At 48.9% G+C, this 71,307-nt stretch overlaps 3 protein-coding genes, 1 long non-coding RNA gene and 1 pseudogene across 4 annotated transcripts; all 5 read right to left on the reverse strand.

The window, feature by feature from the left end:
- Positions 1-16,948: 16,948 nt before the first annotated feature.
- Positions 16,949-18,248, reverse strand: LOC109945555 (probable inactive purple acid phosphatase 2). The gene is made up of 2 exons (XM_020551875.1): positions 18,103-18,248; positions 16,949-17,966 (listed from the first exon to the last, which is right to left on the reverse strand). The coding sequence occupies exon 2, from the start codon at positions 17,712-17,714 to the stop codon at positions 17,283-17,285; it is 432 nt and encodes a 143-aa protein (XP_020407464.1). The 5' UTR covers positions 17,715-17,966; positions 18,103-18,248; the 3' UTR covers positions 16,949-17,282.
- A 12,566-nt stretch (positions 18,249-30,814) lies between these two features.
- Positions 30,815-32,940, reverse strand: LOC100384710 (putative cytochrome P450 superfamily protein). Its single transcript, NM_001177184.2, has 2 exons — positions 31,235-32,940; positions 30,815-31,148 (listed from the first exon to the last, which is right to left on the reverse strand). The coding sequence occupies exons 1-2, from the start codon at positions 32,826-32,828 to the stop codon at positions 31,138-31,140; spliced, it is 1,605 nt and encodes a 534-aa protein (NP_001170655.1). The 5' UTR covers positions 32,829-32,940; the 3' UTR covers positions 30,815-31,137.
- A 2,906-nt stretch (positions 32,941-35,846) lies between these two features.
- On the reverse strand, positions 35,847-39,150 carry LOC100216677 (Vacuolar protein sorting-associated protein 20 homolog 2). The gene is made up of 6 exons (NM_001143085.1): positions 38,960-39,150; positions 38,070-38,222; positions 37,760-37,912; positions 37,082-37,165; positions 36,410-36,581; positions 35,847-36,312 (listed from the first exon to the last, which is right to left on the reverse strand). Exons 1-6 carry the CDS (start codon positions 39,059-39,061, stop codon positions 36,287-36,289), a joined length of 690 nt encoding a protein of 229 aa, NP_001136557.1. The 5' UTR covers positions 39,062-39,150; the 3' UTR covers positions 35,847-36,286.
- Positions 39,151-52,582: 13,432 nt separating this feature from the next.
- LOC109945556 (uncharacterized) lies at positions 52,583-59,726 on the reverse strand. Its single transcript, XR_002268779.1, has 2 exons — positions 59,164-59,726; positions 52,583-53,109 (listed from the first exon to the last, which is right to left on the reverse strand). It is a non-coding gene; the product is annotated as an uncharacterized lncRNA (long non-coding RNA).
- A 3,018-nt stretch (positions 59,727-62,744) lies between these two features.
- LOC103655529 (xyloglucan endotransglucosylase/hydrolase protein 31-like) lies at positions 62,745-63,365 on the reverse strand (annotated as a pseudogene).
- Positions 63,366-71,307: the final 7,942 nt, after the last annotated feature.

Consider the following 71,307-nt stretch of genomic DNA (forward strand, 5'->3'; position numbering starts at 1 on the left):
TCTCCTGGGTGGGTCCCCCCCCCCGAGTGAGGTCCGGGCCTTGGCAAGGTCCCGGGACGGGCAAGACCCCGGCACAGGCAAGGGTCCGGTGCCGACACGTGTCCAGGCCTTGCCCTACGCTCCCCGCTCAGGCGGAAATCCGCTGTGGCCGCGTGGCTTGTGGCTCGTGACGTAAGCCAACGGGCCGAGCCTGACGTAAGGCCCATATAGCTGTGCAGCCTTTGCATTTATTGCGGAGAGGACGCGTCGCCTGCCACCACGCTGACGGACGACGCGCCCTCTCAGCATTTAATGCTTCCTGTCCAATCCGCCGGCAGACGGCGTCAGGGTCACCAAGCAGACGGCGCGACTGACCAGTCTATTGGCAAACAGTGCACCCGTGCCTAGCGGCGCACAGTACTCATCATCCCTTCTACAAGAAGCTTCCCCTACACACCGAGGATACGGAGATCTCGGGCGTCAGGGCACAAGAAGATTGCCCCAGCAGCAAACATTTGTGGCTCCAAGCGCTATATTCTTTATGCCCCTGGGCCCACATGTCGGGGCCCGGTACCTTTGTGCATGCCCCCCTTCAGCTATAAAAGGGGAGGCATGCGACGTTACACACAAGCTCAATCGTCCAGACCCAATCTTGGTCTCACAAGTTCATACAAGCTCTCAAACAATACATCACACAGTGGAGTAGGGTGTTACGCTCCAACAGCCCGAACCACTCTAAATCCTTGTGTTCTTCCCACTTTTCCAACTAACAAGCAAAACGCTTAGGCCCCTCCTCATCTTAGGACTTAGGGCGGGTGCACTCCGCCACCCGGCCGGAGATTTGCTCTCCGACATTTGGCGCGCCAGGTAGGGGGCTAGGCATTAGGTTTTTGCTTGTCTCCTTGCTCAAGGATGATGGTGCAAATCGTTGAGCACCGTGCTGAGACTTTGGTGGATTTCACGGCGGAGGAAGAGGATGCTTCCTCCACGCCGCAAGTTCCCAGCCGCCTCATGCCAGGCACTGCTGCTGTGCACGCTGCACGGCAGCACACGGCTGCGCAGACATCCCGGACTCCATCGAGAGCTTCTCCGGGGGCATTATCGGTAGCCAGGGAGTTGTTGCGACACCCTCCAAGCTCCACGGCCTCACCAGGGGCCATGAAGCAATGGTGGGACTATGTCGACCGACTACTCGGTATGGCACATTCTACTTCGATCAGATCAAGGGCGCGGTCATCCCGGTGCCAACACGAGGCGTCAGCGTCTGTGCGCTCACCCTCAGTAAGGGGCGCACATACCAATGACCTCCGGGCAGAACTCAACCGCAGGCGTGCGGGAGAGGATGCCCGGGTATCTTTGGAAAGGGCACGCGAGCACCGCCAAAACATAGATGGTCGCAACCTTGATCAAGACTTCGCGGCGGTTGCAACGCAGACGCCAATGGGCACCCGGTCCCAAATGGGTGTCCCCTTGGCCGGTGTGGGCTGCGCCGCTCTTGCGGATCATCTCCACGCGGCGTCATGGCCACCCAAGTTCCGGCCACACCTGCCGGAAAAGTATGACGGAACATCAAACCCGTCGGAGTTCCTGCAGGTGTACGTCACTGCCATCACGGCAGTAGGTGGAAACACCGCTGTGACGGCAACATATTTTCATGTAGCCTTGTCTGGACCTGCCCGGACCTATCTCATGAACCTCACCCTGGGGTCAGTCTACTCCTGGGAGGAGCTCTACGTGCGGTTTGTTGCGAACTTTGCCAGTGCTTACCAGCAGCATGATGTGGAGGCCCACCTCCATGCGGTGAGGCAGGAGCCCGGGGAGACTCTCCGGAAGTTCATCTCCCGCTTCACCAAGGTGCGAGGTACTATACCTCGTATTTCTGATGCTTCCATCATCACGGCCTTCCGACAGGGAGTACATGATGAAAAAATGTTGGAGAAGTTGGCCACACATGACGTGGAAACTGTCCCCACACTCTTTGCTTTGGCCGACAAATGCGCCAGAGCCGCTGAAGGCCGGGCATGGCACTCAGCCCCACAAACCGGAGCTGCCCAGTCGGGTGGCTCGGGTGTCGTCCTCCGGGATGGAAAGAAGAAAAAGAAGAAGGACCGCGACTACCAGAAGCCGCAGTCCACCGCTCTGGTGGTCGCAGCCACGACCGGAGGCCAGGGCGACCACAACAAACGCCCACGGACGCAGAGGGGTAACAGTGGCTCATGCCCTATGCACCCCAACGGTCGCCACAGCACCGCGGAGTGTCGCGAGATCATCGACCTTGTGAAACGCGTCAGTGAGCGGCGCGAGCAGTCTTCCAAATACGGCTCTCCACCACACTGCCGACCTGGCAAAGAAAAGGTGGACGACGGCGAGGTGGCCGTGGCTGAGCGGGACCTTGGGTATCAGTCACCCGAGGGGGACCTGAAGGATGTCTTCGCCGGAGGCTCCTACTTCGGTGAAGACAACTAGACGGGCCCCAAAGGGATCCCATGCTCCTCGATCTACGGAGCTGAAGCATGCCTTCCTCCGGAAACCCTTCTGGATTCCCCACGGGTCTAGGCTTCCGACAGGTACATACAGGAGTGACCACAGCAAAAGACAAGGGCTCCCGTGTCAAATGCAGATGGAGACCCAGGGTCAGGACCTAGCCCTACGGCAAGTACCAAACCAAGAAGGGCTCTGCAACTCTCCCCCCAGCTGGGAAGGACCCTTCAAGGTAACGGGAAAACACCGACCCAGGGGCAACCATCTAGCTACGACTGAAGGAATGCCTTACCCCGATGCCGAAACATCTCTGTAAGTTCTATCCATAGGGCAAGGCTAAGGGGTCGAATCTGTTTCCCTTTTTGTAACTAGATAACGCATACGTGTATGACAACCCGGTGGGGTCTGTCCCCATAAACCCGGCCTATTGGTCTGCACACATGCAAGACGAGTTATAAAGAAAAACTACCCCCTCACTTGTGCCCCTATGATAGATCCATCTTGCTGCTCCATGGTCCTACCTTGCAGTCTTTCAGATAGTACTTTTTATCTAACCCACCCGTACGGTTTCTATCTATCTGACATGACGGCACCCGAATTGAGCAGCCAGGCTAGTAGTTTAGGGCCCCCGATACAAAAGTTGGGAGGTCCGATAGCCTAGGAGCCGGCTCCAGAGAACGGGACCTCGTTCCATGGGGTGGTCCGGAGCCTGTGTGGCCGCTTAGCCTGGTTCTGTACCCAAAAGCCTGCACACTCCACCGCTCCATGACAGGGTACCTAGTATTTGGGGCTATAAGTCCTGTGAGTCCGACAACCTCGGGACCGGAGCTAGAGAATGGACATTAGTCTCCTGGGGTGGTCCGGAGCCCCTGTAGCCGCCCAGCCTGGTCCTGTACCGTGGGCCTGTACGCTCCACCGCCCTGCGACAAGTGTCCTAGTACCTAGAACCGCGACCCAAGGGGGTCTGGACACACAACTTGGCCACCCGGACTGAAACCTGCGAGTCCTGAGCATGTATCAAAGGATGGCGAATGTCAGACAGGGAACCCTATGGGTGTACTACTAACGCTCCCTAGATGAAGCTATGTACAGATCCAGTTCTCGGTGAGATTACCTCCCGAGAATTGTTGACAACCCTTTCAGATACGCCGGTATCCAGCCTCAACACAACAAGCCTGCATCCCAGGCGGGGGACTAGGTACCAGGGAGGAGTCAGCAAAATCGCACACAGCAGAAACAAGTTGAAAATAGGTAAGTGCTAATACTGCTTAATAAATAGTACTCTTGGGTACTGAAAGGGAAATAGGCTTACACCTTTTCCTATTTGAATTTTGGTCGTTGAATTGCCCAACACAAATTAATTGGACTAACTAGTTTGCTCTAGACTATGAGTTCTACAGGTGCCAAAGGCTCAACACAAACTAATAAAAAGACCAAGAAAGGGTTCAAAAAAAGAGAGCAAAAGACAACCCAAAGGCAGCCCTGGTCTGGCGCACCAGACTGTCCGGTGTGCCACCGGACAGTGTCCGGTGCACCAGGGAACTCAACTCCAAACTTGCCACCTTCGGGAATTCTGGGAGCCACTCCGCTATAATTCACCGGACTGTCCGGTGTGCCAGCGGAGTAACGGCTATAATGCACCAACGGTCGTCTGCAGAGGAATAGTAAAACGCTACAGTGCGCGACTGCGCGTGTAGAAGTCAGAGCAGGCACAGAAGGCGCACCGGACAGTGAAAAGTGATTGTCCGGTGCACCACTGGACTGTCCAGTGGCCCCACTTGTCACAGCTCCAACAGTCGGAACCCAACGGCCTGGTGACGTGGCTAGCGCACCGGACTGTCCGGTGCGCCATACGACAGCAGCCTCCACCAACGGTTCTTTTGGTTGTTGGGGCTATAAATACCCCCCAACCACCACACTTCAACGCATCCAAGTTTTCAGCCATCAAACCTCATACAAGAGCTATAGACTTCATTCAAAGACACAACCAAAGAGATCAAATCCTCTCCCAGGTCCGGAATCACTCCAAAGAAATTAGTGACGAGAGAGAGAGACATTTGTGTTCATTTGAGCTCTTGCGCTTGGATTGCTTTTCTTCTTCATTCTTTCTTGTGTTCAACTCACTTGTAATCAAAACAAGAGACACCAAGTTGTGGTGGTCCTTGTAGTGGACTAAGTGTCCCATTTGATTGAGGAGAAAGGCTCACTCGGTCTAAGTGACCGTTTGAGAGAGGGAAAGGGTTGAAAGAGACCCGGTCTTTGTGACCACCTCAACGGGGAGTAGGTTTGCAAGAACCGAACCTCGGTAAAACAAATCACTGTGTCATTCTCTCTTATTTGCTTGTGATTTGTTTTTCGCCCTCTCTTTCGGACTCGATTATATTTCTAATGCTAACCCCGGCTTGTAGTTGTGCTTAATCTTTATAAATTTCAGATTTGCCTATTCACCCCCCCCCCCTCTAGGCGACTTTCAATTGGTATCAAAGCCTAGTACTTCATTAGAGCCTAACCGCTCGAAGTGATGTCGGGAGCATCCGCCATGAGGGAGATCGGGACCGGCAACAAATCCGCAAGCTCGGGGAGAACACACTCAAGGGAGTCCGCCCACAAGCACAAGGAGGAATCCTCTTCCTCCATCAAGTCCCAATGTAAGGGTGACAAAAAGAAGAAGATGAAGAAGGTGGTCTACTACGAGACCGAATCTTCGTCACCCTCCACCTCCGTCTCGGAATCAGCATCCGCCACATCTAAGCGCCATGAGCGCAAGAAGTATAGTAAGATGCCCCTTCGCTACCCTCGTATTTCAAAACGCACTCCATTACTCTCCGTTCCATTAGGCAAACCACCTATGTTTGAAGGTGAAGATTATTCTATGTGGAGTGATAAAATGAGGCATCACCTAACCTCACTCCATAAAAGCATATGGGATATTGTTGAGTATGGAGCGCAGGTACCAAAGAAGGGGGACAAGGATTATGATTCGGAGGAGGTCGAACAAATCCAACACTTCAACTCCCAAGCCACTACTATACTCCTCGCCTCTCTAAGTCGAGAGGAGTATAATAAGGTGCAAGGGTTGAAGAGTGCAAAGGAGATTTGGGACATGCTCAAGACCGCGCACGAAGGAGATGAGGTGACCAAGATCACCAAGAGAGAAATGATCGAGGGGGAGCTCGGTCGCTTCATGCTTCACCAAGGAGAGGAGCCACAAGCCATGTACAACCGGCTCAAAACCTTGGTGAACCAAGTGCGCAACCTCGGGAGCACCAAATGGGATGACCATGAAATGGTCAAGGTTATTCTTAGATCACTCGTATTTCTTAATCCTACTCAAGTTTAATTAATTCATGGTGATCCAAGATATAAACTAATGTCTCCCGAGGAAGTAATAGGAAAATTTGTGAGCTTTGAATTGATGATCAAAGGCTCCAAGAAAATCATCGAGCAAGGCGCCACCTCAACACCCGAGGTGCAACCCGTCGCATTCAAGGCGACGGAAGAAGAAAAGAAGGATTCTACACCAAGTAGGATTCCCATCGACGCCTCTAAGATCGACGACGAGGAAATGGCGCTCATCATCAAGAGCTTCCGCCAAATCCTCAAGCAAAGGAGGGGGAAGGATTACAAACCCCGCTCCAAGAAGGTTTGCTACAAATGTGGTAAGTCCGGTCATTTTATCGCCAAATGTCCTTTGTCTAATGATAGTGACAGGGGCGACGACAAGAAGGGAAAGAAAAGAGAAAAGAAGAGGTACTACAAGAAGAAGGGCGGCGATGCCCATGTTTGCCGGGAGTGGGACTCCCACGAGAGCTCCACCGACACCTCCTCCGACGAGGACGCCGCAAACATCACCGCCACCAAAGGCCTTCTCTTCCCCAAAGTCGGCCACAAGTGCCTCATGGCAAAGGATGGCAAGAAGAAGAAGGTAAAATCAAGATCCTCCACTAAGTATGCAACCTCTAGTGATGAGGATAATTCTAGTGATGATGAGGAAAACTTGCTCACTCTTTTTGCCAATCTTAACATGCAACAAAAGGAGAAATTAAATGAATTGATTAGTGCTATTCATGAGAAGGATGAACTCTTGGATAGCTAAGAGGACTTCCTTATTAAGGAAAACAAAAAGCATGTTAAGACTAAAAATGCTTATGCTCAGGAGGTAGAGAAAAATGAAAAATTAACTAGTGAGCTAAGTACTTGCCATGACACTATCTCCAACCTTAGAATTGAGAATGTTAATTTGATTGCTAAGGTTGAGAAGTCAAACATTAGTGATGATTCAATTACCAATCTTAGAAATGATAATGTTAGTCTAATTGCTAAGATTGAAAAATTGAATGCCTCTCTTTCTAGCCTTAAGTTTGAGAATGATAAATTAATTGCTAAGGCTAAGGAATTAGATGTTTGCAATATCTCTATTTCCAATCTTAGAGATGAGAATGCTATTTTACATGCTAAGATTGTTGAATTAAATACTTGCAAACCCTCTACATCTACCGTTGAGCATGTTACTATTTGCACTAGATGTAGAGATATTAATGTTGATGCTATCCATGATCACCTAGCTTTAATTAAGAAACAAAATGATCACATAGCTCAACTTAGTGCCAAAATTAATGAGCATGACTTAGAAAATGAGAAATTTAAATTTGCTAGAAGCATGCTCTATAGTGGGAGACGTCCTGGGATTAAGGATGGCATTGGCTTCCAAAAGGGAGACAATGTCAAGCTTAATGCCCCTAAAAGATTGTCTAACTTTGTTAAGGGCAAAGCTCCCATGGTTTAGGATAACGAGGGTTACATTTTATATCCTGTCGGTTATCCCGAACACAAAATTAGGAGAATTCACTCTAGGAAGTCTCACTCTGGCCCTAATCATGCTTTTATGTATAAGAGTGAGGCATCTAGTTCTAGGCAATCTACACATGTTAAAATTCCTAAGAAGAAAACTCTTATTGCATCAAATGATCATAACATTTCATTCAATACTTTTGATGCTTCCTATGTGCTCACTAACAAATCAGGCAAAGTAGTTGCCAAATATGTTGGGGGCAAACACAAGGGGTCAAAGACTTATGTTTGGGTACCCAAGGTGCTTGTTTCTAATGTGAAAGGACCCAAGATCGTTTGGGTACCTAAGAACAAGACCTAAAATTGTTTTGTAGGTTTATGCATCCGAAGGCTCAAGTTGGATCATCGATAGTGGGTGCACAAACCACATGACAGGGGAGAAGAAGATGTTCTCCTCCTACGAGAAAAACCATGATCCCCAAAGAGCTATCACATTCGGGGATGGAAATCAAGGTTTGGTCAAAGGACTTGGTAAAATTGCTATATCTCCTGACCATTCTATTTCCAATGTTTTTCTTGTAGATTCTTTAGATTACAATTTGCTTTCAGTTTCTCAATTATGTAAAATGGGTTACAACTGTCTTTTTACGGATATAGGTGTTACTGTCTTTAGAAGAAGTGATGATTCAATAGCTTTTAAGGGAGTGTTAGAGGGCTAGCTATACTTAGTTGATTTTAATAGAGCTGAACTCGACACTTGCTTAATTGCTAAGACTAACATGGGTTGGCTCTAGCACCGCCGACTAGCCCACGTTGGAATGAAGAATCTTCACAAGCTTCTAAAGGGAGAACACATTTTGGGACTAACAAATGTTCATTTTGAGAAAGACAGGGTTTGTAGCGCATGTCAAGCAGGGAAGCAAGTTGGTGTTCACCATCCACACAAGAACATCATGACGACTGACAGGCCACTGGAGCTACTCCACATGGATCTATTCAGCCCGATAGCTTACATAAGCATCGGTGGGAGTAAGTACTGTCTAGTTATTGTGGATGATTATTCTCGCTTCACTTGGGTATTCTTTTTGCAGGAAAAATCACAAACCCAAGAGACTTTGAAAGGATTCTTGAGACGGGCTCAAAATGAGTTCGGCTTGAGGATCAAGAAAATAAGAAGCGACAACGGGACGGAGTTCAAGAACTCACAAATTGAAGGCTTTCTTGAGGACGAGGGCATCAAGCATGAGTTCTCTTCTCCCTACACGCCACAACAAAACGGTGTAGTGGAGAGGAAGAATAGAACTCTACTTGACATGGCGAGGACCATGCTTGATGAGTACAAGACTTCGGGCTAGTTTTGGGCAGAAGCAATCAACACCACTTGCTACGCTATCAACCGTCTCTATCTTCACCGAATCCTCAAGAAGACATCGTATGAACTCCTAACCGGTAAAAAGCCCAATGTTTCATATTTTAGAGTCTTTGGTAGCAAATGCTTTATTCTTGTTAAAAGAGGTAGAAAATCTAAATTTGCTCCTAAGGTTGTAGAAGGCTTTTTACTTGGTTATGATTCAAACACAATGGCATATAGAGTCTTTAACAAGTCCTCTAGACTAGTTGAAGTTTCTTGTGACGTTGTGTTTGATGAGACTAACGGCTCTCAAGTAGAGCAAGTTGATCTTGATGAGCTAGATGATGAAGAGGCTCCGTGCGTCACGCTAAGGAACATGTCCATTGGGGATGGGTGTCCTAAGGAATCCGAAGAGCCTCTACAAGCACAAGATCAACCATCTTCCTCCATGCAAGCATCTCCACCAACCCAAGATGAGGATCAAGCTCAAGATGATGAAAATGAAGATCAAAAGGAGCCACCTCAAGAGGAGGACAATGATCAAGGGGGAGATGCTAATGATCAAGACAAGAAAGATGATGAGGGTCCAAGACCGCCACACCCAAGAGTCCACCAAGCAATACAACGAGATCACCCCGTGAACTCCATCCTCGGCGATATTCATAAGGGGGTAACCACTAGATCTCGTGTTGCTCATTTTTGTGAACATTACTCCTTTGTGTCTTCTATTGAGCCATACAGGGTAGAAGACGCATTAAGGGATTCGGATTGGGTGTTGGCGATGCAAGAAGAGCTCAACAACTTCACGAGGAATGAGGTATGGCATTTAGTTCCACATCCTAACCAAAATGTTGTAGGAACCAAGTGGGTCTTCCGCAACAAGCAAGATGAGCATGGTGTGGTGACAAGGAACAAAGCCCGACTTGTGGCCAAGGGATATTCACAAGTCGAAGGTTTGGATTTCAGTAAAACTTATGCACCCGCAGCTAGGCTTGAGTCAATTTGCATTTTACTTGCCTATGCTACTTACCATGGCTTCAAGCTTTATCAAATGGACGTGAAAAGCGCCTTCCTCAATGGACCAAACAAGGAGGAGGTCTATGTTGAGCAGCCTCCCGGCTTTGAAGATAGTGAGTACCCTAACCATGTTTACAAACTCTCTAAGGCGCTTTATGGGCTCAAGCAAGCCCCAAGAGCATGGTATGAATGCCTAAGAGATTTTCTTATCACTAATGGCTTCAAAGTCGGAAAAGCCGATCCTACTCTCTTTACTAAAACTATTGCAAATGATTTGTTTGTATGCCAAATTTATGTTGATGATATCATATTTGGGTCTACTAACAAATCTACTTGTGAAGAGTTTAGTAGGATCATGTTACAAAAATTCGAGATGTCAATGATGGGGGAGTTGAAGTATTTTCTAGGATTTCAAGTCAAGCAACTCCAATAGGGCACTTTCATCACCCAAACAAAGTACATTCAAGACATACTCACCAAGTTTGGGATGAAGGATGTCAAGCCCATCAAGACACCCATGGGAACTAATGGGCATCTCGACCTCAACACGGGAGGTAAATTCGTAGATCAAAAGGTATATACCGGTCGATGATAGGATCTTTACTCTATTTATGTGCATCTCGACCGGATATTATGCTTTCCGTATGCATGTGTGCAAGATTCCAAACCGATCCTAAGGAAATTCACCTTAGGGCCGTGAAACGAATCTTGAGATATTTAGTTTATACTCCTAAGTTTGGCCTTTGGTACCCTAGGGGATCCACTTTTGATTTAATTGGTTATTCGGATGCTGATTGGGCAGGGTGTAAAATTGATAGAAAGAGCACATCAGGGACTTGCCAGTTCTTGGGAAGATCTCTGGTGTCTTGGGCTTCAAAGAAGCAAAATTCTGTAGCTCTTTCTACCGTCGAGGCCGAGTATATTGCCGCAGGCCATTGTTGCGCGCAATTGCTTTGGATGAGGCAAACCCTTAGGGACTATGGTTACAAATTAAACAAAGTTCCTCTTCTATGTGATAATGAGTGCAATCCGCATGGCGGATAATCCCGTTGAGCACAGCCGCACTAAGCACATAGTCATTCGGTATCACTTTTTGAGGGATCACCAACAACGGGGGGATATTGAGATTGCTTATATTAACACCAAAGATCAATTAACCGATATCTTTACCAAGCCACTAGATGAGAAAATGTTTACCAAACTTAGGCATGAGCTAAATATTCTTGATTCTAGGAATTTTGATTGATATTTTGCACACATAGCTCATTTATATACCTTTGATCATCTCTACTTCTTTGCTATGACTAATGTGGTTTTCAAGTGTATTTCAAGCTAAGTCATAAATTGAAAGGGAAAATGAGTCTTCGGCGAAGACAAGGCTTCCACTCCACTCCATCGAATTATTCATCCTTCGCTGTCGCTCCACACCGCTCTCCAATTTGGTATAATCTTCACTCCTATATTATTTACCCAAGGGGGAGAAAGTTTGAAAAAGGGCTTATATTTCACTCACAAGTATCCGTTTTTGGCGATTCATGCCAAACGGGGAGAAAGTATTAGCCCAAAGCAAAAGGACCGCACCACCACCAATTTCAAAAATATAGTCTTTTAAATTTGGGTTAAGAAAAGATTTTTTCAATTGGTATCTTATTTTTGATATAATTTCAAATTGGTATACCCTCTTCAAAATTAATATCTAAAACCCTCTTGAACACTAAGAGGAGGATTTCATTAAGGGGGAGTTTTGTTTAGTCAAAGGAAAAGCATTTGAAACAGGGGGAGAAAATTTCAAATCTTGAAAATGCTTCCTAAAAATCTTCTTCATATACCTCTGACTATTTGCAAAAAGATTTTGAAAAAGAATTTCCAAAAGATTGCAAAACAAAACAAGTGGTGCAAGCGTGGTCCAAAATTTTAAATAAGAAGAAAGCCATCCATGCATATCTAGTAAAAATAGTTATTGGTTTCATTCCAAGCAACCTTTGCACTTAACTTATGCAAACTAGTTCAATTCTGCACTTTTATATTTGCTTTGGTTTGTGTTGGCATCAATCACCAAAAAAGGAGGAGATTGAAAGGGAAATAGGCTTACACCTTTTCCTATATGAATTTTGGTGGTTGAATTGCCCAACACAAATTAATTGGACTAACTAGTTTGCTCTAGATTATGAGTTCTACAGGTGCCAAAGGCTCAACACAAACCAATAAAAAGACCAAGAAAGGGTTCAAACAAAGAGAGCAAAAGACAACCCAAAGGCAGCCCTGGTCTGGCGCACCGGACTATCCGGTGTGCCACCGAACAGTGTCCTGTGCACCAGGGAACTCAACTCCAAACTTGCCACCTTTGGGAATTCTGGGAGCCACTCTGCTATAATTCATCGGACTGTCCGGTGTGCCAGCAGAGTAACGGCTATACAGCGCCAACGGTCGTCTGCAGAGGAACAGTAAAACGCTACAGTGCGCGACTGCGCGCGCAGACGTTAGAGCAGGCGTAGAAGGCGCACCGGATAGTGAATAGTGACTGTCCGGTGCACCACCGGACTGTCCTGTGGCCCCACTTATCAGAGCTCCAACGGTCGGAACCCAACGACCTGGTGATGTGGCTGGCGCACCGGACAGTGTCCGGTGGCGCACCGGACTGTTCGGTGCGCCATATGACAGCAGCCTCCACCAACGGTTCTTTTGGTTGTTGGGGCTATAAATACCCCCCAACCACCACACTTCAACGCATCCAAGTTTTCAGCCATCAAACCTCATACAAGAGCTATAGACTTCATTCAAAGACACAACCAAAGAGATCAAATCCTCTCCCAAGTCCGGAATCACTCCAAAGAAATTAGTGACTAGAGAGAGAGAGAGACATTTGTGTTCATTTGAGCTCTTGCGCTTGGATTGCTTTTCTTCTTCCTTCTTTCTTGTGTTCAACTCACTTGTAATCAAAACAAGAGACACCAAGTTGTGGTGGTCCTTGTAGTGGACTAAGTGTCCCATTTGATTGAGGAGAAAGGCTCACTCGGTCTAAGTGACCGTTTGAGAGAGGGAAAGGGTTGAAAGAGACCCGGTCTTTGTGACCACCTCAATGGGGAGTAGGTTTGCAAGAACCGAGCCTCGGTAAAACAAATCACTGTGTCATTCTCTCTTATTCGCTTGTGATTTGTTTTTCGCCCTCTCTTTCGGACTCGATTATATTTCTAACGCTAACCCCGGCTTGTAGTTGTGCTTAATCTTTATAAATTTCAGATTTGCCTATTCACCCCCCCCCCCCCTCTAGGAGACTTTCAGGTACCTTACAAAAAGCAAAAGTATTACATTTGTTTTTAAGTGGAGCCCTAGTTCCATCTCTACTCTGCAGGTATGAACTACCTCCACACCGGTAGGACCGTGGGATAGCTAGCTCCAAGCGGCTCGCCAGTGGAGGCGACCACCTCAACACCAACGGCTGCGTCTGCCTCTGCATCGATGACTCGCTAGCAGTGGTGACCACCTCAACACGAACGCCACTACGAAAAGATCCTCGCCCTGTCTCCCTACGAGGGGGCGACAACGAGGCCATTAAAGCCAAAGAGCCGGGGGTCCGGCGGCAGGTGGCACTGACGGTCTCGCCAGTGGAGGCAACCACCTCTGCAGTGGGCAGCCTCACCAGCGGCGGCGACCACATCAGCCCCCCCCCCCCCCGACGTGCACCAAGGTTCCCACCTTATGACACGGGGGCCAGGCCCCACACGTCATACAAACTGACCCGAAGAAGGAGCGTACAACTACCCCGCGGTTATGATCCTCTCCATTCTCGGGGCAACCAGCGGTCAGGAAGGCGGACCGCCGCACAAGGGGCATGCAACCGCCCCACGGTTAAGCGCCCCTTCATCTTCGCTATAACCAGTGGTCAAAAAGACGAACAACCACGCAAGAAGCGTACAACCGTCCCACGGTTATGCGCCCCCTCAGCTTCGCTGCAACCGGTGGTCCAACATGAGGGCTCAGGCCCACATGTCAGGCAACCGGCGCACCGGTTACCGGGTGCGAAAAAATCGCACCACCGCTTGCGCCAATGCCACGTCTTCTCGGGGTCATCGCGGAAGTCTGAAAAGATAAGTTTTTCAGAACCAGTGTAGCGACTCGAGGCACCCCGCGCATGGCCCAACAGTGACATAGTACGAAGGTCACGGGCCAGTCAGCCGAGGGAATAGGTGTAGCAGTCGGCATGGCCATAAGCGGGCAGGCGGTAATTACGCCAACGGGCACGCAGGAGCAGCAGGCCAACCACCAATCAGACTCTGGCCCCACCTGCAGACTCGTATCCTCCTCTAAGGCGGGCCCGGGGGCCACTGTCGGTACCCTGAATCAGGGGTACCCTCTTCTACAGTATGGAGACGCTATACCTGTACAACACCTCCAGGTCACATGGAGAGCGGCACCCGACCCCACCACATGGGCAGGCCTAAGGGCACCACGTGGCGAGGAAGGATAATACGTCCCAGGAAGCACCATTGGGTCTGAACCTCCACAGAGGAACACCGGACCCCTGTGAGTGCCAGTCTGGAGCTCCCGAGGAGACATCACGGGTCTCCCGGGTGGGTCCCCCCTGAGTGAGGTCCGGGCCTTGGCAAGGTCCCAGGACGGGGAGGACCCCGGCACAGGCAAGGCTCCGGTGCCGACACGTGTCCAAGCCTTGCCCTATGCTCCCCGCTCAGGCGGAAACCCGCCGCGGTCGCGTGGCTTGTGGCTCGTGACGTAAGCCAACGGGCCGAGCCTGACGTAAGGCCCATACAGCTGTTCAGCCTTTGTATTTATTGCGGAGAGGACGCGCCGCCTGCCACCACGCTGACGGGCGACGCGCCCTCTCAGCATTTAATGCGTCCTGTCCAATCCGCCGGCAGACGGCGTCAGGGTCACCCAGCAGACGGCGCGCCTGACCAGTCTGTTGGCAAACAATGCACCCGTGCCGAGCGGCGCATAGTACTCATCATCCCTTCTACAAGAAGCTTCCCCTACACGCCGAGGATACGGAGATCTCGGGTGCCAGGGCACAAGAAGATTGCCCCGGCAGCAAACATTTGTGGCTCCAAGCGCTATATTCTTTATGCCCCTGGGCCCACATGTCGGGGCCCGGTACCTTTGTGCATGCCCCCCTTCAGCTATAAAAGGGGAGGCATGCGACGTTACACACAAGCTCAATTGTCTAGACCCAATCTTGGTCTCACAAGTTCATACAAGCTCTCAAACAATACATCACACAGTGGAGTAGGGTGTTACGCTCCGGCGACCCGAACCACTCTAAATCCTTGTGTTCTTCCCACTTTTCCAACTAACAAGCAAAACGCTTAGGCCCCTCCTCGTCTTAGGACTTAGGGCGGGTGCATTCCGCCACCCGACCGGAGATTTGCTCTCCGACAGGCTACAATAATAGCGGACATAGCTTAAGGCGAGGTTTCAACTAAGCACAAGTCATCGGATAGCTTTCTTGTCGAATTTACTTCGGCTCGCTCTTTTGATAGCCAAGAGTCCCGATCTTTCACTCTATCATGCCTTCGGTAAGGGTTGGCTCACAAGATACAGCCAGAGGTGTGTCCTTACTTGTATTTTCAGAAATCACCGATCCACCAACCTTGCATTTCGTTCTAGTGACAAGAACCTACCTTCAAGCTGAGCGATTGAGAAAAAACTCTGTTATAGCTGCCATTTCTTATTCATATTAGACCACTGGGCAAGATCCCTCTTGGTCAGCGCATGGGTAGACCTACAAGTGGGTTCAGGTGAGCCACGGCACACCCTAAATTTGGCCCACCAAGACTCCACCCTGGCCTTGTTAGTCAGTTCTAACTTGCAGGCTTCCAACGCTTCCAACGTTTGGGCTTCTAGGCACAAGGACGATCACAGACGACGTTCCTTGTTCTTCCATTCTCACGAGCACTCAGCAGACAGGCGAGCGGTGATCCATGAGCATGGCCGTCGTTTGTTGACTGCTACGCCGACGCTGATGTCGCCTTGCGCGGTCGGAACCTAGCCATAGCGTCCACCGGACAACATCGTCTGCCCGCCCCTGGCCCTAGTGGCTACTGCTAGTCGTCGATGTTAAACTTTATATCTATTTATCAAATTATCTACAAAATTTATTATAAAATTATATACGCATTAGATAGAATTGTATATAATTTTTTTTGTTATAGCACACCATATATAAAAATCTTAGGTCCGCCACTAGTCAAGCATGTGTGGAGATGGATGGAAAAGAGAGGGAAAAACTTAGATGAGAATAAGAAGAAAGTAGGGATGGCAATGGGTACATACCCATCAGGTAGTACCATTTCATACTTATACCCATAAAAAAAATCTACCCGTCGGGTTACCCATATACGCTCGCGAGTATACAATCTTACACATACCGTACCTGCGCATGTAATTTTACCCGTCAGGTAACCCATAGCTGCTAAGGAAGTCTTAAATTCTAATATACCAATCACTCAAAATATCAAATAAACACACAAAAAAAAGTTCAACTTCAAATATAACAAATCATATGATTGCATAACATGATAGCTACACAAATGTAGCTAGAGATGGAATTTTCTTTTTGCTAAGATGAGCTCTATTAGATGGTTATAGTAGTATGATGCGGGTATATTTTACCTATGGGTACACGGGTATGGATAGTACCAACCCGTACCCGTCTACCCAATGGGTAGAGGTTTTTGCTCATTAACAAGCCCACAGTAAATAAATCATTCCGTACCCACCTTTATATCAGGTAAAACCCAATGGCTATTTGGGTTTCGGGTACCCATTGCCATCTCTATAAGGAAGTCAGTTAGGCCTAGTTTGGAAACTCAATTCTTTTCGGGATTGGAGGGGTAGGTTGAGGAGGATATCATTTCCCGAAAAGGATTTGAGTTTCTAAACTAACCCTTATAGTAAATTGGTATACACAATTTATTTACATAGGATAAAGAGTATGAAGCATATATATATATATATATATATATATATATATATATATATATATATATATATATATATATATATATACAATTTTAATTTTTATTGGGTCTTAAATTTATATACAACTTCTAATATTGTATGGCTCGTAGAGTTGGTAGTCCTATACACATGTTTATGTACTAGTAAGTATGTTGTAATGCAAGTAGTGAGAAACTCTGGTAGGCTTTAGTTCTCTAATCGAAGCACAAAAGCAAGAATTCTTGCACGTATACAGGAAGCAAGCATCATAACTAGACTACCAAACTGAAGCTAGTGTTTTAAAATTAAATTTCACACATGCAACTTTTATTTAGCAGAACAAGTATTCAACAAAAAATATTCTCCGACCCCAGATTGAATCTGACAGTCATTACCAGCACCAGGTGCTAAAATGAGCTTTGTTTCTCAGGAAATCAAACCCTCAGATCACAATGTTTCCACAAATCCATGCAAGTTAGAAGTATCTATCTAACTTTGTACAAGTGAAAACTTGCAAAATCCATACAAGTCATACATTTATCTACCTTGTAGAAGTACTTTGTCCCGGCTGCACCCCTTCATCACGCGGTCGAAGACGAACCCAGGGTGCCGCCAGCCGACGCTGTCGTTCGCCGGGTAGCCGCACATATGCCGCTGCTCGTATGTCGTGGCCTCTGCCGGCACCTATTCCCAATCCTCCTCTCGCCGATCAGCGGGCCGCGCGCCAGATCCCTCGTAGGCCACATTGCCGGAGACGGCGGCGCCGGTGCCGGCGTTGGGGAGCGGCCGGGTCCCCGTCCTGGTCAACGAGCGGACCCTTGGAGCGCTCGACTGGCGGCGGTAGCCCCCGGAACAGGCGTAACTGGTAGGGGGCGCGAAGGTCGGGCAGGCGCGGGAGCGTGAGGCTGTCGGCACCCGTAGCCCAGGAGGCGGAGGAGTTGAGCAAGAGGAAGCCGAGGTAGTCGAGGTCGGCGGACGACGGCGGGGAGTAGTCGAGTGGGCTCGGGTCGGGGAGGTTCGACCACCGGAGGGTGATTGCGTGGTCTGACTTGGTCAGCGTCGACGGCGTGGCAGCGAGGGTCGTGGGCTCGCCGACGGCGAGGTGGGCGACGAGCAGGAAGAGAAGGGCCGACGACGGCATTGGAATTCGATGTGTTTATGAATCTCTGGTTCATAAATTAAGCTTGAACTAACGACTGTGTCTGTGTGCATGCAGGAAAGCTCAGATCAGGTTAAACAAATCATTCGCGATCGCGGTTAGTTGTCGTGTGGTGTGAGTTCAGTTGACTCAGCGAGGAGCAGGGGGCGCCACGTTGCCGCAGCTTCCAAATCGATGGTTCAACGTCGGCGCCCCGAAACGAGCACCACAGAGCTAGTTAGCTTTTACCTCTAGCTGCAAGAAGTTTGCATTATCTCATCAGCTAAGAGAATAGATGATTGGAGTGTTGTGTTTTTTTACAAAAAAACAAATCATCATGTGTTTTTACTGTTACCAGGACTATAGTTGGTGAAGAGTTTACAATACTTACCAATCGATGGTAGATCACTTGAATCAATTGTGACTATCGTTGGTTAGCTGCCATTGATTGAACTGAATTAGCTGCTGGACAGGAGCGCGAAGAAAGCGTCACGGTCACGGGCTGCAGGACTCTCGATGTTTGCTCTCGATCAGTTGCCCAAAACTGTTGATCACCTGCTTTTCGGACGTGTATTCAGTAGAGGTTTGGTGCAAAGGACCTGATATTGTGTTAGGTACACCAACCAGTTTAATTTAAAAAAGGTTAAGCTAGCTAATAGGAAAAGTTAGCCAATAGTTTCATGTTGCTCGTAGGATGGATGGCTCAATGCTTTGGAAGGAAACAACAGCAGGACGCCTCAAGTCGCTTCCGAGTTTATTAGGAACAATAAATATTCTTTCCGTCCTACTCTAAATATATACAAAATTTTAAATTCAAATTTGTTATATTTTAGCTGTAATAAAAAAGGGACCTTTTAGCTGATTTTCTAATTAGGATACGGTGATGTTGCGAAGCTTTCTGTCGATTTTTTCCCTTTGTAAAGCCTGCTTGTTCTGGCGTCCGGTATTGAGAGCATATGGATTAGATGACATCGAAAAAAATTATAAAAGATTTCGACTTGTTTAGGATTTAAACATACTCAATCTCATCCAATCCATATGGATTAAAAGCAAAACGAGCAAAACTTTACTGTTTTATTTTTCAATTTTCATCTTCCCACGCTATCTTAATGAAATATGTGCCTCGTGGCCGGCCGAGAAAGAAACAGTTAATCGATCTATTAGTTGAGGCTGTTTGATCCCGACGGACATGTACAATCTAAATATTATATTATAGAATAGTAGATACATTTAAGAAACTCGTTCATACGAGTGGCGAAGCTAAAGCAAAATTGAGGAGAATACAATTGGTCTAGTGGGTGCATATTAATTTTTTCTAGGGTGCATATATGGTGAAATTTTAACTGTATCTAAAGAATTTGCATTTTTGAGGGGATGCATTTTGCATCCGCTAGATACAACCTAGCTTCGCCCCTGGTTCATACAATCCAAAGAATCTAACCCTTGGATGTTACTCCCTCCGATGTCATATTATTATTTATCATTTTGGATAAGATTCGAGTTAAACTTATAAATTATTTACTACAAATGATTGTTTTGTCATTTAGTTTTAAAATCTAATATTCATACGCATTGATTTGTCTTAAAAGGTATTTTTATAAAGTATAAATGTATTAAGAAGTTATTTATATTTTAACAAAAAAACATTAATCAAAGTTATAATTAGGAGATCGTGTCGTTGTCCTACATGATAAATAATATGACATCGGAGCGAGTATTTACTAGAACCTCTCAAGACATGGCTCATTAATGTAGTGTGTACGGGTGGAACTGTATATTAGACTTAGAGAACCACGCTCGAAACGTTCCTTTCCTAGATACATCTGTTGGAACTTGCTCCCCTAGGCAAGTAGATCCAACGGGAAAGTGGAAATAGTACTGGCAAAAGTTCGTCGCGGGATGGCAATAGTTTTGTTAATCTGCCCTTACAAGGGCACTGTACGGGAGTATTTATAGGCACTCGAGTGACCACCCGTCCCTTGTCAAAGACGTTTATGCCCTCGAGTACCCGGTTTATCCCCAGAATATTCTCACGAGAGGAGGTTACAGACAGTCATTACAGTAAAGGCTATTATAGACGCGTCCCATAATACGCTTATCCGCGAAGGGCCCGTTACAATGGGCCAAATCTCGCATGGGCCTCCCGGTGCGGTGAGGACGTGAGACTAGTAGACTTCGACATAGCCTTCGTCTTGCAACGGAGAGGACGAAGGGGGTCCGCGCCGGTCTTCATCCAATCGACGCCTTTAGCTTACTCGGGCGTGCTCTGTGGATAAGTCTTTGTCGGGGTGACGAGGCGATGAAGGCATCGGGCGAAGGGTAGGGTGTTCGCCTTCGCCCCAACATTTGCCCTCCGAGGGACCAGTTCGACTAAGTCATCTGGTGCCAAAGACGCCGCTAGATGGTGGAGACGCTGCCCTCGCTCGAAGTGGTCCCGTGAGGGTTTTTGAAATATGACCGTTGATGGACGTGTTACTGTTGTACTGCGTGATTCCCGAAGCGATGCGTCCTGCCATAAAAAGGCGGTCGCGGCCGGGACTGTTTCTTACCCTTGCGTGCGCCGTAAAAACCCTAACTCTTGCAAACCGTTCGCCTGCCCTCCTTGCTCTCCCGCTTCAGAAATCTGGCCCACGTCAAGCAGACCGCACGCCGCCGTCGACGGTACGTAGCAATGTCTTCTTCCTCATCTGTTGCGAGTGCGTCGTCGGCCGATCCGTCGTTCAAGGATACCTTGAGTGATTTGGTGGCGACGGAGTTGCAGCCGGGCCACACCGTGGAGTTCAACACTTCAAGGATCTCCTCAGTTCGCGTGCAGGAGATGCAGCAACTTGGATACTTTGGTGACGGTGTCGGGCGGGTTCCAGGCGCTGAGGAGATCCCGGAGCCTGAGGTCTAATTGGTTGTGTTTGAGGCATTTTTCATTGTCGGCCTTCGTCTCCCGGCGCATCATTTTGTGGCGGAGGTTTTGCAGAGGTTCGATGTGCAGGTCCACCAGTTGACGCCTAACGTCGTGGTTGCACTGACGAAGTATGTTTGGGCGGTTGCTTCTTACGGCGGGCAGCCGTCTTTGGAGGTCTTCGCCAAGAACTATTGTCTGCACTGGCAAAAGAAAAAAAATAGGAAATAAGATTGCACAATTTGGATCGTGCACCTTCACACCGAGGACTGGAAAGACTTCGGCGGAAGTCGTTGAAATAGTCCCTTGTGCCTGGAACAAGTGGGGCAACTGGTGGGACTTTTGGTTTTATGTCTCTGGTGGGGAAGTCGAAGATCTCCCTGGGCTCCCTGCAGCCATTATGTGCTCTCACTGCTATGTGGTGTTCCCACCGTTCGAGGTGGCGAAGGACGATGAGGACGAAGGGGCCCTTCGGTACGCTGCCCGCATGAGTAGCAGGCGCGATCTGGTTGAGGAATTCATTGGATATGGAGTGTGGCCCTTGGCGCACGACTGGGTACTTGGCGAAGTGTGCCCCCGCCGAATGCCAACCTTCGGCGATCAGTTGGTGCGAAGTCCTGCCTTTGTCTTGGATTTGCGGGGCCGGAACCCGGCCACGTTTGTGCGTGAAGTGGAGGCCGAGGCCACAAGGATTGTAGGGCGATACGTGTCGAAGATGGAGACCTTGCGTTGTTGGGATATTCGTGGTTCTAATGTTCGTTTGAACCGCATTTTTGAGTTGAACCGTCTGCCATATGGTGATTACCCGGGAGACAACAATGCTGTTGCTAGCGACCGCCGGGGAAAAAGGGTGGCGGCAGCGGTCGACGAGGGCCCTTCGCGGGGAGCCATGCCGGCTGCGGCCACTAAAAAGAGGAAACTAAGTACTGCAGCTGAGGGGTTGGGAGCCTCCGATTGTTTTGCTGTGGATTTATTGGGAACTTGCGCGGCCCCCGGGGAGAGGATGTCGTCGTCCGAGCTCCGGCCTCCGGGAATCTTCCGCGCGAATGCTGAAGGTTACCGGGGGTCGGTGGCCTAGGAATGTTCCGATCCCTCGGGCGGCCGGCGAGGACATTCGTACTTCTCGATTAGCTCGTGAGATGAAGATTTTTCCTTACGGACGGAATGTTGTTGCTGTTGTATCGGCAGTGATGGAAAAGGATCACCAAGACGCGTCGCGGAAGTGTCGGGCGTTTGCTAGGGTCGGGGACCCGCGTCGTGAGGTCAAGAAGGCTCGAGGGATCGCGAAGTCTGCCGCCCCTGGCACCAGCAAGCCTCTGCTGGGCGCGAAGTCCGCCACCCCGGCCCCAGCAAGCCGCTCCCTGTCGTGCCCATGCAGGAGCGAAGGCCTCCGCTGCCGCCGCGTGCTGCTGAGACGGAGGCGGGCAGGGCCGAGGCCTCCATGGATATTTCCGTGGATGACTATCTTCTGGGCGGCGTCTCGATATTCGACGCCCATACAGGGCGGGGACTTGTTGGTGAGTTTTTTATTAGGTTTTTGACGAGATTGGTGCAGGATCGAAGGCTGGGCAACTAGCTATTGTCCCTGCATCTGTGGCGGCTGGGCCGGTCGCTGTGGCGACTGGTGTGACGGGGTCTGTGCAGGACCCGTGGGCCCAGTTTTGCGCCAGCGGCGAGATCTCTTCAGCTGCCGTCGCTAAGGACGTGGCAGGCTCAGTTGCGCAGTAGCTGAAGCATGTAAGTTGTCTTCGACAGTGTGTTCTTTTTGTATGACTTCGAATTTGATGGTGGTTGATGCCAGGCGGCCGCCTTCGCCGAACGGATTGCGTCGGGGGCCCTAACCTCGGAGTTCGCTGACGAATGGTGGCGTCTCGAAGGGAGGAATGAGCGCCTCCGAACGCAGCTCACTAAGGCTATGTGGGACAAGTCAGCCGCGGAAAGCAAGAGCCGCAACCTGATGGACAAGTTGTCGGCTGTGGCGGCCGAAAAAGAGGAGCTCGGCCGCCTGCTGGCGACGGAAAAGGAGGATGCTGACAAAGCCTGCACGGAGGCCTGGGCTGCGCGCGCCGAGGCTAGTCTTGCCCTCCAACGTGCTGTGGAGGCGAAGGCGAACCACAGGAGCCTTCACGACCATCTGGACAAGGCGGAGGCCTCTACCCGCACACGGGTGAATCGAGCGCGTGCGTTGCTCGTGGACGCGTACCGGCAGCTTGGTGCGCGTATGGCCCCCTTTGATGCATCTGGTAAGAAGGTGGGCCTCTGCTTTCTCGGGTGGTTGCAGGAGGAGCTGGAGGTGCTTCCATCAATTGTGACGGGTCTCATGTCCTTCGTTTCACTCATCACCTGTGAGGGAGCCGCGAATGCCTTGTCCCATGAGGGATGCAGGCACTTCAAAGTCTTTGATCGGTCTGATGAAGACTTCAACCGCGAGATCTTCCAGGTTGAAGATGCGGTGCTAAAGCGGTCCGCTGGGACACTTTTATAGGATGTGGGGCCCCACGGCCGTGACACTGTCCGGGAAAGGTATGACCGGGCGATGGAGCAGGTACATATTGTTGTTAATTTATCATATTTTTAAGAAAATGTACTGATGTTTGGTGCTATTTTGGTAGATGGCGAATGATGAGGAGGTCGAAGACTTGGGTGGCCTGGAGAGCGTGAACCCTTTGGCGGAGGGTGCGAGGGTGGGGACTAAGGAGCAGCCGGTGCCGCCAAAGGGTGCCAACGAAGATGACCCTGTGGCCGCCGCCGCGTTGCCTGAAGACACTTCGGTGGCGGTCGCGCCGGCTGCCGAAGACCCTACAGCGTCGGCCGGCCCTGCACAGGTGGCGGGATAGGGTTAGGGGTGTTGGATGTAGGGTTTTGTTTTTGTGACACTGAAACTCGGTTGCTGCGCAGGTTCTGTCATCTGGTCCTGCGCAAGCAACCCCTACTGATGGTACTAATTTTGTGGCGGCCGCGAACGCAGTGTTTGCTAATGATAGTTTGTCTGGTTCTGAATCTGGGTCTTTTTCATCTGATGGTGGTGAGTTTGAGAGCTCGTTTTCCTAGACTGAAGAGTCTTTAGACGAAGATTTGGATTATTTTGTTGCGTTAGATGTGGCCGCGGCGGAGTCTTTGCCACGGCTGGAGATGGGCGAAGCGTTGGATCCTCTGGCTCGTGCGAGGATCGAACGCCGTCGACGAAAAGTGGTGGCGAAGCATAGTGTTGGCGAGAGTTCGCGAAGTGGTATGCGCCATCGAATGGGGCTGGAGTGAACTCGTCTTCGTATAGATCGGGGTGGCCAACACGACTTGCTGTCCTCGTCGTTTGGGGCGAGTATTGGTGAGGGGGGTCTGCGGAATTTGTTTGAGGGTGAGGAATTGAAAATGATGTTGTTTAATTATCGGGAGGCGGGCATTATCCCGAAGGTTGAGCCGATGTAGTATGTGTGATGCCCGCACTTGTCGTGCGGTAGTAGAGGGCGCAATTGTATTTATTTGTGCGGTGGGTCTTGTGACCCTTCGTTGTGTGTATGTAATCTGCAACTTGTATTATAATGTGGCATGTTGCCCTTCGCTTGCTAGTGCGATGTTGTAACTGTCCGGCGGCACTCTTGGGTGACTTTTGCACGGGGTTTTGTGGGAAAGACTTCGTGTCGCACATTACTGTGCTTGTCCGGCTGCACCTTTTGGCGACTTTTGTACGGAGTTGTCTTTTTGTAAAAGACTTCGTATCGTGCATTTGTTGTGCTTATCCGGCTGCACCCTTAGGCGACTTTTGTACGGAGTTGTCTTTTAGTAAAAGACTTCGTATCGCGCACTTGTTGTGCTTATCCGGCTGCACCCTTAGGCGACTTTTGCACGGAGTTGTCTTTTAGTAAAAGACTTCATATCGCGCACTTGTTGTGCTTATCCGGCTGCACCCTTAGGCGACTTTTGCACAGAGTTGTCTTTTAGTAAAAGACTTTGTATCGCGCACTTGTTGTGCTTGTCCAGCTGCACCCTTAGGCGACTTTTGCGCGGAGTTTGTCACACGCGAGGGTAGTCTATGCTACCTGTCGCGGTGACTTCGAATCGGTCGAATGCCGAAGACCGTCGAAGCGGTCTTTTTCGACATGGTGATATTTGGATATTTTTGCAGGGGCTTTTCACTGGTATATTATATGACTCCGCCTCGTTAAAAACCTCACCCCTGGGAGGAAAAGAGCGTGGGCCTAAGCAACATTGTTTGCAGAATTACATAGGCACGTAGGCCCGGAGACTTAAACAAAAAATTTCTGGAGATTACGATGTTCCAGGAATGCTCTAAGTCTTTGTCGGATGATGTTGCCAGCCTGTACGCACTAAGGGATGCCTTCGACTTGACAATGAATGGACCTTCCCATTTCGGCTCCAACTTACCCCGTGATTCTGTCCGAGTGGTCCGGACGAGTACGAGGTATCCTTCGTTGAATTTTCTTGGGATGACTGTGTTGTCGCGTCAGGCCTTGGTTTGAGCCTGATATCTGTCGAGGGCCTGTAGGGCAAGGACGCGGTTTCCGTCGATGAGATTTTTGGAAGTTGGTTCGTCGACATCGGGGACTGCTGATGTGTTTGTTCTGGGTGACCCATGCTTTATCTCTTGCGGCGTCATGGCCTCAGGCCCATACAATTGGCAGAAGGGTGTGAACCCGGTTGCCTGGCACTCTGTCGTGTTTAGGGCCCATACCACTTCAGGTAGTTGGTTGGCCCATTTGCCCTTTTTGTCGTCGAGAAGTCATTTCTTGATGGTAGTAAAAATCTTGCCATTGGCGCGCTCAACAACGTCGTTGGATTGTGGGTGGTACACCGAGGCAAAGACTGGCTTGGTGCCGATGGAAAAGCATAAATCCCTGAAGTTTTGGCTGTCGAACTGTTTGTCGTTGTCGACTGTGAGTTCGGACGAGACTCCGAAGCGGTAGACAATGTTTTGCCAGAAGAATTTTTTAGCAGTCTTCGATGTTATTGTGGATACTGCTCTGGCCTCGATCCACTTTGTGAAATATTCGACGGCGATGAAGGTGAATTTGAGGTTCCCTTGAGTCGTGGGCAGTGGTCCAACGATGTCCAGCCCCCAGCATTGGAGTGGCCATGTATGGGCGATGAGCTTGGTGAATTGCGAAGGGCTACCTGAGCGAGGGGAGAACTTTTCGCATGCTTTGCATGACCTTGTGACTCGATTGGCAATACAAATTATTACGGGCCAGTAAAATCCCTGACGAATCACCTTGGCAGTGAGGGCCCTGGGTCCTAAGTGGGAGCCGCAAGTTCCGCTGTGGACTTTGCGGAGGATTTGTATGCCTTCGATTTCAGTTATGCACTTTAGCATGGGCTGGCTGATTCCCTTCTTGCACAACTGACCCTCGACTAATGCGAAGTCCCAGCTTCTGTGCTTTAGTCGTTTGGCCTCATTGCTATCGCTTGGATGGTAGTGGCCTTGCAGATACAGAGTTATTGGGGCCCGCCAATCTTCGGCCATGATGAGGTTGACGATGCGGTGGCCTTCGTCGTCCTGAGTTATTTGTAAACCTTCTGGGTTGCGGACAGCTGGTGTGCCGATGACGTGGTACAACACGTCGGAGGGCAAGGCTTCGCCCTTGGCCGCTGCTTTAGCCAACGCGTCGGCTTCTTCGTTCTTGGCGCGGTCAACATGCTGTTGGGTGAAACCCTTGAATTGTCTCTCGAGACTGCGGACAGCTGAGAGATATTGCATGAGCGCGGGGTCTTTTGCTGAGTATTCCTTCTCAACCTGGCCAGCAACTACTTTGGAATCTGTCCTGACTATGCATGTGGTGACACCGAGTGCTCGTAGTTTGTGGAGTCCCAGGATGACGGCTTCATACTCTGCTATATTGTTAGTGCATCTGTCGGACTCCAAGGTGAAGCTGAGGCGTGCCACGTATCTGTACTTGACGCATGTGGGTGATGTGAAAATTGCCGCGGCGCCTGCCCCCGCATGGCACCACGCACCGTCGCAGTGGATGGTCCACACTCTTTTTAGAGACTCTTCTTGCTGCCATGTTGGTCATGTCCAGTCAACGATGAAGTCTGCCAGGACTTGTGATTTAATCGTTGTCCTGGGTTCGAAGGTGATGTGGTACCTAGAGAGTTCGACTGCCCATTTGGCGATTCAGACAGACGCCTCTGGGTTCCTGAACAGTTCCCCTAGACCCCAGTCCAAGGTGACCGTACCTTGAATGCTTCGAAGTAGTGGCGCAGCTTGCGCGATGCCATGACAACTGTGTATGAAATTTTTTCTAGCTCAGTCATGTTGCACTTAGAGGCCATGAGGACTTCGGAGACATAGTACACTGGGCACTGCCGGGTCGTGCCCTCTCTGTCCTGCTCTTGGATTAACGCCGCGCTGACTGCACATGGCGAGGCTACAATGTAGAGAAGAAGAGGCAGCGAAGGGCCGGGGCTAGCAAGAGTTGCTAAGTCTGACAGGTGTTGCTTGAGCGACTTGAAGGTCGTCGCCTGCTCTGGTCCCCAAGCGAAGTCTTTTGCACCACGCAATGTCTTGAGGAAGGGTAGACTACGCTCTACGGATTTGGAGATGAATCTGTTCAAGGCGGCCAATCTGCCTGTCAGTCGCTGGACATCCCTGGCTGACTGCGGGGGTGTCATGTTGATGATCGCTTGGATCTTGGTTGGGTTGGCCTCGATCCCTCGGTGCGATACAAGGTAATCAAGTATCTTCCCCTGGTGAACTCCAAAGACACACTTCTCGGGGTTGAGCCGAAGTCGTGCTCGCGCATATTAGCAAATGTTTCTGCGAGGTCGGCCAGGTGGTCCTCTTTGTTTTTGCTCGCGACGACGATGTCGTCTACGTAGGTGAAAATGTTGTGGCCGACTTGACCTTTGAGGACCCTCTTGGTGAGGCGAGAAAAGGTTAACCCGGCGTTTTTGAGGCCTTCTGGCATCCTGATAAAGTAGTACATGCCGAAGGGTGTGATGAAGCTTGTGCTGGCCTTGTCTTCCTCTTTCATGTATATTTGGTGGTAACCGGAGAAGCAATCGAGGAGGAACATGACTTCGCATCCTACCGCGCTATCGACTATTTTGTCGATCCGTGGCAGGGGGAAGTTATCCTTGAGACAAGCCTTATTGAGACTGGTCAAGTCTATGCACATGCGCCACTTGCCGTTTTTCTTTTGCACCATCACCACGTTGGCGAGCCATGTAGGATAATCAATTGGCTCGATGAAGTTGGCTTCCAACAGGCGGTGCACCTTGGCCTTGGCAGCTTCAGTCTTCTCGTCAGACATTTTATGCAGTCGTTGCTTTTTCGGGCGCACCGAAGGGTCGATGCCTAGGCCGTGCTCTATGATGGTGCGGCTGACCCCGACCAGATCGAGGGCGGACCAAGCGAAAACGTCCTTGTTTCGTGAGAGGCAAGAGATGAGTTTTTCCTCGTCTTGCGAGGTCAGGTCTTCGCTTATTACGACCGTTTTCTTAGGCGTAGCCGGGTCGAGGGGCACTGCCTTCGTTCCGTCGTTGCTTTGTAACTGTGCCTTTACTTTTTCGCCGGCGACTGGGCGGGTCTCTTCAAAGCCTTCGCGCTGTGCTGTGAGGTAGTGTACATTCTGTTGCCCTGGAACGAAGTCCCTTTCAATATTGCGTGCAGTCTGCTGGTTGCCATAAACTGTGATCACGCCTTGCAGACTCGGGATTTTCATGCAGAGGTAAAGTCCGTGAATGGCCGCTTCAAACTTGTTGATAGAGACCCAGTCCATTATGGCGTTGTATGGGTATACCATGTCGACGATGTTGAAGGTGGCCTGCTCACTTCGTGCATTGGGTGCGACACCGAATGATAGGGGTAGCTCTATCTTGCTGACGGGGAAGGTGCCCTTGCCGCCGAAGCCATATAGGGGGTTGTCCGAAGGCTTGAGTAGGTTGTGGCTTATGCCCATGCGATCAAAGGCGAGCAGGAAGATGATGTTAGCTTGACTGCCGTTGTCGACCAGGACTTTATGTAGGTCCCAGCCTGCAATGCTGTAGTTGATCACCATGGCGTCGACATGAGGAGCGCTGCGCAGATCAACGTCCCTGGCGTCGAAGGTGAGTGGTACATGAGACCACCTTATTTGTACCACTGGGCCGGTAAGGGCGACGTGGTTCACACTTCGGTAGTGATCCCTTTTCTGCCGCTTCATTTCGAAGTCCACGCTGGACCCTCCGGTGATCATGTGCATGACTCCACGATACGGTTGTTCGGCGAAGTCTTCCTGCTTTGGTGCTTGGGGTGATTATGGTGGTGTGGATTTGGGTGATGCGGAGGCGGAGGCATAGGTGGTAGAGCTTGCACTTCCTGACGGTGCTAGTACGCGTGGTTGGGTGGATGCTGGACGTGCTCGTTGTTGTAAGGTTGTTGTTGTTGGTGGTGGTATGTGTGTGCGATGACTCTCTGGTTGTCGACTGGCTGTGCTCTGGACATCCTGTCCCTGGTGGCCTTCATTTCTGGACAATCTCTTGTTGGGTGCGCGCAGTCCTCGCCATGAAACAGACAGTAGAATCTGCGATGCTGCTGCGTCCGTACTCGACCTCTCCCTCTGGTGCCATTACCGCGGCCTTGGGGGGGATATTCCTGACGGCGAGTAGTTTCTCTAGCTGGGTGTTGATTGGCTATGTTGTGCACCTGTTGCTGACTGTGGCTGTCCCACCCGGAGTCTGGCTGCGAAGGCCTGGTCCAGGTTCTGCTGGACTGCGAAGGGTCCTTAGGCTTCCTCTGAGATTCGACCTTTCGTTGATGTAGCTCTTCGGACCTGGCGTACTTCTCGAATAGCTGATGTAGCTCTTGGAGATTTTTGGGTGGGTCCCTGATGCAGTGACTGTACAACACGCCAGCCCGAAGGCCACTGATGGCGTAATAGATCACGATGTGGTTGTCGATCGATGGCAACTGCGACTTGAGGGTCAGGAATTTTCTGTAGTACTCCCAAAGGGTTTCCTTCTCTTGCTGCTTGCAGAGTGATAACTCGACCAGGGCGTCAGTATCGGGTCGGTACCCTTGAAAGTTGAGCAGGAACTTGTCCCAGAGTCCTTTCTAGGAGTCGATGGACAATGGCGGTAACCTGGTGTACCAGGTCAAGGCCGGACCTTCGAGCGCGATGATGAAAGATTTGGTCATTGTGGCGTCGTCTCCTCCGGACGATGCGACGACAACTTGGTAGCTCATGATGTATTGTGCTGGGTCAGTGATGCCGTTGTATTTGGGGTAGGTGCCTGCCCTGAAATTGGCGGGCCAAGGTGATGTCTGGAGTTGCGGAGCTAGGGGCTTCGCTCATCGAGGTAGTTGATCCCTTGGAAAGCTGTGACGTGCGGAATGAAGTGCCCGCGCTGTGGTATAAATAGATCTCCGGCTGGGACGCGCTGCTTGAGGGGCGGTCCATGCTGCAGATTGTGCTGCCTTCGCCCTGCATGAGCGCGATTTTTTGCTCGAGCTCCCGAGCTCTCTGCTCCTCGTCCCGTATCATCTGGCGCACCTTGGCCTGGGCGGTGACACGTTGGCGCTTGGTCTCGAGGATGTCTTTCTGCTTTTGGAGGTTGTGGTTCTTGATGCGCAGGGCTTGTAGCTGTGGCTGGTCTTCGGCTGAGATGCCGATGACTTTGCCATCCTCTATTGCGTCTTCGCCCTCTGGTGGAGCGAAGCCCGGTGGTGATGCTTGCGGTAGGCCTCCGGAGCTGCAGGTGCGTAGGGTGCCTTCGGGGGTGGGGTGCTCTTGGCGCTGTCTTTTGCTGACAGCTTCATCTTTGAAGGCCTCTTGAGGGGTGTTGTCCACAATGGCCTTGCCTTTTTTCTCAGCCAGCAGCACTGACTTCGTTCATGTAATTTGTTGATCCAAAGGTACAATTTATAACCCTTTCAGCAGCAAATGTACACTCGTTTCTTAGAACACACACTCGTTTCTTACTTGGCCTTAGTTCTTTTGGAGAACGAATGCAATTTGTTGAGCCATAGAAAAAAAGAGGAGAGAAGGTGTGCTTCCTCTTCCTCTGTTCAATATAATTCATTTGAATTTTTTTACTCTAAGTTAGATTGGACCATCTTATTTAAAAAAGTCATAATTATTATTAATTTTTGCTATGATATCATTTATTATATAATATATTTTAAGTATGGTTTCATTTTTTGTTTTTAGCAATTTTTTTTGAATAAAACGAGTTGATCAATTTTGATAAAAAAAGTTAAACAAATCTTAAATTAAAACGGAGTAAGTATTAAATAACGTTTGTAATTTCAAACAGACGGAGCAAATGTACACTCGTTTCTTGGAACACACGACAAAGTGATTTTTCATCGGGATCTGGACGGCATTACCACGATACACGTACACACAGAGGAACAGGAAGTACATAGCACAAGTATGCCACAATATATATCCATGCATGGGCTCATTCACCCATTCATATATTCATATTAATATTTGCGCATTGGACGTCTTCCGCCCGGAGTTTGGTTCTTTCCCGGGTGAATGGTGATGTTGCGCTTCATCCCGTGAAAAAGGGGCCTCCAACTGATCTTCTTCAATCTTCCCCTGTTCAACGAAAAAACAGATGAATATATATATCCATGAGGTTGTGATTTGTAATAACCACACACATATATACGTGGAGCACCCACCTGCATCTGCAGCTGCAGCAGGCAGAGGGTGGCCGAGCTCGTGCCGCTGCTCCCTGCGAACGAAGCGCACCATGAGCCCGTTCTTCATATAGAGCGTGGTGTTGAGCTTGGGCTTCACCTCCTGCCCCGGCAGCACCTCCACCCGGAACCGCGCCAGCACCGCCGCCGCCGCCATCTTCATCTGCGTGTACGCGAAGCGCTTGCCGACGCACAGCCTCGGCCCCGCATTGAACACCACGTACTTGTAGGGGCTCTCGGCGCCGCCCGCGAACGCGCCGCTCTTGCTCAGCCAGCGCTCCGGGCGGAACTCCAGGCAGTCGGGGCCCCAGGTGGCCTTGTCCCGTCCCATGGCGTACGTGTAGTAGATCACCCGCTGCCGCGCGCGCACCAGCGTGCCGTCCGGGAGCACGTCGTCCTCCAGGGCCTCCTTGAAGTCGACGGGCACCGGCGGGTACAGGCGCATGGACTCGGTCAGGGCCGCGTGGAGGTAGTCCATGGCGCTGACGTCGCCGCCGCCGCGGGCGACGTCGTCGAGGACGCGGGCCTCCACGTGCGGGTGGGAGGCGAGGAGCCAGAAGAACCAGGTGAGCGCGACGGAGCTGGTGTCGCGGCCCGCGAGGATGAAGCTGATGCAGAAGTCACGCAGGAACTCGTCGGAGTAGCCGGCGGGAGGGGGCGACGACATGAGCCGCGAGAGGAGGTCGAAGCGGCCGGCCAGGTCCCCCACCTTGCGCAGCTCGGCGCGGCGGTCGGCGACGGTCCGCTCGGCGAACTTCCGCACGGCGCGGGCGGCCTCCACGAGCGCGCGCTCGCTGCCGACGCCGAGGAGCCGCTTGGACTTCCAGACGAAGGGCGGCGTGTAGAAGCGGGTGAGCGAGAGCTCCGTGGCCCGCTCGAACGCGCGCGCGAACGGCACGTCGCGGAGCCCGTCGGCCAGGCACCCGGCCTCCACCCCGAAGGCGGCGGCGCAGATGTTGTCGAACGCAAAGCGAAGCAGCACGTCCTGCAGGTCCACCGCCGCCGCCGCGCTCTCTGGCCCCCCTCGTCCGCTGAGCGCCTCCAGCAGCGGCAGCAGCTCGCGGCGCACCAGGCGCTCGACGGTGCCCGCCGAGAACTGGACGAACCGCGCGGAGTGCATCTCGGCGCTGGCGGCCTTCCGCTGCGCGCGCCACGAGTCGCCGTCGGCGTTGAAGATGCCACCGCCGAGCAGCTCCGCGAACCGCTCCCGGTAGTAGGGCCCTTTGGGGTAGTTGTCGAAGTTGGCCTTGAGGACGTGCTCCACGTTGGCCGGCACGGAGGTGACGACGCCCGAGGAGCCCCCGCCCCACGTCCCGCGGTACGCGAACGTGCCCCGCGACCGGCCCAGCAGCACCGCCGCGCCCCAGTCGTAGACGTCGCCGGCCGCGAGGTGCGCGAAGAGCGTCGGGATGATGCCGACCACCGGCCACAGCATCGGCTCGCCCGGGCGGGACGACAGCCGGCTCCTGGCTGCGCTGCACGCGAAGAGCACCGCGGCGGCCACGGCCAGGTCCGACGCCCGCACGTACTCGCGGAGGAAGCGCAGCGCCATGGCCACGAGCGCGCGCGTCGTCATCGCTCGATCGATCACTCTGTCAGCAGGTGATCAGTGTGCTGGCCGTGACTTGGTAGTAGATCGACGTACGTACGCGTGCAAAGATGATGAGCTAGCTAGCTGAAGCTGTGTGCGAAGATGACGCGCAGGCGTGGAGCTCTCGATCGACCTCCGATGCTATATATATACACGCGCGCACTCGGGAAGAAGTGTGCTCTCGCTCGCTGTTTTTTCCGATCCCGCTGTGGCGCACGTAAACTGCTGGGTGCAATGGGTGGTGTGTAACCCGTGTATACGTGCGCCGGGGTTGGAGGAGAGAGAGACAGGTATCTGTACCGTACGTACCCAGACCCAGCCGGAGTTGAGATACGAGATACGCGGTCTATTCGGGCGGTTAGCTAGGGAACCGAGCTGCAGCCTGCAGAGGTGAACGAACCGCCGCATTGATGTGTGTGTATGCCCTTGGAACGCGAAATTCGATCCCAACTCCCAAGTGCGCCCATGCGATGCGAGAGCTGCGAGCATCCGCGCTAGCCTTATCGCGGGTGCATGCGGTCTATATACTGTCTACATACTCGCTGGTGTGCCGAGCTAGCTAGGACTACAAGAGATCGCACGCCCGACGTTTGCTGCTGGTATGCAATGATGGATGAGGTGCAGTGCATTAGAGCAAGTATAATAATGGGCTTTAAGTCTGATTACATGACATTTTTACTTATATGGAAGAAAGATACATCAAAAAGTAGAGTGAGTGGGCTTTTATGCAAGAGCTAGATGCTAAAGGGGCTTCAAAACAAAAGGATGAAAAAGAAAGAGACAAATAGTTCATCTAAGAGCCAACCTAGCTTAGGGCCAGCTTTATTTATTATATGAGTGTGTTTATTTTTCGCTCTAGATGACATGGTAAGTAGTTAGAGCCAACAATAGCCTCTATTATTAAACTTGCTCTTAGATCATCTCCAACGTATCCTATAAGAATGCAATACAGTTTAAAAGTGACTATATTTTATATAATTTAGGGTATCAATATAATATTCTGATCCAACAGTAAAATCATATTCTAGATTATACGGTAGCTCAGTATGGTGTAGTATATCTGAGCACAGTCACTTGAGAGGGTGCCCTAAATGTTTCTGAGAAAATTTTACAAAACGAGGCGCCATTGCAGTAGTTTTTCTTGTGTATGTATATTCCTATATTTGAATTCGATGCGCTAGTTTGAGACGTTGTTAAAGATACTCTTACCGTCTTGTTTAGTTTTGCTGCCTCACTTGTTACATTCTACCTAATTTTTTCTATCAAAGATTAGTCATGTTCTTCGATTCGAAAGTGTGGCCCTACGTAGCGCGCGAGGCTGACCACGCAGGCGTGGATGGCAGGCACGACGATCTCCATGCATATGCATGGCGCGAAAGCTTACGGGCGTCACACGGTCTTAATTTGTTGCCTGCCGACGTTGCCAGCAGGCCACCACTACGTCTGTAAATTTGAACTTGTAGTGCATATCACGCATAGACAATAATGGAACCGCGGCGTGAGCTTTTGGCCTACGCTTACGACGGAGGAGCAGATAAAAAAAATAATAAACGTCATAAAAAACAGGGGGCTCGCCAAGCCACACTCGTGGACACGGCTCTGCCGGGAATACCGGCCGGGGGCATCGTCCAAAAAAAAACGAGACGCGTGCCCCCCCCCCCCCCCACACGAACTGATCAGCACGTACGTAATCCCGACGCTGACCCGGGCCGCGGGCATGCTCGGCACGGGCTTCCCTGAATCGCCCGGGAAGCCAACGATCGCTTGGAAAGGGCCCGCGTCAGCGTCACTGTTGGAGAAAAGGAACGAGAGAGCACTGCTTGTGGCCAGCGGGTGCGCTCACGCTGCTCGCCCCCAGCAGGCACGGCGGGGTGTGGCACGTTCTGCGTGTTGGGGGTCCTCTTGCACACCACACCGGCATTCAAGGCGAGGATTTTATGGTTTTTTTTTCTGTATTCTCCTCCTTATTTTTTTTTTGCAAAATAAGCGAAATATACAATTTTTTTTATTTAGGTCATTATTACAAACAACGGGAGAAAGAAAACGGCGGGCAACCGTCTGGCGATCCGTACGCAGGTTTTCGAATAGAAGAGATTATTACCGTATTTTACGTTTTTTTTCTTTCAAATAAAACAACACTTACGCTTGGACGACACGTGTACACGGCATGCTCACACCCACACACACTCGCGTGCGTTTACGTATCTACCGTATAATAATCCGAGGAATCTTTCCTTTTTTTTTTGGAGGCATGGGAACTCCGGCGCGGGAGATAGGGTGCATACAAAGTTAGCTGCTGGAGACCCGTTTGGTGAACCTGCGTGGCGAGAAGTGGTAACCGGCATTCATCAGCGGTCAGACGACTTGGTTGCACAAATAAATCCGAGGTCTCCCCCGTCAGCCGGGTTCGCCCAGCCCAGCCCAGCCGAACATTTTGAGAAGCGTCGTGCAAATAGAAATGGCAATTAAACCGAACGGCTCTTCCCATTCCGTCCGCACCCCCCAAACACTGGCCTTGCGTGCGCCCTCCGCCACGCTCCTCCAGTGGCTTGTCACGGGAAAGGAATTTCTTTTTGGCTGCCGCAGAGAAGACTCCTTCCGCTTGACTCGAACGCTCAATTCGTTTTGCTTCTGAACCGTGACCGGTTGTTCTGTTGCTTTAATATTCCTAGTCTCCGAGATAGACACGCGTCCTGGATCAGAAAGATGTTGTAGGAAAAAAAATTCCTCTCATGAGTCTTGGCATAGAGAATTCTAGATCTAATTTGTTTTGGCACAATCTAAACTCCAATTTCCTAATTTGTGTGAGCACGCTAGACTAGACACTAAAAAGTTTCTTAAAATATTCCTGAAATCCCATAGGGAAGTCTTTTTTTTTTTTGCTGCTTATGACCTGTGTATCTGGTGCAAAACAACAGTTCCTTTTTTTTGTTTATAATGAAACGAAATTGTACACTAGGATGCATATATAGTGACCCAAAGGGAGAAAGAAAAAGAACTGCAAAAACAAAAAAAGGCACCTTATATAGGCAATTCAATGTACTCGATACAGACAGACTGCTCTGATTTGAGTATTCTATCTTACACGCTCCACCAATTAAATTCAAGCAACAAATGGCACCTACAAATGCCGTACATTTTACAGCTTTGGCACAAAAAAAACACACGTATATATTCATACGGAACAAGGTATGTGCTTGCAGACTTCAGCATTTCTGCCTTACAAAGAAACACAATGGAAAAATATTATGTTTACCCCGTAGGATAGGATAATAAACGGGCACTGAGAAATCCAAACTGGTGACAACTGATAGTCAAAGACAACAAATTTTTCTTGCTGTACACGATGAAATTCTGAGAATGAGATAGTACAATGAAATGGTGGGTATGTTACAATTTCCTGCAAACTAAAAGTGTGCCGTATTCATCTCAGCTCCATCCACTTATGCAGGTAGCGGCTCCTCCAAAACTGTCCGCGGAAAATATATCATCAATGCACCATATAAACCAAAAAAAAGGGGTACCTGATAAAAATATAGAATGGGATAATAACACGAGATCGAAACCTTTGTTTTTTTCTGGAGCTTCAGGCCTCTCTGGCACTTTCGTAGGCACATCAGGAAGCTCAATAACGTCATCGATGTCCTCAGGAGCAGCTTCTGTGTCAGCCGGAGCTTTCGTTTTCTCTTCAGGCCTTACTTCGGTAGCAGGAGCGTCTGGCAAAGACTCAACGGCAAGCTGCAAAGGAAGGCGATGTGAGAACTAAGATAGACTTTAAACTAGCAAGACATAAACAGAACTGTCTATGTCTCATTTCAGATTCTGGAGCTTTTAAGTGTGATTGCTCAAAATCATTGACATTGTCATGCTCATGCCACTAAAAAGAGGTCAGATAAAAACATTTTTGGAGCATTTCAAGTGCTTACGTGAATAAATAAAATGAATCAGAATAGCTGAGGATCATGGGAGAGAGACTAATCAGAGGTTAAGCCCTGTAATGCCTACTGTGATGTTAGCATTCATAGGGAATCAGATTGTTAGACATAATTCGTGGGCCTTCTTTCTGGTTCAGCCTGAGCAAGGACAAGGACAATATTTATACACGAGAGGTGGATTTATGACCAAGAGTGAAAAGTAAATCTGGTACAAAGTGGAACTTTCAGGCTCATTTGTATAAATGGCATAATTTTGGGTTGCTTCTCAACAGATAAGAACTCTAGATGCTTTGTTGGCCAAACCTGAGCTTCCAAATTTTCAAACTCGGCCATGACAGCTTCTTCATCCTCAGCTGAAAGCTGCTCGCCCAGAACAGCATTTATTTCCTGAAATCGACAAGTGATTGGACAAGTCACTAAAAAGGAAATAGGCCCACTCTTTTGCAGTTGTGGCAACATCATAACAATTCAACAGAAGGTATGCTTTTTATGAAGCCTTAGAAGGAAAGAAGAATGTAGAACTACTTGTATATAGGTCACAATTTCACAAGGGTGATAACAGTAGTCCCAACCACATTTAATCACTTACTACCTACACCCAACATTATCACCATGCTCAAAACTAGTTATGATGAAAATCTGAAAATAGGCACACAACCATAGTTGCCACAAACGACTGGATGGAAGCAGGCAATACTTATATATTCAGACGGGATAGGTTTGCACTCCATAATTTCACTCTGACGTGTTGCTATCACAATGCCTATACAGTATACGAATTTGCTGGCAAAACAAAACCAAAGGGGATATTTGCAACATCCGATTTGAAGTGCAATTGTATGTATCTTAATAAGGATGCTGTAAATGAAGTTACTTAGAAGAGACAATCCCAACGAGATTGGCAGCGGATTTACTCCAAGTGCATAGTGCCCTATAGAAATGATCAAATGAATGTATACAGGTACAACTAATTGAACTTACATCTTGATAAGCCTTAGCCTCGGCTGTGTCATCCATCAGCTTTTGGACATCATCAATGTTTATCTCATTCTGTATAGACTTCAGGGCAGCATTTCCAGCCTTCAGGCTTTCAAATACAGCCTTTTGTTTACTTGCTAGTTCAATATCTGCCAGCTAAACCAAGCGAACGAAAATACTCTGTCAGGTTATCATACATCAAATTAAGAAACTCAATGCTGCTTAACTTCAATAAGAAATGTAGAACTTCAGCCCTACACGACAATATTTATTAATTGGTATTAAAGAACAATTATTTGAATGAACTACAAACCTGTTGTTCAACATTCATTTGCCATGTGTCAACTTGTTTCAACAGCTCTTCCTGAGCTTTCTTCTTCTTCAGAGCAATCAAAGCTCTGTCTCTCTTCTTCTGTTGAACCAACTGCCGTGCAGCTTCCTTTTCTGCTTCGATTACCTTCTCAAGCTGGAAGGGAAGAGAAGCATACATAAATACACTCCTATATTTTTAGCAGAGGTGATATTGCAATGATTAAATGTGATGAACTGAGGATCATGACCATCTAATCAGGATAGTCAGCACCTGATGACAACATGTTGTATTAAGCTAGAATCAAAAGATGAACTATAACATCCAAGTACATCAAGTTAAACTGTCTGTACTAGCAAGCAAATTTCACAAATCCAACACCAATTATTGTAATACACTGTAAGGTGTGGCGAAAGCAAAAACGAGTCTTGAAATGCGCTCCAGAAACTGATGTATTGATGTCTGTACGAACAAAATTAGCAGTTATAACGTTGATTGGCTGGACTATAGCATGGAATATTACAAGGAGAGAATTTTTCTTCACTCCCGATCACGAGGCATATATATCGACCTGGATCGGTGCTGTGACACGACTCCAATCAGGGCACCCTATGCGAAACCAACCGATCAAGACACGATAATTCCCTGGAAAACTAGAAACTCGCAAGTTACTCCGATTCATCGATCGACGCCGCTCTATCCAACCCCAGATCCCAATTGCCACCTACAGCAGCTCCCGCGCGACGACGCGAGACGGACACCGAATCTGACACGATCCCACGGCGCGACAGAGGACGGCCGGAATTCGACACAAGCGAGGATGACGGACCATCCGTAGCTCACGGCAGGGAAGGGTGCCACGGAAGGGGAGGCGAGGGGAGGGGGAGGCAGACCTGCTGTTGAAACTGGGCGAGCTTGCGGCGCTGCGTCTTGAGGGTGAGGATGGCCCTATCGACGTCAGTGATCTTGGGCTTCTTCACGAAGATGTTCCCCATACTCGCGGTCGGGGTTCCGCCCCCGGCGAGATGGCGTGACGGCGGTGGAGTCGGAGAGGAGGAAAAGGTGGACTGGACGGGGACGAGACGGTCACGACATTTACAGTAGCCGTTCGGTGCCGGCGGGGCAGGGTCTGTGGCCTGGGTCGTGTCGTCCTCTGGCAAGTTGGTTGTTCCGTAACTGTACTTCAGTTTAGACTTCTTTAAAATAGTAATACTTTCAAATATAGAGTTTCTCTAAAATAATATTTTAGTCTCATTGTTATTTTAATTTTACTTTTTTATTTCCTATTACTTAAAATTACATACATTTTTTTATCTTTAGTCTATGAGTTCATTTAATATAGACCTAAACTCCTTGCTAACTTTCGCCCGTTTGCATCTCATTCTGTTTAATAAATCATGGAGGACATTAGAAGTAGTTATGGTAAGTTTTCTATAATTTTAATTAAAAAATGAATTTATAAAAATAAAAATCAATTAAATATATGGTTTAAGGAGACTAGGATATAAAGCTAAGATAATAACCAAGAATTTCACTTATGCGAATAGCTCCTCATTTTCGTTCCCACTACAAAAAAAATCTCGGTGGATCCCCACTAACGTTTACAGGGTATATTTCTTTCTCATTCTTGTTCCTCATCGAAAATTTATCCCACTTAAATTATAATTAAGACATACATCATTTGTTATTAATGTAAAACATTCACTTATACACATTGTAAGATGTAAGAAATTATTATGTGTACATCAAAATAAACATATTTGTGCAATGATTGTTTAGTTACAAGGTAATTATTTATTTTATCATTAACTATTATACGAAAACATCGTCACATATAAGTTTAACGAGTCCTTGCTGGGAAAGGGAATGAGAAATGCTTCTATGTCCTCACCAGAAACTTCTCCATTCACCGCGGAGAATCAAAGATCAAGGCCCTATTGCCATCTCTATATAAAACACATGTCTCATACAACTCTAATTTAATAGCAAATTTTATTTATCTATAAAGTAAAATAAAAATAAACTTGTTTATGTATATAAAGCAAAAAATAATTAAGTTTATCAATAAAACGATGGTAGATGTTTGAGGTGTAGTGGGGTACAACTGAAGGGCAGCTAACGACCGTGTGAGCAAGGCCGGTCCGTGAAGGAGGCAAGCGGTGCGGTCGCCTCGAGCCCCCGGTTCTATGGGGTCCCACCTCCAGTAGGCCAGGTCGGTAGCGTATTACTATACATATTTATTATTAAATTCCAACTAGCACGTGATCCTTGTGACAAATAACTGGTTTAGAGTGCTTGGCCATACAACACATATATTCATGTGTCTCCTCTTCCGTAGCCTAGCACCTAACGTGTGGCGCCATCTATTAGCTGATCGCTTCAAACGAGTTTGTGACGTGCGCCCTATGATTGTGCCTGTGACTATTGCATTAGTTAAAAGAAGCTTTTGAAAATTGAAGTTGCTAAAAATTGAATAAAGTCTAAAATGTGATAAGAATACTAAATAGTTTGGCTACTTTATGTATCGAGATGATATTAGCAGATAAAACTGATATTGATGTCATCGTCAATGACTTCACATTGAGACATGTTAGAAGAAAATTTTAAGGAAGCCATATATTATATATTTTTACTTGAGATGATTATTTCTATAACATTTATTAGCAATATATGTTATGTATGTTATAAAAATACGAGTTTCTACTTTAAGTTTTACTATGAGCCCTTGATTTGTTAGGACCGCGGCTGCACGTGAGAAAGATGTCGAGTCGTGGCGACACTAAGCCTTCAAGATTTTTTTCGTTAGGGCTAGTTTGGGAACACTAATTTCCCATGGGATTTTCATTTTCCCAAGGGAAATTAGTTCATTTTCCCTTGGGAAAATGAAAATCTCATGGGAAATTAGTGTTCCCAAACTAGCCCTTAATGTATCATAAAAGCAAGGAGAAAGATATCTTCTAAGTGCTAGAGAATAAGAAAACAACTTAAAATAAATAAGATAAGGCTAGAATACTATTTTAGAAATGACTCACACTTATAGGTACTATTTAAAAAGAGTTCAAGCTATAAGTAATGAAACTAAACTATATAAGTACTACTAGTCGGTTGCCTGTGCGTTGCGACGGCTTACAACAATACCTATGTAAACTATCCATTAAAAAAATTTCAAGATTTTTTATTGATTGTCTCCGCTCTCCGTATAATAATTTCTTGATTTGACAAACTGATGTTATTATTTACTCCATTCAATATGTATTGGTACAATACGGCCAATGAAGTGAGCGATTAGAAGAGAGTTCACAACGACTGACTGAACGAACAGAGATTATAAAATGACATAATTTCACCATACAGAGACCAAATAAGAGAAAGTTTGTGAGCTTAAGTTTCTAAAATAAGTCACATGAACTCACTTATAAAAAAGATAGATCAAAATATGGAGTGATTGCTAAAGTCAGGCATCAATAAAAACTGGATGCGCTCCATTCAAATTATGCTACTTCATAGCAATTACTAACGTTTAAAACCAACAAATAACCTTTCATTTTACTGTTAGTGTGATAAATCATTGTTGCTCCATCCAATTCAGCAACCTCAAACACCATATAGTCCATTGCGCCAATATGGTCTCAAAAACGACCTAATGTTTGCAAGAACCAAAAACGTCGTGACGTACTTGGGCTGTAGCCTCAACCCGTAGTGCTGGTTCGGCCCGGCACGATTATATTTTTTATTTAAAAAAACATATATACATATATATAATTTATATTCAATATTAAAAATATCTTAGTATGATGTTCTATTGGTTAGACAGTTTTACCCCGTGTCTCCCGCCCTTCATCTATCAGGGCATATGTTTGAACCCCACCTTTTGCACCGTTTTTAACATTTTACGCTGATTTAATCAAATGGGCCGACTGGCTGGTCCGACACAGTCAGCAGGTCGGCATTGACGTGTCGGGCCGCCGTTTAACCATCTATAAGGCGTGCAGCGGATTAATTTGAAATAACCGTGAGGGGTTATTTGTAAAAATATGGCGCGGGCCGGCCGTTGAAACTGGTGCTTTAAGTATAGTATAGATAATAGCAAAAGGTTTATAACAAATAGTCGGCTGCACACAGGTAGTAAGAATGATCAGGGATCGACTCGTGGTCGCCGACCAGCTAGCAGCCTAGCGTAGCGCGTAGGGAGGCATGAGCCCCATGCTAGGGATCCAGCCGGTTGTGCCTCGTTGTGTGCCACCGCGCGCTCGTATAGTCCCTAGCCATGAAACACCTCATCCTCTTCCTCTCCGTAGCCTACTGCTCGACGCAGGGGCGGATATGGCCTCCAAGCCACCTCGGCCATGACCCGAATCATAGCAAAAAAACCTCTTATACCTAGTGTTACACTACCCGTCTAGGGTTTGGGGCTTCCCCATGTAATTACCATCTCACTCTCGTTGTAATGGGCCAGGCCCAATTACTCAAGTTCTATTAATACCACACCCAACCCTGTTTAGGGTTATGGGTTCTTCCTTCATGGTATCAGAGAGCTAGGTTTAGGTTTTTTTTCAGCCGCCGGCCCCCAGCCGACCGGCCTCCCTCCCAGCCGCCGGCCCCTCTCCCTCCCGCCGCCACCCGCCGACAACCCGCCCTACGCGCCCAGCGCCATGCCCCGGCGCCCTGCGAGCTGCTGTCAGGACGCCCGTCCCAGCCGCGCCAGGAGCCGCCGCCCGGACCGTGCCCTGCGGTCCCACCCCGACCGCGACCCGTCTCCGGCCGCCGAAGCAGGGTTGCGCCCCACCCGGCCGCGCCCCACCCGTCTCCGACCGCCGAAGCAGCGCCCCACCCGGCCGCGCCCGACCCGTCTCCGGCCGCCGAAGCAGTGCCCCTCCCCGACCCGATGCCCCCTGCTACGACTTCCTCCAGCCGTCGCCCCGATGGCCGCCATGGACGACACCACCACTGCCACCACTAGCCCTGGCACGCACCTCCCCGTCGCCCCTACTGCGTTCAGCAGCGAGCTCGCCCATGGAGGCCCTCCCTACATCGCCGGCCTCGGGCCGCTCCCCGTCCCTCCCCCGCTGACCCAGCGCCGAGGCTCCCCGCCGGGCTTTCCCGCCCTCGCCTCACCCACCTGGAGCCACACCGTCGCGCCCTCTGCACTCCCCACCACCGACTCCCCGCTCGTCGACACCCTCGCTACGATCTAGGCCGTAGTGACAGCCTCGCGGGAGCGCGAGCGCGCCGCCTCCCTCACCCTAGAGCGGGAGCGTGCCCTAGGCGCCGCTCTGACCACCAGATGGTCACCACGCAACGCCTCCTCGGCCGCCCGCCGGCCGCCCCTGCGGAAACCTCGGAGGACCATCTTGCCTCTGACCTCGACGCCGACCTCATCGCTGCTCTCCACGCTCAAGCCGCAGGACTGCACAACATCTGGGCCCTCGTGTCCGTGGTGTTGGATCCGACGTCTTCCCACTACCCCCGTTGGCGAGGACAGGTCCTCCTCACGCTGCGCCGATTCGTCCTCGACGATCACGTCCTCGTCGACCACGACGCTCTGCCACCTCGCTCCTGGTGCCTCATGGACAGCGTTGTCCTCTCTTGGCTCCACGACACCATCACCGTTGAGCTACAGGACATCATCCGCGATCAGGCGAACACTGCGCGCCAGGCGTGGCTTGCTCTCGAGGACCAGTTCCTCGGGAATCGGGATGCACGGGCGCTCCACCTCGATGCCCAGTTCCACCTGTTCTCTCAGGGGGACCTCTCCATAGGAGAGTACTGCCGTCAGATGAAGGGCCTTGCAGACTCTCTCCACGACCTCGGCGAGCCAGTCGTCGATCGTACCTTGGTGCTGAACCTCCTGCGTGGCCTCAGCCCCCGCTACGGCCACCTGAAGGCTCTCATCAAGAGGAGCGTGCCCTTCCCCACCTTCCACGCCGTGCGGAACGAGCTTCTCCTCGAGGAGCTCACCATGGCGAATGAGGCGCCCACTCCAGCCTCGGCTCTCTACAGCGCTCCTACCAGTGGTCAGCCGCCTTTGGGGGGCCAGGCCACCCGTCCTCCGTCGACCGGGGCTCCTACCCGCCCTCCACCCACCGTTCCGGCGGCTCCTCGTCCGGCTTCCATGACCGACGGAGGTCGTCGCTCCCGCAAGGGCGGCCGTGGGGGTGGCGGCCCCTCTCGTGGTGGTCCCTCTGGCCAGGGTGGCGGCCACGCGTGGCCGTCCTTCTACAACCCCTGGACCGGGACCATCGCCATGTGGCCAGGCCAGGCACCGAGTGCCTCCCGTCCCCCGGCACCGGCCCTCCTGACTGCACTTCACTACGGCATGCCCTCGACGCCTCCCTACGGTGTGCCCGTCATGCCCCAGGCTCCGCCCGCGCTCTGCCCCCGGGGACCCCCACCTTGACAACTTGGTCCCCACCGGCTGGTGGGTGGGACAACGCATCCCTTGCTGCTGCTTTCAGCACCATGGCAATGACCCCTCCCCCCTCCGACTGGGTATTCGACTCTGGTGCCTCAAACCACACCACTCCCACTGCAGTCACGCTCTCTCGCTCTCACCCCCCCTTTCCTCTCACCCATCCTCGATCGTCGTTGGAAATGGTTCCACTCTGCCAGTCACCTCAGTAGGTGCCTCGGTTCTCCCTGGGCCATTTTACCTCAATGATGTTCTCGTAGCTCCCCACATCACTCACAATCTTCTTTCTGTCCGTCGATTCACCACTGACAACTATTGTTCCATTGAGTTTGACCCCTCTGGTTTTTCTGTGAAGGATCTGGCCACCAGGACCCCTCTCGCCCACTGTGACAGCTCGGGACCGCTCTACACGCTCCGGCCCTCCGCTGCCGGCGTGTCTCCACCTCCCATCCTGGTCTCCACCACCTCCTCCACCACTTGGCATCGTCGTCTCGGCTATCCTGGACCCGATGTCATGACCAAGATTACCAGTAGTCTAGATCCTTCATGTAGTAGGGGACATTTTGAGGGTTTCTGTCATGCTTGTTAGTTAGGCCGACATACTCGTCTCCCATTCATTACTTCTTCTTCTTGGGCTGAGCAGGCTTTTGACCTGGTTCACTATGATCTTTGGAACTCCCCTGTACTCAGTCTCTCTGGTTATAAATACTATTTGGTGATTTTGGATGATTTTTCATATTTTCTCTGGACTTTCCCGCTTCAGTTGAAGTTTGACACATTCCCCACCCTCACACACTTCTTCGCCTGGGTATCCACCCAGTTTCGTCGCCCGGTACGTGCTCTGCAGTGTGACAATGGTCGCGAATTCGACAACAACGCCTCCCGTTCTTTCTTCCTCACTCATGGCGTTCAGTTGCGTCTCTCGTGCCCCTACACCTCTGCTCAGAATGGTCGGGCCGAACGCATGATCCGCACCACCACCAATATGCTCTGCTGCCTTCTCTTCCAGGCGTCTCTTCCTGCCAGCTATTGGGTAGAGGCCCTGCACACAGCCACCCACCTCCTCAACCGTCTTCCCTCGAAGGCGGTGAGCCACCCTACCCCTCAATACGCCCTATATGGCACAACCCCTTCCTATGACCACCTTCGTGTGTTCGGCTGTGGCTGCTACCCTAACACTTTCGCTACCGCTCCTCATAAGCTTTCTCCTCGTTCCACCCTCTGCCTATTCCTTGGCTACTCTCCTGACCACAAGGGGTACCGGTGTCTGGACCTCACCTCCCACCGCACCATCATCTCTCGTCACGTCGTCTTCAATGAGGATGTGTTTCCCCTTGCTGGCTCCAACCCACCCACCGATCTTGACTCCCTCCTCGAGTCTGATCCGGTTCACCCCCACCCCCGGCGTCCCGCCTTGCGCCGTTACCTACACCCCGTGCGGCCACGACGCCACCGCTCGCGTCCATTTCCGCGCCACGCGCGGCCCCGATGACCCCGCCTGCTCCACGCGTGGCCACGTCGATCATGCCTGCGCCACGCGCGATGCCGTCGACCACGCCTACGCCACGCGCGGCCCCGTTGACCCTGCCTGCGCCACGCGCGGCCCCGTCGACCCCGGCTCGCTTCGCCAAACCCACACTCGTCTACCACCATCGCGGCCCCGCCACGACCTCGGCGCCCCCCGACTCGGGCCCGTCGACGAGCGCGGCCCGCTTCGCCGACCCCACCGTCGTCTATCACCGCCGCGAGCCGGCCATACCGCCGCTCTCGACGTTCCGGCGGTTCGCTCCGAGTCGTCCGTTTACCACCCGGTCGCCATCCACGGCGACCCCGGGCACGTCCACCCGATGGTGACTCGGCGCACCGCTGGCGTTCTTTGCCCCGTCGACCCGCTGATCCTGGCAGCTGATACGTCCAACACTCCACCCGACGCTTCCCCGGTGCCCTTCTCCATTCGCACTGCCCTCGCCGACCCACATTGGCGTCGTGCTATGGAGGAGGAGTACGCGGCCCTCTTGGCCAACCACACCTGGGACCTGGTGCCATGTCCACCAGGCATCAACGTGGTCACCGGCAAGTGGCTTTTTCGCCACAAGCTGACCTCGGACGGCTCCCTCGACCGCTACAAGGCCCGTTGGGTCCTTCGGGGCTTTACCCAGCGCCCCGGAGTGGACTACGACGAGATCTTCAGCCCCGTCGTCAAGTTCGCCACTGTTCGCGCCGTCCTCTCCCTCGCCCTCTCCCGCGACTGGGCGATCCATCAGCTCGATGTCAAGAATGCCTTCCTCCATGGCACTCTGACGGAGACTGTCTACTGCAGCCAGCCCATCGGCTTCGTCGATGCTGACCGTCCGGATCTGGTCTGCCGGCTGAACCGGTCCCTGTACGGCCTCAAGCAGGCGCCACGGGCATGGTACAGTCGCTTCGCCACCTACCTGGCCTCCATCGGCTTCGTCGAGGCCAAGTCGAACACATCCCTATTCATCTATCGGCGCGGCGACGACACCGTCTACCTCCTGCTCTACGTCAACGACATTGTGCTCACAGCATCCACCGTCGACCTTCTACACCGCACGATCGTCGCCCTTCAGCGGGAGTTCACGATGAAGGACCTGGGGCCCCTCCACCACTTCCTCGGCATCACCGCCGAGCGCCGGCCTTAGGGTTTCTTCCTCCACCAGCGCCAGTACGCCATCGACATCCTGGAGCGGGCTGGCATGTCTGACTGCAAGCCCTGCTCCACGCCTGTCGACACTTAGGCCAAGCTCTCTGAGGACGACGGGCCTCCGGTCGCCGACGCGATGTCCTACTGGAGCCTTACCGGCGCTCTTCAGTACCTCACTTTCTCCAGGCCCGACATCACATATGCCGTCCAGCAGGTGTGCCTACATATGCACACTCCACGGGAGCCCCATCTCACCGCACTCAAGCGGATTCTGCGCTACCTCCGCGGCTCCCTCGACTACGGCCTCCTCCTCTGACGATCCCCGACGTCAGAACTCATGGTCTACACTGATGCTGACTGGGCTGGCTGTCCCGACACACGCCGGTCCACCTCCGGTTACGCCGTGTTCTTGGGCGCCAACCTCGTCTCTTGGGCCGCCAAGCGTCAGCCCGTCGTCTCTCGCTCCAGTGCTGAGGCCGAGTACCGTGTCGTGGCCAACAGCATGGTAGAGGCCTCGTGGCTGTGCCAGCTCCTCCACGAGCTCCACAGTCCCCTCTAGCGCGCCACCCTCGTCTACTGCGACAACGTCAGCGTAGTCTACCTCTCCACCAACCCCGTGCAGCATCAGCGCACGAAGCACGTGGAGATCGACCCGCACTTCGTCCACGAGCGTGTCGCTGCCGGTGACGTTCGGGTTCTCAGCGTCCCCACCACGCTACAGTTCGCCGACATCTTCACCAAGGGGTTATCGTCAAGTGTATTTTTAGTTTTTCGATCCAGTCTCAACATCTATACAGGATAGAGTTGTGACTGTGTGGGTGTTAGACTACCCGTCTAGGGTTTGGGGCTTCCCCATGTAATTACCATCTCACCCTCGTTGTAATGGGCTAGGCCCAATTACTCAAGTTCTATTAATACCACACCCAACCCTGTTTAGGGTTATGGGTTCTTCCTTCACCTAGCCCAAACAATCAGATCCAATAACCTCTTTCCCCTTCTACTTCTCTGGCGGCTAGCTCCCTCAATCCGCTGCGCGTGTTCACCTCTTGCCACCATCGATGCCTCCACACTCGCGCTCTACAGCTCCACCCTCTAGTTCGCTGCTGACGCCTCCATGCTCCATGATCCGGCGACTCAGCGACCATCCCACTCCTTTATGGCCTATGGGCATGGTCCCACGAATGTGATGTCCCATTGCCGGCGACGAGCGCAACCGCGGCGTGAGATCCCCACGGCGAGCCAAAAACGAGACCGATGGCACTTAGGTAGGAGGAATTCTCTCTTCTGTTTATTATCTGCCTTACTCTTGGTTCGTTACAGTATTTATGGTCACAAAACTAGGCCACCCCAAGTATGCCACAAGTCCATAGGGAAATTCAGCCCTTACAACGCACACACACCTATTCCTTGTCCGGCAATAACTCCTCTTCTCTTCTTACTCGTCGGTAGTAGCAGCAGACCCATCTCCGGTAGCAGCAGGAATGACATCTCCCCCTGCTGAACCAATTGCTTGTCCCCAAGCAAGCGCATCCGGGTATCGTTGGCGAACCACATAAAAGTCTTCCCAAGTAGCAGATTCTGTTGGCACATTTCTCCATTGTATCACCACCTGAGTAACAACAACTCGGCTCCCTTTTTCCACTAGTCAGCAGTCCAATACTACTACTGGTACCACTCCTTTATCCAAATCAGCAAGTCTAGGCAATTCTGAGAACATCAGTGTATGATTTGGTGTAAATGCCTTCAACTGAGAGACATGGAACACTGATGCTCGTGAGCTATTGATGGCAATTCCAGCTTATAAGCCACAGCACCCACTGGTTCAAAAAATATTGAATGCCAATTTTGGATAGGGTCAACTGACGGGTGACGCAATCCTAAGGCTACATATTAAGATGCGATGTTTGGCCACATCAATAAAAATTTGTAAAGCACAACAAGTTGGTAACATTGAGCTACAATTAGCCATTGTTTAGGTCATCCTTCTCTGCTTAGAAAAAGCGCAAGAGCGGAGACAACTCTCTGAGATTGAACTTCACTTGCTCCGCTCCTTGAAGGCTAAATCTTTGGGGCTAGCTGCCATGCAGAAATCAAGAGCGAAACAACATTCAAGATTGAAATGGATCAAACAAGGTGATGCAAATACTAAATTCTTCCATCTGCATGCTAATATTCGACGTAATCAGCATTTCATAAAAGAGCTACAATCAGAAACAGGCATTATCATGACACAACAGGACAAGGAGGAAGCAATATTTAACTTCTACAATTCCATCTTAGGGGTTCCCCCAGCCAGAAATTCCTCCTTGGATTGGACAGTTTTAGGATATGAGCAAACCGACCTTTCAGACCTCGAAGCTCCTTTTTCAGAAAACGAAATTAAGAGGATTATTCATCTCATGCCTTCGCAACGCGCTCCGGGCCCAGACGGTTTCATTGGGCTGGTTTATAAGAAATGCTGGGACATTGTACGAAGCGATCTGTCCGAGGTGCTTTGTGGGTTTTACAATTTACGCACTAACAAGCTGCACCTAGCGAACGAGGCCAATATTGTGCTCCTCCCAAAAAAAGAGAATGCTTTGCACCTTACGGACTTTCGACCGATCAGCTTGATCAATAGCCTAGCAAAAATAATCACAAAGGTACTGGCTGAGAGATTGGCTCCAAAACTGGGACAACTAGTATCTCGCTCACAAAATGCCTTTATCAAGGGAAGGTGCATTCATGACAATTTTTATATGTCTAAAGAGTAATCTAGAAGCTGCACAAATCCAAGAAGCCATCTCTCTTCATCAAGTTGGACATATCAAAAGCTTTTGACTCTGTTAGCTGGGCATATCTTTTGGAGGTACTGGAAGCTTTTGGTTTTGGTAGAAAATGGAGAAATTGGATTTCAGCTATCCTTGCTTCCTCTTCGTCGCGTATCTTCATGAATGGCAGACTAGGAAGAAAAATCGTTCATAAGCGTGGCCTTCGTCAAGGAGATCCTCTATCTCCGATGTTGTTCATCTTGGCTATCGATCCACTTCAGAGAATTATAGAGCGTGCTATTCATTCGAGCGTCCTCTCTCATGTCCTTCCTAAGCCGGCTACTTTGCACTGCTCACTCTATGCTGACGACGCTGGACTATTTGCAAAGCCGTCGGCTACTGACCTGTATGCTTTAAGGCGCATCCTCCAGACCTTTAGTGATTGTTCTGGCCTCAAGTTTAATATGAGTAAAACAGAGTTGTACCCTATTCGGTGTCATCCTGGTGAAGTTGAGGCTCTGCTGCACTGCTTCCCCGGAAAGATTGCCTCTTTCCCTGGAAAATATCTTGGTCTGCCCCTTCACACTAGAAAACTTAGAAGAATTGAGATGCAGTCTCTGGTTGACAAAATTCGTGCAAAGTCTTCCAAGATGGAAAGGAAAATTGCTCTCCAAAGCGGGTAGATTGACTCTTGTTAGCACAGTTCTATCCTCTCAACCAACCTACCACCTAACGGTATTTCCCGCCCAGAGATGGTTACTGAAGCAAATTGACAAAATTAGATGAGGGTTTCTTTGGAAAGGCGAGGAACCAAAAGTAATGAGTGGTGGCATTTGCCTTGTGAACTGGCCAACGGTTTCACGCCCTAAAAATATTGGTGGTCTTGGAGTGGTAGACCTGGAACGTTTTGCTCGAGCTCTTCGAATCCGTTGGATGTGGTTCCAATGGAGAGACCGGGACATGGCCTGGACGGGGCTTGACACCCATGTACCAAAGAAGATAGAGACTTTTTTCATGCTTCAACTTCAGTGACAGTTGGCAATGGGACCCTTGCTTCTTTCTGGTTCTCCAATTGGATTACTGGCACGACGGCGCGTCTCATTGCCCCCAATCTCTTCATTAAGGCAAAGCGCAAAAACATTAAGGTACAAAAGGCCCTGCTCGACAATACATGGATTTCTCTTATTTCTCTGGTTTCTGGGGAAACTGAAATAATTGAATTTGTGAGACTTTGGGAAGCCATCCATGAAGTCCATATAAATATTGAGGAAGTAGACAAAATCATATGGCGAATACTCTACCAAGAGTGCTTACCTGGCTCAGTTCCACGGGAGTTTTGCCAAGCTCAAACTTTCTCCAGTTTGGAAGGCGAAGACGGAGCCTAAATGTCGGTTCTTTGCATGGACCCTCCTCCATAAAAATATTCTAGCGGCCAATAATCTTCAGAAGCGAGGTTGGAATAATGATCCTATTTGCAAGCTTTGTAAGCGAGAACCGGAGACGGTGGGCCATCTAGCAAAAGATTGCATATTCACAAAATCGTGTTGGAGTTGGCTTAGCTCGTGGTACAACCTCTCCTCTCTGCAAAAGTTGGACCAGTGCTCGTCGGTCTATGGATGGTGGAGGAAGTGCAGACTAAAAGTAGAGAAAACTGCTCACAAGGAATTCGATGGTCTCTGTATTTACTTTTGGTGGGAGATTTGGAAAGAAAGAAATAGAAGAATCTTTCATGGTCTTGAGAAGAGCGAGTGAGAAGTGGCCAATTTCGTCAAAGAAGATTTCAACCCGCAAAGAGCTTCTAGTTAGGTTTAGCATTTTAGCGTTTTGTTTGTGTGGCGTGCTGGGTTTCTAGTGGGCTGTTTTGCTAGTGCTTCTTTTCTTTTCTTTGCCCCCTCTCCCCTAGTGTTGTTTTTCCTTTCCAGTGTTTGTAAGTGTCTCTTTCTAATAAATTTTTGGCCATGGCAAAGCTCTTGCCGTGTCCTTTAAAAAAACAACTGACGGCTGGGCGTAGGGTTGTAGTTTTAGAAGAACCATGTCATCAACTTAAAACTAGCGCTTTGTTCGAAATCTGTCTATCTGAATCTTCATTTGATTCTAAGCATTGGCCAATGTTTCATTTAGCATAGCAGTAAAGACTGAGCGTTCTGTGAGTAAGGTGGTGACATCGCCATCAATATCTGTTGGTATGAGAGGAGCAACTTAAAAAGGTGGATCATATCCATACAACACCTTGAAGGGAGAGCAACCCAGTGAAGTATGATGAGAGGTGTTATACCAAAATTTTGCCAATGATAGCCATGTGTTCCATTTGTGAGGTTGAGTGTGGACAACAGAGTGAAGATACATCTCCACACAATTAACCCTTTCACTTTGCCCATCTATCTGAGGGTGGTAAGCAGTGCTTAGATTCAACTTGGTGCCCAACAGTTTGAAGAGATGAGTCCAAAACACACTAGTGAATATCTTATCTCTATGAATCACTATAGACTTGGGCATTCCATGTAGCTTCACCACTTGATCCAGTAGCACTTGTGCCACATTCTAGGCTAACAAAAGGATGTTTAATAGATTTAGGGAGTTTCTCAATGAAGTCTATAGTAATGTCTTGCCAAGCACCTTGAGGGACAGGTAATGGCTACAACATCCTTGCAGGATGAGTCCTCTCACTCTTGGCCAGCTGACAGACTTAACATTGTTTCACAAAATCATCTACATCCGCCTTCAGTCCTCTCCAAGTACATAATTTTTTAACTCGATGATATGTAGCCTAGACTCCTGAGTGTACCCAAGCACACTATCATGTAGTGCAACAATTATCTTGGTTCCTAGAGCAGAGTTTTCTCCCACCCAAATCAGCTTATGCTTCTTGATAATGCCCTTGTGCAGCCAAAATCCTTGGTCATTAGGATTGTGGACACAAAGTCTAACCAAAAAGCATGTGCTTCTGAATCTGTTACATAAGAGTTTACAATCTCTTGGATCCATAGAGGTTGCACTTCACTAACCACCTACTTAGCCATAAGATATCCCACTCTAGAGAGTGCATCTGCCACCAAATTTGCTTTGCCTTGTTTATAGACCACCTTGAATTGCATGTAAGTTGAGACGTTTGACGGCTTGGGGATCGCAAGCTCCAAGTTGCGCCCTAGTCCCACATCGTTCCATGGCATCATCCCAGGCCACCAGTGTAACACCCCATGTGTTACTAAGGGTTCCTTCCTAACACATTCACAAAAGCCCTATTATCACATGTGGGTTAGTTTGAGCAAAAGGCACCATACTTGAGAACCAAGGCCCTAATTAAGTGTTACTCATCCTAAAAGACCTACCTTAGCCATATTAAGCAAACAAGGGGGAGAAGTGCTTAAACCCTAAGTTCCCCACCTTTTAGCAAATTGAGTACCAAAAGAAATTGACTGAGAAAGTTATAGAAATCTCATGATCATGACTTGGACCATTTATAAAAGTTATAGCACCTTAAACAACCTACCAAGATTAGTAAGGGATATGCCCCAAAAAGGTTTTATAAAATCCCCAAAAGGGTCACTCAAGTGGAGGAAACAAAAGAAAAACATATTTTCATTAATTCATTTTTAGCCTCTCTAACAAAAACCAAATATGTTCCATTAGCTACAAGACTCAAAACCACATACCCCAATTGACAAAGTGGCGCCAAAATATCTTAGGCACACCCTGGAAAAATTTGAACTTCAACCAAAATCGATTGACATGACTAAACACCCCTTTTGTCTCGGATTTGGGCAGTGAGACAACCCAACCTTTCCTCTCCCATATTTCTTCAGACAGTGGACCAAATCTTCTGACACCCATGCAAAAGAGCTAGCTTAGGGAGTGGAGAAGACGCTTTGTATAGGATTTCTACCAAGATCGGGCTTGGACAAGTGACCACACGGGCAAGAAGATGGACAAAAGTAACTGAGCCACGTGTTCGACTAGGGGTAGCATGACAGTGCGCGCCCAACCCGCGCCCCTATGCTTGCGGTTAGCCACCGCCGCACCCAAGTAGCGCCCGCGCCTATAAAATCGACCCCGACCCTCGGTATCACTCCCCACACTCTTGCGAGCTGAGCTCGAGCCATGCCCGCCAGTGACTGTCCAAGCACGGTGAGCTTCGCCACTCGCCATTGTTCCCAAACATCGGCCACTATGGTCCGACCACTCTAGCCCCTCTCCACCCAATCGAGCTATGCCATTGGCTTCCCTAGAGGCCAGTGAAACTCCCTGAAGCCAGAGCCCGAACTCTACCTCATCGGAACAGTGCAACCACACTCGTTGGACTTCACCCACCTGCCGGCGCACATGGCCAAGGTAATCCAGTGAACCATTGTTCGATTGCTTTCGCGCACACATTCCCCAGCCCCTAGTGAAGTTCCATGTGTGGTTTAATTGACCGCTACCGGCGTAAACAGGTCAGAGCAAGCGCCACCGACGACCACCGTCGCATGCGCTCGTGACCAGAGTGACTCCGGTCACAACCGATGGCAAGTAGCACATCGACGTGACCGCCAGAGCCACCCCGACCTCGGTCGGCCCCTCGTCGGAGCTCTACCTCCGTCGGTAAGCCTCGTCGTGACTTTCTTCCCCTCTTTCACTATTCTGGTGACCATAAGGACAGTGGGTTAGATAAGTCATAAAGCTAGGGGTGATTCGCAAAGTCAGCAACTCAGTTGAATAGTACATAGAGGGTTTATGTGTGAGAGAAAAGGGAAAAGATAACCCAGGACCCCGATGCAAACCGGTTTTCCCTTTTTCCTTTAAACTAAATGTTTTATTAATTCTGCAGATAACTTCAAAAAATCATAACTTGTCGACATAAGTGTCCAAATTTGGTCAAACAAATTTTGCTAGGCTCTGTACAAAATAAACTTTAGAGCAAAAATAGTGAACCACCCTAGTTCAATACTATTTCTGGAAGTTTTTGTTTAAATCCAGGATATTGTTTATATTATGGAAATGGAAGGAAAAATAGTATAACTTTTATGCTATGGTTAAGAAAAATTTAGTAAGTGTATAATGAACAGTGGACCCATACAAAAATGCTGAACACTCTAGTTCACCAAATTAGTAGGGATTTAAAATTTAGTTAGGTTTTTTTCTATTCTTTTGGAAAATGGGACCATGACATAAAAATGTGAAATTGCAAGCAACCTTATTTTTCTTAGAATATTTAAGTAATATAGCTCTAGAGAAAAATATAAAAATGCATAGTTCAGCAAGGAAATATAGTACCCCTGCTCTATGAGAGAATTAGAGAAAACTTTAGAAAATCATAGAAACCTTTCTTTGTAGAGAAAAATCTCCAACCTTAGGAATGATTGCTCTTATCCAAATAAAAGTTTAGAAAAATTTCCAAATCTGTTGTTTGATATTTTTCAAAAAGAAAGTTAGTTGAGAGCACCTTCTAACCCCAAAACTTTAGAAAACCACAATTAAATATACACGAAGCATCCCTTGGTAAAATTTGGCACAAGACCACACATCTAAATACCACGAAAAATACCCATTAGGGCAGTACCCACTTCTAAATGGGGGGTGTAGTGTAATGTGCCCTCCCTACCCTAGTTTTTGTTATTTTGTCCAAACCAGATCCAAATCCTTTTGGACCCCAAATTTTTAGGACAACTTAATGTAATCAGTAGGAAGCTACTATAATTTTTGTGAATTTTTGGAAAATTCTAAAACATAAGTGTAGTTCTAACCACCATTAAAAGCTCAATAGGAGAAAGGAAAAAGAGATAAAACAAGGGTTAACCAAACTAAGTTAAAAGATACCAGCAACCCCCTAAGTCACAAGGACCATTAAGAAATAATCTAATAGTTAATCCACCTTTTGTTAAATCCTAGTTATGCCACTTCTTGAAAGTTTAACTCAATGAAAGTAGATTCTCACTTTCGCTAAGTAACTTAGTATTACTTACTATACCCCTTCAATAAGATCTTGCATATCATAACATACATATATATCTTATACATTGCATTCGTTAGATCGCAATTTTGCGGATGGAGAGTACATGTTGATTCTGGAGCAAAGAGTTCAACAAGAAGTCCAGGAGCCAGCTCCCGAACCTACCATTGAAGAACTCCCCACTGCACCCACACTTGAAGGTAAGCCCCGGTTCTATGCATAACCATTAATATGCCATTTTACTGCAATTACTGTTTGTATGCTTGTACTGTGCACTTAAGTGTAGGAATTGTTTGAAACCCTAGATGCATGAACTTAGGTTCCTTGATGAGATGAGTACTAGTATGCTAGGTCGAGTAGCTTCTTTGCTAATTTAAGATCTCAGTATAAGTCAATTGATTTTTTAGCACTCGTGCAAGGTCAAGAATTGGTTGTATTCATCTTGATAATAGGAATTATGATTGTTTATGGACATGGGTCCTGGGAGGATGCCATGTCTATAAGATGGAAATGGAATTAAGGATTAATGTGTGGTACCATGAGTCAAGTGTTTGAACATACTAAACACATGCTGGGAAATATGGTAACCAGTAAGCCTAATACTTGAGTGAACCTGCCCGCAGTCTTTACTCCTCATTGGTCCTAAGATGGAGTCTCTCATGCTAGCTATGGTGGGTACAAGTGCGGTCATTGCACGGAGGCAACCAGGGTCAGTGGATCATTGTATGCCAAGGTCATGAGCCCTGTTCTATTGCTAGGGAATCGACGAGGATGGTTAACGTGTGTGGGGACAGAGTGCCCTAACATGTCGTGTGTTTAGGTTTACCTTGCAAAGTTTAAAAACTTGATTCAAATCGTCTGTTTCTCGCAACTGAGACTGCTTGATCCATGCTTCTACATCGAGTAAGAAGTGAAATGAGGTTTCATGAGATAAAGAGTTGATTGCATTAAATGATTGAGTTTTGTACAAAATAAATAAATAATCACATCGTAAGGAGACAATGATCCAACAACCCAAAGTTGACTGGGAGACGACGACCTAGACCTCTCACAAACACATCGCAACATCCTCCATGCGCCTCATCTTGTGGTACCTGTTCTTGACCTATGGGGGTGTGTGAGATAGCAAGGGTGAGCTCACATATGTTCATAGCTCAATAAGTTGTGGGGAATAATGTGCATGAACTCACCAAAGTTGGGAGTTCATGTGATGTGTAAGGCTGATCAATAATAGGGGTTAAAGCTGAGCATTGCTTTTAATAAATTGGTCAAATTTTATTAGCACTTACTTAATGTAAGTTAATACCAAACCATAATAATAATAGAACAAAATTAATAATAAATCTCATGCAATGCAAATGGCAAATTGAATTTAGTTTCGTAATTTAATCATACGAGAGTCCTGAGCTGCTCATGACCGCGAGCACGGCTAGTATACCAGTTTTACATTCTGCAGAGGTTGTACCATGTACCCACAAGTCGTGTATCCCATGTCGCCAGGGTTAGCTAGACCCTTAGACACTACCGAGGTGAATGGCTAGGGATCCACTATGAGGCCTTTACAAAGTTCCACTAGCTTCAAAAAACTCGCTACAGTTTCTAGGAAGAGCAATGCAGGAATCCCCCGTCTGACCGCCATCACAACAAAATCAACCCAGGAACCTCTCTACATGCCTACTCCCCTACTGCCCTTGCCCCTATCGGGTAAGGTATTCCTCCACTAGCTTTCCTAATTAGTCAACCAAGGGCGTCCCATTCCACCCTTGTGGTGGCACGTGTTTCTCAAGTTAAGCTCCATGTTCCAATTAATATAATGATCTTGTCATGAACAATAAACAAAATAATAGTATAATTGGAACATGAACATAATGTAATATTAAACCCAAAACCATATAGAGCAATAGCAAAACTACCCAAACAAGGTGTAAAGATAACCAAACTAGAGTGGCCTATTGGGTCCCATCAAAATTAAGCATATGCATGAATAAGTGATAATAAAGAACATTATTGGGTAATAAAGGTGGTCAAGGGCACAACTTGCTTGGGACTTGGGATTCCAGGTACTAGTATGATTCTTCAGATCCTCGTGACCTCACTGCTAGTCGTAGCAATACAAGCAAACATGGTATAGATAAAATTAACATCACACCAAACATAGGAACAAACTGCATAATAATAATCTGCGTGTCGCTACGAGATCGTGGGTTCAAGAACTACCAAAATCGGAGTTATGGTTATAAAGTTATGATTTATGGAAGATTTATGTGATTAAACCGAAAAACTAGGTTTTATGTTGATTATTATGAACCATGTGAGAAAGATATCCTAATAACTAATTTCAAACTTAATTTAAGATATGACTTAATTAGAAATCATGTTTTAGTCATCTTATAATTATAGACAGATTAACTTTGATTAAAAAGAGGTAAATCTACTAACATAGGTCAAACAAATATCTAACTATAAAATTATGCAATATGGTATAATTAATACTGTTACTGCATAATAAATATTCATATGAAGCTAGCGCAATTTGAACTGATTGAAAAAGAGTAACAATGAATTAGTTATGATTTTCTGAAGTTTCTAGTGCTTAGTATAGACTAAATTCAAGTGGATAATTTTAATCCAAGTTTCATGGCTAAACAGAGTTGCTAGGTGATAATCAACATTAAAACAAAATTAATGCCACTAGAATAGATCAATCTGGAGCTAAAATGAATTAAATATGAATTATACAAGTTTCTAGAATTATTTTTATTCTAAAAATCCTTTTTTTGAATTATTTTATTACTTCTGGATAACCTATGGACTGCGGACACAAAATCCAGTGAGTTCGGGGTCCAGACAATAAATTCTAGGACCTAGTTTTAATTATTTCTCCACGAGTGTGGACGGCGGGTTGTTTCCTAAGTTATTCTGGGACTCTTTTGCAAGATACGCAGGCCGAAGGGGTATCGTTAAATCCCGGCCACCCGATCAACTACGCACGACCCAGATTAAATCGCTCGTTAAGTGAACCGAGGTGTGATCCTGCCCGCTATTTCTGAGTTCCACGACCAGCTATCCCCAAGCCCCCTATCATCCGATCCCATCTTGACGCTCCGGATCTAAAGCGGCGAAGGGTTCTCTTACGTTTAATCCGCTCCGTCCACCCACCGATCCACGGTCATGGCACATCCTCCCCAATCGAGCCTGACGACGGTGGCGCACAGGGCCCCAACGACGGAGCCGTGGCGGAGCAATTCTCCGGCGAGAAATCTACAACCCACCAACCCACTATCGTTCACGAAATCTGTTGCTACACGATGAGAGGAACAACACGAGGCCAGGGGAGAGGGTCTTACCGAGAGAGAAGGCGGGAACGAGGGCGGCCACGGCGCGGAGCAAAGTGTTGGCTGCGGCGGCGCCATCCGAGCATGGGTAAAGAATTCCGAGAAGTCCGACAAAGAGGCAAGGCGACTACCTAACACGGCGCCGATGGTGGAGTTCTGTCCAACCGTCCGGTGGCTTGCCAGAGCTCTCCACGGCCATTGGAGCGGCGGCTTGGTAGCAGCACAGCACCCCGGCGAGGCATCCACCGGCCCCAGCCGTCGGTCGAGTCCGCAGCGGCGCCAAGGCGAGGGAGGGACGTGCCGGGGAGGTCGACGGCGAGCTACAAGCAGGCTGGACAAACACAGGGCACAATCCGAAGGAGAGGCGCGCGACCGGAGTTGAGCAGAGGGGCAGGGCATGACAGAGGAGCTTTCCATGGGGAACAGGGAGAGCTGGCCTTCGATTTTATCTCAGAGCCGAGCCCGATTTTAGGGGGACAAGCGGTCGGCGAGAAGCGAGATGCGCGTGGCGCCCGTACGAACGGCCCGAGCTTCGCGGAGCCATTCCACCAACCACCCGCGCAGGAAGCGGAGAAGAGATTGGGAGAGGGAATGGGGATGAACCTGACCGCGAGGGCCCACATGTAAGTGCTACTGCGACCATGGCCCACACGGCGGTGACACCAGGTGCGCGGGCGCGACCACTGGCGGGCCACACGCCTGAGAGTGGAAATGGGCCGAGGCAGGAAGAATGGGCCCAGACGCTGGTTTCCTTTATTCTTTTCGTTTTCCCTTTTATTTTCAGTTTTCTTTTCTATATAAATTCCTATTTTGAATTCAAGTCTAAGTTGAGGTTCAAATCTTTAATTTGCACAAACAAGGATTCAACATGATGCAAGTTTATTCATTCTTTATCTCTAAGCAGAAAAAAATAATGCTTTTAAATATGAAATGCACACTCACATGATTCCATTTAAGAAAAGGTTATTATGAATGGGTAGCTAAATCAGATATATATATATATATATATATATATATATATATATATATATATATATATATATATATATATATATATATATATATATATATATATATATATATATATATATATATATATATATATATATATATATATATACTATTTGTGTGCTCGTGCGTTGCCATGAAAGTAAAAAATAGTATAAAACATATATACGAAACGACAAGGATGGCATATGCGGAGGGGAGGCGGGGGCACGACGGGTGGGAGCCGCATGGCGCATTGTGTAGGTTTTTGCGATGGGACGCACAGTGCGGTAGAGCCATCGTGGTGGAGGAGGTCGCGGAGTCGTCAGCGCAAATGTCATGGAGCTACAATAGCAGTTTACGGAAGTTGCGGAGGTCGCGTGCGGAGGTTGGCTATCCGACGTAGGTGGGCGGGGGTTTCATGGAGTCGGAGCTCCATGTGTGCGGAGTCAGCGTCGATGTCGCAGAGGTTTCGAGGAGGCGGGGGCACGCGCAGAGAGGGGAGGCGGGGGCACAGAGATGGTCTACACTATTGCCTTAATAGATAGTAGAGAAGTAGAGATAGATAAAAAATTGGTACATCAAACAGTTGAATTGGTGGGAATGAAGCCATGCTGGGACAGCTGCCCCGCCTGCGGTACGGTAAAACAGAGGAGCAAAGCAGGCGCACACGCATCGCAAGCGCGTGGGTGCCAGCCTGCCAGGTCCGTCAGGCCCTGTCCTGACCAGAGGAGCCCCACTGGAGTGGACTGGACTGCCTGCCGCGGGTACGAGCACGAGTGGTGGTGGTCTCGTACGCGTGCCCGGTGCCCGTGACACGCGATCGCTCGCCGTCGCAGTCGTTCGTCTCGATCCGGCCGGCTCCAGGGCGGGCAGCCCGATCGCTCACAATCCCACCGTATGGTCCGACCGGCCCCACACCCCCTTCTGCCGACGTGGGGTGGGGCCGATGGCAGCACCAGCACCCACCGTTCGCGCTCTTTCCGTCCTGCCCCCGCGCCCGATCGCTAATTACGTGCACCTGCCATCCGTCCGTCCACGCACACGGCGCACACCACCCGCATGCCTATGTTGCCGCGCTAGGACAGTACCCACGCGGGCGGGAGCGAGAGGCCCTCTTCTCCGCCCGCTTTGTGCTGCCTTGTCTGCGCTCGATTCCCCACGGCCTCCTCCCTCTCACACATGCCTTCCCTCCAGCGCCGCACCACGCCACCAGGGCCGGCGGGCAGCCCACTCCTCTCGTTCCTCCACTCCACCTCTACCCTACGCGCTCTTTCTGCCGCCAAATCAGCACTACTCATCACCCAACCAAGGAAGAGAGATATTTTCTGCTCTGGCCCTATTTCTGGAGGGCGGGCGGGGGGAGGCGGCGAGGTGACGTGGCAGTTGCGACCTGGCATCGAAGACTTGCGTGAGTGGTAACTGGAACCGAATCTTTCTCCTCGGCTGCTCGGTGCTCGCCATGCCCCTGTTGTGGCGCCGCTCGTGTCCCCCTGTTGCCGCGGGCGCTGGTCGACTTGTTTGACCTCGTCTGCGTAGATTCGTCGAAGAGGTGGTCCGGTGGCTGCGGCTAAGTGGGGCGAGCCCAGAGGCCTTGAGAAGCGATGCAGAGGGAGGTGGGCCCACAGGTGGCCCCTCTGCTCTTCATCCACCATCGGATCCAGCCGATGCCTCCCCACGCCGCGACCAACCATGGCCTGCCGCCGCGGCAGCGCACGTGGAGGCCGCCGCGGGGAACTGGAACCCCAGGCTGTGGGACTGGGATAGCCGCGCGCTCACCGCCAGGCCATCGGCCGATGCACTCCGCCTCGCCGGTGGCCAGCCCCAACCCCAGCACGTGGCCGAGGAGCACCGTCAGGGGGCCGGGGAAAGTGTCGCGCTGAAGCTCCAGCTCGGCCCGAGGCCCCGACGGACGCCAGCCCGACACCTCCCATGGCGTCGCTGTCGCCGTCCCCGCCTTCTTCGGGGCAGGACCCAGTGGTCAGGACGAGCAAGCGGTGGAGGAAACTGCTGCTGCGGTGGCGGCGGCAATGGGCATGAGGGGGCTTCGGGATGCAAAATAGCCGAAGAGGAGGCGGGAAGCCAGAGGGAGTAGTGTGCTTTGGAGATGCAGGAGGAGTATTTGAGCCGTGATGGAGCTCATATGGGGAGGGCTTCATTGGGGTCTCGGGGGCTTTGGAAGCTCCACGAGGACGGCGCGACGGGAGGAGCGCACGAGGCGAGGAAGAGGACGGGGAGGAACGCAGGGGGAGGGGGTGCGGGTCATGCGACTGCCATTGCCACCTTACGGTCGGGGGGGGGGGGGGGCACGCGCAGAGAGGAGGGTGGGGACAGTCTACACTAACGTCTTAATAGTTAGTAGAGATTAAACATATAAACATTCGATGTAATAGAGATTAAATTTTTAGTCCATTTATCAAACATCCCCTTAACATAAAAATACAGGGACCGATGCAAAAGTGCAAAACAGAGCACATTGACCATTGAGCAACGAACAACATAAATACAGTAGCTGAAATGTTTTTTTTCACCGATGAGGCCGCATCCATTATTCATAGATCTTTTTAATTGCAGCGACACTGAAAAGACATTGCATTGCACAAGATCTAAACTTCACTGGCTCCGGCGTCCTTCTCTTCTTCCGCCGCCGCGGCAGCTTCAGCGGCGATAGGATCGCCAGCGGGCGCATGAGCGGCGTCTTCCACTGAATGCTCAGCAGTGGGCACCCTGACGTCCTTGTAGCTGCAGACGTAGGGCTCGTCGCGGCCGTGGTACGTGCCGGTCCACGCCCCGTCGGCGATGTGGCTGGCGTCCCAGACGGAGGCGTACAGGTACATGGGCTTCTCCGGCCACGGCTCCCCCTCGCGCATCTCGTCGCGCTGGACGAGCTCGCCGTCGACGCGCCACTCGATGGCGGAAGCGTCCTAGGCGATGGCGTAGTGGTGGAAGCCGTCGGAGGAGTCGAAGGGGAGCGCGTGGATCTGCTCCCGCCCGCCGTTGCCGCCGACGTAGTAGTTGGTCTGGACAGCGCGCTTGTCGTGGCCGAGGAACTCGAAGTCGATCTCGTCTGGGTCGGCGGAACCCTCTAGGGAGGACAGATGGGGAGGAGTCCATTGGGGGTCTGGGGGGCTTTGGAAGCTCCGCGAGGACGGCGCGATGGGCGGAGCGCACGAGGCGAGGAAGAGGACGAGGAGGAACGCCGGGGGGAGGGGGCGCGTTTCATGCATCCGCCATTGCCAGCTTACGGTCGGGGGAGGAGGGGAGCACGCGCAGAGAGGAGGGCGGGGGCAGTCTACACTAGCGTCTTAATAGTTAGTAGAGATATTTTTTCAAAAGTTAATACTTATTTACTAAAGGAAAGGTTAATGTATAATCTTCATCATGAATTATTTTAACTCAACCATATGTATATTTTTGTAGAGGGTGCTTTAAGGGAATAATTTGAAAACCCTAATTCTATTTATTGTTCCAAGTTTTGTTCTACCAAACTTTTAATATTGTCATCTCTATAATTTTGAGAGGCAAAACTTTATAAACAAAAGGTATCATTATTAAAAGTCATTTTATCTTTTTTTGAAAATGTTATTATTCTCAAAATAAGATTTTAGGTGTTACAATAGACCCCAACCGGGCATTTCAAGGTGTGGGAGCCCAAGCAACATACCAAGGCATATAGTAGACATTTCCAAGTGCTTAATAGAATCACTCGGTGATTAGCGTAGGTGCTTTGCGAAGTGCTTAGGTTAGTTAGACCGCTTTAGTGCTTTCTCTAGGTGAACCCTAGTTAGTTGAGTGAGTTTAGATAAACCACACAACCCCTTGTCTCTTGCGTGAGCCATTGTAATTGTACCGAGTGGGGAGAGAGTCTTGCGAGAATGTGACAACCGCGTTTGTGTCACGACCGCCACCGTGTACCAGAGGGAACGAGGCCCGCACATTTCAGCTAGATGCTCGATAGTGGAGACGACGGAGAGCGTCCGAGAGAAGCTAGAAGCGGAGCACCACTTGCGTGTGGAGAAAGCCCGCGGCTCTCTACGGAGTTACTCGACCGAGGTGCTTGGCCCTCGCGTGGGCATCCCTTTGTGTAGGGGCACCAATGAGGATTAATCGGGACCTTGCGTGGTTCCGGATACCTGGGTAAAAATACCAGCCATCTCTACCTTGCTCTTTAGCTTCCGAATTTATATTAAGCATTTAAGTTTCAATCTTGTCTTTGTGCTTATATTGTTTTAGATTGAAACTTAGGCATTGCGGTAGAGATAGCAACACTTAGACAAAACCTAGTTTGCACATTCTAGTTTGATTAATTGCATAGGTTTTGCTCTAGGGATTTATGGCCTAGTTTAGAGATACTTTTTAGAAGTCCAAATTCACCTCCCCTCTTAGGCGTCACCTGTTTCCTTCAAACTAAAAAGAAGTTCGTCGGACGATGGACGAAAGAGCTACCAGTCGTTCTTTAGAGCCTACATACTACACCGTCCAGGGCAAAAAGGTTGCACGCTTTTCTTCCGAGCATTCTTTGCAGAGGCGATGCTCCCCATAGAGTTGGAGTACGGGACCCTGAGGGTCCAAGCCTTCAGCAACGAGCAAGGAACAACGGATGCCCAGCTCTCCACTGACCTCTTCAACGAACTGCACTGAGAGGGCGTATGCAGTGATCCGAGAAGTAATACTCACCACAAAACAACCCCCACATCAGATCCAACCACAAGAACTCAAAGGTTCTTCACAAGATCTCAAGAGAAGAGATGGAAAAACACAAGAGATAAAAAGCTTCAGAAATTTCAGCAAGAATACAAACTGATATTGAGGCCAAACGAAACCTGTGGGCCATACCAGTAACCTTTCCTCAGATTAAATTTTGAACAAGAACACAGTCGATAGTACAAAATCGTTGTGGATCTCTCGGCTTAACTGGTGTCTACCTAGAGGGAAAACTAGGAGCTCTAAAATGTGAAGTCTTAACAAATGGCAGCCCAAATATATTGAACTAACCAGCCCTTCCCTCTATTTTTAGTTAGTTATTTCTATTTCTTAAACTACCCCTATTTACATAGAGTTGATCCACTCTGCTAGGGACAAAATATACCAACTTCTAGGTTTTCGATCTGACGGTCACACGCTCCACACAAAGTTGCTTCACCTTGATGCACCCTTTGTCGTGACGCTACGTGCCGCCACCGATTCCCTCTAGAACCGTCGCCACCGAATTTTGAGGCCCAAACTCAGCAAAACCCACCATCTGTAGCGCAGTGTTGTTTTGAGGCTCAACCATGAAACCGCCATGAGTATCGCACCACCTGCGCGTCCCCCACGTCTTGTACACGTGTCCCGCCAGTCCTTGATCGTGCTAGCAACATAGCCCACTCCTCCATGTTCTCATGCGAGTGCTTGTCCTAGGTATCAGCCACCACATCTGGTCACTCGGCCGCTCCGGTTCATCAGCCAAGACCCAACACTCATCCTTCACTGCTCTCGGTCCATCAGCATGAGCCCGCTTGACCTTCACCTTAGCCGTCGACCACTGGCCCCGTGCTCCACACCCGCACACCACAAGTTGACCAACATGGTAGCACATAATAATCTAACACCTCGATCAGTCCATGACTCGACCTGAGATGCTACCCGTTGACAATCACTCATGATCAACCCAAACCACAAGGGACAAGTCAACTGTGTGTTCACAACATTCTATCCAAGCCTTCAGGAAGAGACGAGGGCATGGACTTCAACCCAAACACAAAAAAATTCAACATCACAAAAGCACGAACCATCATCCAAGATTCAACATTCAAATTTTATGTACAAAATGGGAGTTAAAATGGAGCTAAGGGGATGGAGCTAGAGGGCGCTGCATGAGGATTGATAGAGTGACCCTCTTCTTGATCAACTAGGCATGAGGGCATACCTGCTCTTTAATGTCGTCCAGCTCCTCATCGCTGCTACTAGTTGCAAAGCCCTTAGCAATCACGGCTAGGTCAATCTTATCAAAATCAGAGACCATCTCCCAACATGTGGCTCAGGCGCACAGACACTCCACCTCCTGCTGCGCCACCAGCAATGTTTCCTTTCGGGCCACCGACCGAGATTGGAGACACTGTGACCAAGACACAAGCGAAGACATAAGCGCCATCGAAAAAACAAAAACCCCAAAAGAGACAAAGCAACTGGGAAGATGACTTACCACACCAAAGGGAAGCAACTCCCGCGTCACCGATGTGAGAGCGTGAAAGTGCATTCATCCCTTTTGTGGGTTTTGGTGATTTGGATAACAACACATTTAAAGGTCTAACATGTTTGCTAAGTGTTGAATAGGAAATTCAGAATGATGAACACACTTGAATAGTGTATAATGATTAGTGAACAAAGGTTTAACACAAGGTTAAATAACCAATGAGACTACGCAAATGGATATAATTTGGTCTCTGTATTGGTTTGAATATATATGGACAAGACCTGAGAAACCACTATGCATACATATGATCATAATAGAGGTTGAAGTGATTAAGAGGATTGGTCAAGTCAAGGTGAATAAGATATGAGGAATCATGAATTGGCTTGACCATATTACTATCAGTCCATATATGCTTCTATGAGAATCAAACTAGAGCTTGATTGATCTTAGCAGTTATATCTAGATGACATTCAAGCAAAGTTCTCAATATTTAAGAAATGATTCTCTCAATGGACGCTCAATACGATGTGAATCAAGAATGGCTTGATAGGGTGAAGATAGTGAAAGGGAAATAGGCTCACACCTTTTTCTAAATGATTTTGGTGGTTGAATTGCCCAACACAAATAATTGGACTAACTAGTTTGCTCTAGATTATAAGTTCTACAGGTGCCAAAGGTTCAACACAAACCAATAAAAAGTCCAAGAAAGGGTTCAAATAAAAAGAGCAAAAGACAACCGAAGGCTGCCCTGGTCTGGTGCACCGGACTGTCCGGTGTGCCACCGTACAGTGTTCGGTGCACCAGGGAGATCAACTCCGAACTTGCCACCTTCGGGTTTCTGGGATTGCCTCTCGCTATAATTCAACGGACTGTCCGGTGTAGCACCGGACTGTCCAGTGTGCCAAGCGGAGTAACGGCTACAGCGCCAACGGTCGTTTGCAAAAGGTGAACAGTGAGCCTCTTCTAAGCGCCTCCGGCTCCGGCTCTTCGTCACCCTCCACCTCCGGCTCGGAATCGACATCCGCCACTTCTAAGCGCCATGAGTGCAAGAAGTATAGTAAGATGCCCCTTTGCTATCCTCGTATTTCAAAACGTACTCCATTACTTTTCGTCCCATTAGGCAAACCACCTATGTTTGAAGGTGAAGATTATTCTATGTGGAGTGATAAAATGAGGCATCACCTAACCTCACTCCACAAAAGCATATGGGATATTGTTGAGTATGGAGAACAGGTACCAAAGAAAGGGGACAAGGATTATGATTCGGAGGAGGTCGAACAAATTCAACACTTCAACTCCCAAGCCACTACTATACTCCTCGCCTCTCTAAGTCGAGAGGAGTATAATAAGGTGCAAGGGTTGAAGAGTGCCAAAGAGATTTGGGACGTGCTCAAGACCGCGCATGAAGGAGATGAGGTGACCAAGATCACCAAGAGGGAAACGATTGAGGGGGAGCTCGGTCGGTTCATGCTCAACCAAGGAGAAGACCCGCAAGCCATGTACAACCGGCTAAAGACCTTGGTAAACCAAGTGCGCAACCTCGGGAGCACAAAATGGGATGACCATGAAATGGTCAAGGTTATTCTTAGATCACTTGTTTTTCTTAACCCTACTCAAGTTCAATTAATTCGTGGTGATCCTAGATATAAACTAATGTCTCCCGAGGAAGTGATAGGAAAATTTGTGAGCTTTGAATTGATGATCAAAGGCTCCAAGAAAATCATCGAGCAAGGCACCTCCTCCACACCCGATGTACAACCCGTTGCATTCAAGGCGACGGAGGAGAAGAAAGAAGAGTCTACATCAAGTAGATTTCCCATTAACGCCTCCAAGCTCGACAACGAGGAAATGGCGCTCATCATCAAGAGCTTTCGCCAAATCCTCAAGCAAAGGAAGGGAAAGATTACAAGCCCCGTTCCAAGAAGGTTTGCTACAAGTGTGGTAAGCCCGGTCACTTCATAGTAAAATGTCCTATTTCTAGTGACAGTGACAGGGGCGACGACAAGAGGGGGAAGAAGAAGGAGAAGAAGAGGTACTACAAGAAGAAGGGTGGCGATGCCCATGTTTGCCGGGAGTGGGACTCCGACGAGAGCTCCACTGACTCCTCCTCCGACGAGGATGCCGCCAACATCGCCATCAACAAGGGCCTCCTCTTCCCCAACGTTGGCCACAAGTGCCTCATGGCAAAGGACGGCAAGAAGAAGGTAAAATCAAGATCCTCCACTAAATATGCAACTTCTAGTGACGAGGATAATTCTAGTGATGATGATGATAACTTGCTTACTCTTTTTGCCAATCTTAACATGCAACAAAAAGAGAAATTGAATGAATTGATCAGTGCTATTCATAAGAAGGATGAACTCTTGGATAGCCAAGAGGACTTCCTTATTAAGGAAAACAAAAAGCATGTTAAGGTTAAAAATGCTTATGCTTTAGAGGTAGAAAAATGTGAAAAATTAACTAGTGAGCTAAGCACTTGCCATGACACTATTTCTAGCCTTAGAAATGAAAATGTCAAATTAATTGCTAAGGTTGAGAAATCAAATGTTTGTGATGATTCAATTGTTAATCTTAGAAATGATAATGCTAGTTTAATTGCTAAGATTGACATGTTTGAAACTCTTGCTAGCCTTAAGATTGAGAATGAAAAATTAATTGCTAAGGCTAAAGATTTAAATGTTTGCAATGATGCTATTACCAATCTTAGAGATGAGAATGCTATTTTACATGCTAGGATTGTTGAATTAAATGATTGCAAACCCTCTACATCTACGGTTGATCATGTTTCTATTTGTACTAGATGTAGAGATGTTAATGTAGATGCTATTCATGATCACCTTGCTTTGATTAAACAACAAAATGATCACATAGCTACATTAACTGCTAAAATCAATGAGCATGACTTGGAAAATGAAAAATTTAAATTTGCTAGAAGCATGCTCTATAGTGGGAGACGCCCTGGCATTAAGGATGACATTGGCTTCCAACAGGGAGACAATGTCAAGCTTAATGCCCCTCCTAAAAGATTGTCTAATTTTGTTAAGGGCAAGGCTCCCATGCCTCAGGATAACGAGGGCTATATTTTATATCCTGCTGGTTATCCCGAGGATAAGATTAGGAGAATTCATGCCAAGAAGACTCATTCTGTTTCTCACCATGCTTTTATTTATAAGAATGAGGCTTCTAGCTCTAGGCGTTCTACCCATGTTAAAATGTCTAAGAAGAAATCTCCTATTGCATCAAGTGATCATAACATTTCATTTAAGACCTTTGATGTTTCATATGTTTTAACTAACAAATCAGGCAAAGTAGTTGCCAAATATGTTGGGGCCAAACACAAGGGCTCAAAGACTTGTGTTTGGGTACCCAAGGTGCTTGTTTCTAATGTGAAAGGACCCAAGACCGTTTGGGTACCTAAGAACAAGGCCTAAAATTGTTTTGTAGGTTTATGCATCCGGGGGCTCAAGTTGGATCATTGATAGCGGGTGCACAAACCACATGACAGGGGAGAAAAGGATGTTCTCCTCCTATGAGAAAAACTATGATCGCCAAAGAGCTATCACATTCGGGGATGGAAATCAAGGTTTGGTCAAAGGACTTGGTAAAATTGCTATATCTCCTGACCATTCTATTTCCAATGTTTTTTCTTGTAGATTCTTTAGATTATAACTTGCTTTCAGTTTCTCAATTATGCAAAATGGGCTACAATTGTCTTTTTATGGATATAGGTGTTACTGTTTTTAGAAGAAGTGATGATTCAGTAGCATTTAAGGGAGTATTAGAGGGTCAGCTATACTTAGTTGATTTTAATAGAGCTGAACTCGACACTTGCTTAATTGCTAAGACTAACATGGGTTGGCTCTGGCATCGCCGACTAGCCCACGTTGGGATGAAGAATCTTCATAAGCTTCTAAAGGGAGAGCACATTTTGGGACTAACCAATGTTCATTTTGAGAAAGACAAGATTTGTAGCGCATGTCAAGCAGGGAAGCAAGTTGGTGTTCATCATCCACACAAGAACATCATGACGACTGACAGGCCACTCGAGCTACTCCACATGGACCTATTCGGCACGATTGCTTACATAAGCATCAGCGGGAGTAAGTACTGTCTAGTTATTGTGGATGATTATTCTCGCTTCACTTGGGTGTTCTTTTTGCAAGATAAATCTCAAACCCAAGAGACCTTAAAGGGATTCTTGAGACAAGCTCAAAATGAGTTCGGCTTAAGGATCAAAAAGATTAGAAGCGACAACGGGACGGAGTTCAAGAACTCACAAATAGAAGGCTTTCTTGAGGATGAGGGCATCAAGCATGAGTTCTCTTCTCCCTACACGCCACAACAAAATGGTGTAGTGGAGAGGAAGAATAGAACTCTACTTGACATGGCAAGGACCATGCTTGATGAGTACAAGACTTCGGATCGGTTTTGGGCGGAAGCAATCAACACCGCTTGCTACGCCATCAACCGTCTCTACCTTCACCGAATCCTCAAGAAGACATCGTATGAACTCCTCACCGGTAAAAAGCCCAATGTTTCATATTTTAGAGTCTTTGGTAGCAAATGCTTTATTCTTGTTAAAAGAGGTAGAAAATCCAAATTTGCTCCTAAGGCTGTAGAAGGCTTTTTACTTGGTTATGATTCAAACACAAGGGCATATAGAGTCTTTAACAAGTCCACCAGACTAGTTGAAGTTTCTTGTGACATTGTGTTTGATGAGACTAACGGCTCTCAAGTAGAGCAAGTTGATCTTGATGAGCTAGATGATGAAGAGGCTCCGTGCGTCGCGCTAAGGAACATGTCCATTGGGGATGTGTGTCCTAAGGAATCCGAAGAGCCTCCACATACACAAGATCAACCATCATCTTCAAATCAAGCATCTCCACCAACCCAAGATGAGGATCAAGCTCAAGATGATGAAAATGAAGATAAAGAGGAGCCACCTCAAGAGGAGGGCAATGATCAAGGGGGAGATGCTAATGATCAAGACAAGG

Source organism: Zea mays, chromosome 4 (assembly GCF_902167145.1).
Source record: "Zea mays cultivar B73 chromosome 4, Zm-B73-REFERENCE-NAM-5.0, whole genome shotgun sequence".
NCBI lineage: Eukaryota > Viridiplantae > Streptophyta > Magnoliopsida > Poales > Poaceae > Zea > Zea mays.

Coding starts and splice junctions, on each gene's coding strand:
- LOC100384710 (NM_001177184.2), bottom strand. CDS start 32,828: ATGACGACGCGCGCGCTCGTGGCCATGGCGCTGCGCTTCCTCCGCGAG.
- LOC100216677 (NM_001143085.1), bottom strand. CDS start 39,061: ATGGGGAACATCTTCGTGAAGAAGCCCAAGATCACTGACGTCGATAGG. Junction 38,223..38,959: donor TCGCCCAGTTTCAACAGCAG/GTCTGCCTCCCC, acceptor CTTCCCTTCCAG/CTTGAGAAGGTAATCGAAGC. Junction 37,166..37,759: donor AGGCTAAGGCTTATCAAGAT/GTAAGTTCAATT, acceptor TGTCGATTTCAG/GAAATAAATGCTGTTCTGGG.
- LOC109945555 (XM_020551875.1), bottom strand. CDS start 17,714: ATGCCGTCGTCGGCCCTTCTCTTCCTGCTCGTCGCCCACCTCGCCGTC.